At 51.6% G+C, this 70,244-nt stretch overlaps 1 protein-coding gene across 2 annotated transcripts; it reads left to right on the top strand.

The window, feature by feature from the left end:
• Positions 1–28,213: 28,213 nt before the first annotated feature.
• PMEPA1 (prostate transmembrane protein, androgen induced 1) lies at positions 28,214–65,796 on the top strand (the record flags this gene model as incomplete). Of its 2 annotated transcripts, none has more annotated exons than XM_084296426.1 (4): positions 28,214–28,316; positions 60,443–60,597; positions 64,890–64,943; positions 65,051–65,796. In XM_084296426.1, 4 exons carry the CDS (start codon positions 28,214–28,216, stop codon positions 65,597–65,599), a joined length of 861 nt encoding a protein of 286 aa, XP_084152552.1. In that variant the 3' UTR covers positions 65,600–65,796. The 2 variants fall into 2 exon arrangements, with proteins under 2 accessions (XP_084152552.1, XP_084152553.1); XM_084296427.1 differs by having other exon boundaries at positions 28,228–28,316; positions 65,054–65,796.
• Between the last annotated feature and the right edge of the window lie 4,448 nt (positions 65,797–70,244).

Below are 70,244 nucleotides of genomic sequence, written 5' to 3'. Positions count from 1 at the left end.
TAAACAGAGCAAACTTGGTTTCTTTCTTGCCCCATGTGTCTTCAGCAAATTGCCAGCTGAGTGTTGGATCCAGGCTCCTTACAGCTCTTGAGGAGAGCGGCGGGTCAGGCTCTGCCAAGCCTGTGGGCTTTGAGGCTTTGTGAACCTCCTGAAATATTTACTGGCTTTGCAGAACGTGATCGACTTTTGCGAGCAGTTCTGACTTCAGGTCAGGGCTCACCACCCCGCCAGGACGCTGCTGCTCTGGGTGTCCGTGCCTGCATGAAGGCAGGGCTTGAAGAGTGGCACCAAGGGTGGACAAGCACAGGGGTGCCACGACCGAAGCCACAACCAGGACCAGGTCTTCCCCAGCATCTCCCCTCCCCTCCTCGGCTCCCCTCTGTGCTGACTGCCTGTGCTGTGCCCACCAGCCTCACTCCATACAAAGCCTGGTGCCGTGGGGCTCCCCTTTGAGCTGTGAGGGGCTAATACCGATAAATAAATAACCCCAAGTGGAAGAAACACCTCTGCTGCAGATGAGGGGCCATGCTGTGATGGGACAGTGGGATGGCAACGCAGCCTGAGCTGTTCCCTGCCCTGCATGTGCTAAATGTGCTGGCGTGGGAGCTGGGGGTACCTGGGCACCTGCTGGGGCCAGAGCTCCTCCCAGGTGGCTGCAGGGGAAGACAGCCACTTGTTTAGCCGTGCCCATGGTCAGCACATCCCAGCAGGGAGCTCCAGTGATTTTCCCTCACCCATCAGCACAAGGACACCGGCCACTCACTGGGGGAATGTTGCCAGCAGTGTCCAGCTGCAGAAGCTGAGCACATAGCGATGGGACCGACAGGGCCAGCAAAGGGCTGCAGAGCCTTCCCGTGGCCTCTTCCTCATGAACCTCTTCCTAGAATCGCCACCACAGACCTTCCCCAAGCTGCCTGCTCCAGCTCCTGTGTGCAGTGGGAAAGGTGCTTTCCTAACTCCCAACCTCAGGCTGCTTTGCTGTAAATTGAGGTGATTTCTTCACGTCCTTTCCCAGTGCAGAGGAACAGCAATTGATCACTGTCTGCTCTATAACAGACTTCCCCATATTGGAAGACTTTTATCATATCTTCCCTCATTCTTTTCTTTCCTAGACTAAACAAACCCCATTCCTACAACCTTTCCTTACAGGTCCTGTTTTCCAAACCCCTGGTTCCTGCTGCTCTTCTCTGGCCTCTTGGGGATTAGTCTGTGTCTGTCTGGGATTATGGTGCCCAAAGCTGGATGTTCTGCTCGCATTTTGCTGTTCTGGATACAGGGCTGGGACAAATGGAATTAGCACGAGATGAGGAGCTGATTTTTAATCCCCTCCACTATCCCTGAGCTGGATAGCGCTGCGGGAGGGTTTTAGATGAAAAAAAAAAAAAAAAAAAAAAAAAAGCTGAAGTGGGAGCTCACTGAAACACTAACATGAAATTACAGCCATTCCTCGTTATGACCAGCTCCTAAATTACGCCAAGTCCTAATTAACCCTGCGGTTATTGCTTTGCTCAGATAAATATTCACTTAGACGTTCAGCTCCGGAGAGGTTTCAGGGACAGCATGAAAAGTTTGCCTCACTTCAGCTGAACTCACACGAGCACCTCTGCCTCTGTGCCTTCCTGCAGCCCCACCGCTGCACCACCATGGCCACTGCTGTGGGACCGGGGGGGCAGGGGGGACACTGGTGTCATGTCCATGTCCCTGTCCTATCTGTCATCTCCTGGTAGCTATTTACACTGCGCGTATCGCTGCGTGGGGATGAGCACAGGGTAATGGTGAGGCAGTGAGAGCCTTTGAAGCAGCGAGCTGACAAAAAGAAAGATACTGGTGGGTTTTTATGTGCTAGACTGAGCCAGGGAGGGGACGGTTACCTGTCACCGCACGGGCATCTCCACAGGCACGGGGCTCCGGAGCCCGGGGAAATCAGGGGCTGCACCTGAAAGCTGCAGCTCCTGGGCCAACTGCAGGGCGTTGCTAGCAGCATGTGTTAGTCAGCCTGTTTCCTCGGTGTTTTCAACGTTTGAAGCCTGTTTTTTTTTTTGTTTTTTTGTTTTTTGTTTTTTTTTTTCATGACAGAGTTTCTTCTGGCAATTCTGCCCAGATTTTCTCTTTTTCCATGCCTCTTCACTCCAGAAAAGGTGTGGCTTTGTGCACCATCCTTCTACAGCTGTGAAAACTCCGTGAGTCTGTTCAGATGAAAAGAGTGACAGAAAATTAAATGATTTTTTTTTAAATCTATTGTAGCAGTGCTAGCAAAAAGGTGGGAGCCGGATGATTTGGGCTGTGTAGGGCCAGAGAGCAGGATGCTGTGGCACCTGGCTTATTCATTTTGATTCTTTCTTAATTCTACTTTTCCCCTCAGTTGATTTGTAAGGAACCAGTGTTGCCTTTTATTGTTATAAACTAAGCTGTACAGGAGGTTTCATATTAAACCATTTAAGTTTTTTAATCCTCCACTTCCTTCATGAAAAAAACATTCCCCAAACTCCATGCATTCAGTGCCAGTGGTGATGGGAAACCAAGGGCCACTTCCAACCAGATTAATTTCTCCAGGCAGCCCTGCCATTGACCAATCCAGTTAATAATGCTACAGGATTTTAGAAAACATGGAGAAACGTTATATCTCCTCATTCACCTGCAGGATAACTTAACACAGCGCGTCAGCATTTAAAGGGGATTGTCTGTAATTAGGCTTCTATAAAAGCTGAGTGTGGTGGTCACAGACAATAAAACCCAGGGAAGTATCTCTGCAGTGTGTCTGAGTGTGGGTAGCTTTACGTGGCCATAAGTTGTTCACAGGAGACTCCTACAAAAAGTGAATAATGTGTGTGTGTATGTATATAAGTATGTAAACACATAGATGCAGCTCTAACAGTCCCATTAATCACATGTTGATTCCAAGGAAAAAGGTCCTAGGTTTGGGGAAATTTACAGGAATTAATGGAAGATGATCACGTCTACTTCTGTGGTCCCATAAGACACTGAGGTTTCTCTGTGTTCCTCTCTGTGTTCCCTTGAGGCTTATGTTAGAAAATGAACAAAGCAGAAATGCAGAGACCTGGTGGCTACCCTGGGGACAGAGACGGCCTCTTGGATGGCTGGAACAGGCACCGAGGGGTAGGGAGCCCCAGGTGAGCTGGGGGCTGGGGCTTGGGGGTTGTATGGCCAAGCGCCCAGCCCCACCTGAGCACTCCCGTCTCTCTTGGACCCCTCCTTCACCATGCAGGGGTGGTGACAGGACACTGGGGCAGCAGCAGGAGCAAAGTACCACAGAGGCAGCTTTGGTGCTGTCTCTGCTGGGTGCAGACCGGCTCGCAGACGTGCCCACCGGGCTCAGCCGTGCTCCAGAGGAGCCTGGCTGCAGCTTATGCACGGCGCCTGCTGCGTGTTTCATGGCACTGCTCTCTGCATAAATGAAATATATGGTTGGGCAATAAAAGAAAAGCTGGAAAGAAAGATTTATAATTTTCCCCTTAAGCCTGTCATTCATGTCATTAATATAGATGTGATTTAGGAGGGCAACAACTTTTTCTTCTTTTTTCTTCTCTTTTTTTTTTTTTTTTTGCTAAAAGCTTTGTGTATGTACCCACAGTCTGACAACCAAATGGGTCTGCCTTTCTTCTTTCCCCTCCAATATGAATTGCTTCTAATTCTGTCAGTCAAATAGAGCTGCAGTTTCGGGAGGGGAGTGATTACGGCTCCCCGGAATAAAGGACCGCACGCTGCGCCGCTTCTGTTCAGCACCGCTAGCGATGGAAGAGCGATCCCGGGCTCCTGAATAACAGGATTTTTCAGACACACAAAACACACCTTAGAAATACTGTACAAACAAAGCTCAAAATCTCCAAGCACCAGGCTTATTTGCTGATTGTTTCTTCGTGCTTTATTTTCACTTTCCATCACGTGTCCCAGCACCCATTCGGCACAGCCGCTTACCCACTGCCTGGCCACAGCCTCGCTCAGCAAAGCTCTGGGCACTGCTTAAGCCAAGTCTGTGCTTAACTCACATAAATCAGATGGATTTAAGCTTGCAGTTAAGGTAAAGCCTTTTGTTACATAATTTGTTAAATGAGACTTCCCAATGAGAACTGAGTACGTGGTTTTGGTGAAATATTTGGGGCAAAAAACGCAGCGTAGTGGATCCTGCAGTGCTTCCCAAGCCAATGTCAATTTTCCACACTGGTTCTGCAGGGAAAAAATAAGAGTATGAAAGATGTGAAATGTTTCGGAAGATGTTTCTAAACAAAATGTTTCCAAATTTTGCAAACCACGCTTTTGAAATTTCTTCCAATGTTATTTAGCAATGTTTAAAAACCACTTATCATGTCAAGAAAAGCCTTTTATTTATATGCGAACAATATCTTTTATTTGACTTGAGATAATTTCTCTTTCCTTTTTGACTCCTTGGTGACTTTTGACAAATATTCATTTCAAGTTCCTCTGAAACAGCAATATGATGTGAGTCATTTTTGGAACCACGTTTATTGGCATTTATTTTTATTAACGTTTACTCTTGACTATTAGACATGACTTTGTTTCTTTAATCAAGCCGTTCCCTTAAAGGGAGATATAAATCACCTGTGGAAATGCTGAAGTGGGGAGAGTGCCTGTGCATCCTCCCCTCCCTCTGTCCCCTTTGTCGCAGCCCTCCCAGGTCTGACAAATTCAGCTGCTGGCAGTTGCTGGAGGGGCTGCAGCATGAGCAGCATGTGACCCCAAGCTGCGGCTCTCCCCAGGGACAAGGAGGCATTTCAGTGCTAGGCTGGGATCCCTGCAGTTTCCCAGCCCCACCTGCAGCAGTCCTCCAACGGTGTTATCCAAAGAAAAGGGAGAAGAAGGAGCTAGTACTGGGGCTACAACATGCCATGGGTCTCTATACATTGACATTTGCATGGACTGATGTATTTATTTCTTTATTTTCCCAATTCATTTAAAAGATAAGCCCCAGCTCAGTGTCCTGTTGCCATTCAGGAAAACGAGGAGGTACCTGTCCTGGAGGCATGGCTGCAAATGACCTTAGGGCAGAGGAGCAGAGGTGTGGGTGTCCCGTTCTGCAGGTGGGAAGCCAAAGGGCTGTGATGTATTTGGGGAGTCAGGGAGCGCTGCAGGGCTGGTAACCAATCCCCAGTCCCTGAAATAATCAATCCAGCGCTGCTGTCATGAGACTATCTTCTCCATGCAGTTAACATAAAAAATATAGATAACTCGAAATTGTACTCCTACATAGCCAGTGTATCAAATGGATGGTGGAGGTCCTCAGAGACCGAGCATTTGTTGAAATGCAAGATATTACTTCCTGATTCCCCACTATGTTTTATGGTGTGGCAAATTTATTATGGAGATAACATTCAAGGCCCACACTTAACTGAATTTAAATCCAGGAGAACCTATCCAGGTCAGGTTTTTTTCTCATCACTTTTAATGGCTGCAAACATCCTGCACATGTGAGTGACTGTAACAGCATGCACGCTCTGTTTGCTGAGGTACAATGGAGCGAACGCTTCGGTACAACATGGTAAATGTTTCATGAAAAGAGTATCAAATGGACTGGCTAAAACCCTCCGAGACTGTCTGCTCTGCACTCAAATGCAGGACATTATTTCATGATTCCCTGTGATCCCTTTGGCATTGTAACTCTAAACTGTGCAAAGAGAAGTGGATGAAGGCGGATTACAAATTGTAGTCCCCATAAAGAACCTGTAATTATTTGTTAAACTGTTGTGTTTAGTCTCCTGTTCTGCTCTCTCCAGACCAGGCTATGTGGTACTTTCCAGTTTGACTCCCTGGCTGTGTTACTAGTTTATAAGGGCTGGGACTACCTCCTCCTGCTTTCTCCCAGGCCTGCAGATAAGATTTCTCCTTCAGATCCAGCCGATAGCCTGAGTGCGTCTGCTGGCAGAGGGTAGCTGCCTGTGGGGCACGAGCTCCAGTGCCACGCTGTGCCAGCAGAACACCTTCTGACCTGGCAGCAGACATTTCTGCGTGTTACTTGTCTTCAGATGCCTTCTAGGACTTGTTTTCTTTCACTCGTTTGCCCTTAGACACGACAGGGTTTGTTTGGCTTGAAGACAAAATTTCCTCTAAATTGTGAGGAAGTGTCAGATCCTCTGCCCGTTCTGTCTTCTTTGTCAGAGGAAGCATCCCATGCCTCACCTAGAGATGTGTGTGTCTGTACCTCTATCTATCTATCTATCTATATGTATATTCTGTCTTACGCTGTTCCGCTGCGGTTTAAAATAGCAGCACTTTGCCAGTCTCTGCTCTCCCACCAGAGACAGGTAGGGTTATTTTGGAAGGTGCGAGGGTTGTTTGTTTTAATTTTTCTTTAAGTCACCAAAATGGTGTTAAATATAATTTTCATGAAATGCTCCAAACCCACTGCGTTTGCCTGGGTGTATTGTTTTTCAGGCTCTCTCCCACCTCTAATCAGCTATGATTCGGCACAGTTGGCAGTCTCTGCTCAGCAAGCAGACTGTCTGAATCACAGCTCAGCCCTAGAAAGGATGGTCTTTCTAGGTCAGGGCTAAATATACTGCCTATGGGGGTGAGGATGGAAAAGTTCCCATTCCAGCTGCCATCCTCTACTGAGTCTGCGGAGATAAAACTCCCCACCTTGCTGGCACGTTGGGCAGCTTCATTCACTGGGATCTGTAAATGGAAGAGGGAAAGTCTTACAGAGGCCCTGCCCCAGCAGCAGAGGTCCCCTGGGGATGTGGCATTCAGGAGAGGTTCGTGGCTGGATGGAGAGAAGGGGCATCAGAGCAGCCCCGGCTCATCTCGGCATGAACCAGGCTTGTGTCTAAACTTAACACAAGTTAAACTCCCTTTCCTAGGAGTCCAGGCTGTGTTGGTGGGGTTGAGGGCTGGCTTCACCTCCTCTCGGGGTGCCCTGCGGAGGCACCGGCCTGCAGGCTGCCGCTTGTTCTCCACGAGCTGCCCAGCCTCAGGCAGTGAGCCACAGCCACTGGGCCTATCCTCATCACGGGCATCCTTCCTGAGGGGCTAGCTGGCAAGGAAAGCAAGCTCAGGACCCCTTGCTGAGGCACGGTAGGGATGACAGGCGGCCGTGAGGATGCCCCTGCTCATTCACGAAGCAGCAGGGCGGTGGTGCGGGGAGAGCCAAGCGCGTCCTGCAGGGCTGACGTGTGCGTGATGCCTTCTGCAGCACGTCAGCTATGGAAAGAGAGCGCTCACAGGACCTCCCTCCAGCCCCGTCCAGCAACTTGGCAACCTGGCTGGGAAAATTAGAGCACAAATCCATGTGCTGTGTGGAGGCAGTGATGAAGTGAACTCCCCTTTCCAGGAGTGGGGCTGCATTTCCACTGGAGCAGGAGCCCTTTCCTATTCACTCTGTAACACCATCTTTCATTTTTATGTAACACATTAGTTTCCTGCAAGAGTTTTCTTTCCTTTTAAGAGATGAAGCTTCAAGATTGTTACAGTTGCTAGAGGCAACTATTCTGCAAAATCTTTTTATAAAATGTATTTATCTAATTAAAAATCTTTTAACAGCACCATGCCCGTAGGATCAAATATCTCATTTATATTGGGCTGGGGCAAGTGTTTGCTTCTTCTGTAGGACCACAGATAAACAGGGACTGGATGGGCACAACGTGGCTGCTCCAGCTCAGCTAATCCTAGCGCATCTTTTCCAATAAAATGTGGGATCTCTTTAGTTTATTATTGGAAGAAAAGTAATGGGAAGGGGGAGGAGTAAGCTTATAATGGAGTCAATTCAATGTAGTTGGCAACACGAGCAGAACAGCCTTACATCAGTGACATTTTCCAGTGAAACAAACCTGTTGTACAGAGAACAATTTTTAATTAACTCTGTATCTCATGTGTCGAGGAACGTGAGCAAACTTCTTTATGACTTTACTTTTGGCTGCAAAGTAGATCCCAGTTTCTATTCTCCAAGAATAGACTCATGAGGTGAGTGGCAGGGAAGAGAGGCTTTCAAAACGTGCACGTGAAACGCGGCACAGAGCAACTTTGCGAGCGCTTTATTGATTTTTATCCGCTTCCTTTACACGGGGTAGAGCACAGACATTAAACATGAAGTGGCACTGAAGAGCCTTTCGGAAGACAAGGCTTTGCAGAAGTTAGTGGGGAGTTTAGAGGACCCAAACACTTGTGGCTGCCTTGACAAGAGCGAGCCTGGGCTCCTCAAGGTGGTGGCCATGCGGGCTGGAGGAGCTTCTGGGTGCCTCCTGTGTGTTTCTTGGCCCGAAGGAGCAGCCCAGTGGCCACTGGTGGCCCAGGCTGTGGCCCTCCCTTTGTTCTTGCTGTCCCCACGTGGGGGCAGGCCAGCAGGAAGCCTGCTTCAGGGTCCCGACCCAGCTCCCACCCAACAAAGGGTGAAAAGCACCTTTTGTGGTCGTGTCGCCCTGCTTGGTGGGCTTGCCTCTTCTCCAATGTGGGAAAAAGTGCTACCTGGCAAAATGTGGGTGACAAAGCTCAGGTACCAGAGGAGGTGATTGTTTTCACATATCATGTGGGCAACTTCTCGTGTTCAAAAGTTCAAAAAAACTTGAAACTGGAAGCATCTGTGCCTCCAGGAGGCTCCTGGGCAGTGCTGCAGCACAGCAGTCACACAGGAGCACTGCACTATGTTTCTCCAGAAACCTAAGCTAATCACAAGATGAAACTTTTTTTTTTTTTTTTTTTTTTTTTTTTTTTTTAACCTATCCTAGCAAAATAACTTCTTCTCTAATTAACTTGCCCAATCAACACCAGAAACTGGTCACTGCTAGCTATTGGCACGCCAGGTTTGGCTGCGTTTCTCCATGGTGCTGAGGGTGTGCGCAGAGCTTTGCAAGCAAGAACAAGGCAGAAGCTTGCACTGACTACAGTCTGAACTAGCACGCAGGCTAAAAAAAATAAAAAAATAAAAATGTGCAGAGTGGGTTTTAATGAGCACATGAGCATCTCTGTTTGGCTCTGCACATCTCTTGACATTCGAGGAACATGGTTCAAAGTCCACTCATGGCCACCAAAGGAGTTTGGTGATTTCCAGTCAAGCTTAAAAAAAAACTAGTATTTCATGGAGAGTCAATAAGGAACTAAAAAGAACCGTCTCTGAACCAGTTGGTGTCACTTACGGTCTCAAGGCTCACCAGAGCTCAGGTATTTGTCTCGGTGGGGTTTCCTGCTCGGGCTCTCCCCCCACGGCTGCTCCCACCTATGGGTATAAGCGGCGTTGCAGACATAGCAATGACATGTGAACAGCACAGATCATAGGGGAGCTGAATCTGTATGCTTTAGCACAAATTAGATTGCATTTCTAAAATCCTAATAAGCATAAAGATGGATCCAGAGGGATTGTTACAAACCGAACCAGAATAATAATCTCATCCAGAATTTACCTAATGGACAAAAGGAGAGACGGTTCTCAAATAATGGGCACATCAGATGAACCAAAGAGCATCTACACGAGAAGAAATACGATCCTATTCTGGGATGCTGGGGCCTGCAGTGGGGCATAGGGGGCCTGTGCAAATTGTAGCTGTGCTGGAGAGAGATGCTGATGAGTGGGTAGCAGGCTCTCGCTCTCAAATACAAGAGTCAAGGAAGTACTTTATGTATGGATGAATAATTGCTTTTATGAGGCCAAGTCCTTCATTGAAGCTAATGGAAAATTTGTCATTGACTTCAACGGGATCGGCACTAGACCCTTAACGAGAAAATAATAATGGTCTTGTCTGCAATATAAAGCCAAAAAAAAAAAAAAAGAAAAAAAAGGAGCCGGCATTCACAGCAGCCAAGAGCCTTCTGCATGGATCTAGGAACACTGTACTTGGTGAATCATTTCTCTGTTAGATAGAGCATTTGTTCTGTTCCTGATTTATCTCCAAGCAAATTTAGACTACTCAAAATTGATTTGCTCATTATAATTTTTTCAATGCCTATGGGCAAACTCTTGGCTTCTGCCGTTTCCCATTGTTACTCCTGCTGAGCAGGCGGGTGCCTGGCTCACGTGGGGCTGCTCCCGCTCCCCGCCTGCGTGACACGAGGTGCGAGCGGAGGGCTGGTGGGCGCCCCGCTGCCCTCGCCCCGCAGAGCCAGGCTGGCGAGGCTCAGAAGGAGCTGCACAGCCCTCCTCTGACACATGGCCAGCCCCCAGGTTCAGAGGCTCACATTTGCAGACATTTCAAAGCACCCAGTTTTAAAATGAACCGGGCGGACCTGTTAACAGCTGGTAAAGAGCAGCACGTAAGGAGGGAAGCCAGGGAGATCTTACGAGGATTTCCCTGGGAAAGCCATTGAATCAAGAACTTGCAAATCTCCGTTAATTAAACTGATTTTGCTGATACAGGGTTTTCACTGTAATTTAGTTGGGTTGTTTGGCGTTTAGGGAGAAGAGATCCAACAAACGTTACTGGAAATGATGATGAGGAGCCTGCTCAGTCTTAAGGCAATGGCAGCCCCATGTCGGGATGTTTTATGGGGTCTGGATGAGATTCAGCAGTGCCCTGAAGGGGATTTTAAAGACCTCAGCCCTTTCCCACCCAAGCTGCTGCTTACCCAGAATCCTGGCCAGATCTCATGTAGCTATTCCTATCTGTGCTCCCCGTTTGCCATTTTATTTACATTTGGCTATTCTGCTGCCCCATCCAACCCAGTTCTGTGCTTCGCTGTGTGCTCTTAGACACACACAGTTACCTACAGAGGCTCTGAAGGATCCTTTATCACTTCCAGTTGCCCTGGCATGCTGGGGGCTTCCAGCACTGCCCGGCCCAGAAGCCAGAAGCCCTTTGACAGGCAATGCTCCCACTGCAGGATCAGTCCCATGGGTGTTAAACCAGCCTAAGGAGCTCTGCACAGTCTGAAAGAGTGACCCGGGCTTGGCTTGAGTTTGTGGTGCACAAGAACGAGGCCGTTTCTAACTCACACAGGGAGTGTATGTGTTTGTCTCACACCAGACCACACAGCCCACCCACTGCTGGGTTTCTCAGCGAGCCATCGTGCCTCTCTCTGGGTCCTTTGTTCTTGCAGCACCTTCTACCAAAGACAATTTTTGGAAATGCTAAAAATTTGCATGATATTAAAATGCATGTTCCGTTGGGCTTTCCAGTTAATTTTTCTCCTTCTTCTTTTTTTTTTTCCTCTTTTTTTTTTTTTCCAACAAATAGGGCTCAGTTTTACCATTGTTCAATTTTTTTTTTCTTTTATTTAAGCAAATTTTTCAGCCATTCAGCGCCTCTGTTGAGATTTTTTCTTTCATTACTTTATGGCAGATGAAAGTTAAGAGGTCCAATTACTAACATTTTATGATAGCACAGAATATTATTAAAGCACTTAAGAGGTTATTAACACCTTTTATGTACCTCATTATTTAAAAGCCTGCCATATTTAATCATTTTAGCACCATTAAATTGGCATTAACAACAACCCCATGACTTACGCTCAGAAATGTCACCGTTTGACAACACTAATGCAAGAACACATCTCGCAGAAACCTGGAGGCACCAGGTGAGCCACAATGCTTCATGCAAATGGGGCATTTTCCAGGGCTTTCGACCCCAAAGAGGGTCAAACATGCAGGATGTGGGGGCTGCTCTCTCCTGGTGCCCATGCCACACCAGGGGCTCACATCCTTGGGGGCCCTGGCTCGGTGTCTGCTGGGTCCCTTCCCATGCCTAGCGGTGGGCAAGCCACTTGGCCAACTAAGCAAGGGAAGAGCAGAAACAACCTTAATTCCCCGTCCCACGGCATCCCCGTGTTTATGGGAGCTGTTCTATGCGTGCTACTCCCTCTTGTAGAGTTGTGAAATTATTTATTGTGTCCCCCTCCCCTTGGGTCCTGTACCTCCTGTTTCTTTTTCACTCCCTCGCTGGGGAGGGCTGCAGCAGAAACGCAGGCTGCTGGTTAGCAATTACGCAGCATCAGCCTCTACCCGTTGATTATCAAGGACAAAAAAACAACAGCAGTGGAGTTGCTGAGTGGAACATCATGTTAATCAAGTTAGAAATATTATTTTTACAGCCGCCTGATTATTTCTAACAACCTGCTAAAGCCAGGGGGACTGGGTGGGTCAGAAAGGCTCTGAGGACGTTGGGAGCATTCCAGCCCCTTCTTTTCAGCTCTGAAACTCCAGGAGTGAGATCTATTTATATGGGACTTTTTTCCTTTTTATTTTTTTTTCATCAAAATATCGGATGATTTGTGTTTTCTCTATAAGGCTTACAAACAAATCCTTTGCCATAATCATTATTTTCATAGATGAGCATTACTAATATATTTTGGCATTTTAAAGCACATCCTTGAATTTACTCTGGCAACTATTATAGAGCTGAACACGGCATCGGGCAAATCTACTCCATGACTAATCTGCCCAGACTTCAGTAGCATTCCCTTTCTTTGTGACTGTCTAACAGAAAATGGAAAAGGTCCCAAATGCCTCCAGTTTGGAGCCATAAAGGGCCTCCTGAGTTGTATTTCAGATGCTGGCGCTCAGACAAGCGGCTGTGTCAAAAACCCCAACAGGTCCACGTACAAAACAGATCAGTCCCATCTGCTGGAGGGATGCCACCACCGCTATCAGTACATTAGCTCAGCCATTTGGGGAGAGTAAATGTCGGCGTTTGTGCGGAGCAGGGTCAGGGCACTCGCTGCTAATGGGGCTGCCTGTCCACACCAAAATCCCCCCCATGCCTGTGAACCACAGGCTCTGCCCTATTTCCATTGCCTTTGGAGGGAGATATTAATATTCGAGCCCAGCCACACCTGGGTTTGTTTTGCTGTTTGTATTGCATCTATATCTGCACAGCTCAATGCTGGTAGGCCTTCAGCTCTGTTAAATGATTTACAGGAGCCCTCAGACACCGCATGCTGGGCTCTGTCCCCTCAAGCCACCACCAGCTCACCCCATGTGCCTTCCTGCCAGCCCCCTCCCCAGCACAGCCACCTCCTCGTTATCTGCAAAGGCAGGGGGTTAATTAGCAGGTATCAGTAGAGCATTATAACAGCAGTGCCCTGGCCCTGAGGAGGTGAGGGCATGGGGCTGTGTCTTGTTTTCTCCTTTGGCTCTAGTCCCCATCTCCCCAGGTGCCTCCAATCCCTCTGCGGTTTTCTGCCCCTCCTGCCCACCTCTCCCCCACCTTCAAAAGGCTTAAAAAAGGTCAGGTAGCAAAGAGGCTGAGGTAACAGGAGAGCTTAAAGAACTTTATTTTTCAGAATAACTCAGCAGTAAGTGTAACTCCTACTGGGGTTTGAGCTCCCAATTCATTCAGCAGGGAGGGGAACGTCCCCCATGGGGCCAGCAGCATTGGTGGGCTTGGACTGCAGTTTTCCTCGCTTTATCGTTGCAGTTACAGCAGTGGTGCTATAGACAAGCTCCCATGTGGACTTTCCTGTTAAGTCTTTGCTGCCAAAGAGGTGTGACTCTATTTGTTCCTCATGGGCAGGTAACTACCACGTACTAGCTATTTTGCTGTAAAATCTAGTGGAGTTGAGACTCAAGGTGAAAGTGCAGTGTTGTTAGGTGAAACTACCCATGGGCCATTTAGCATCAAGCAAGTGAAATGGTTTAGTTCCTGTGGTCACTTCAGCCTGTTGGTCTTTCCCTTCAGGGTTTACTTTCAGCAGTCTCAGTGCTTGTTCTGCTGGTGCAGATACACCCTGAGAAGTTTCTAGCTTAGCCTGCCCTTCATCAGCTGTGGGGCTGTCTCCTCAGCAAGCCGAGCGAGGCAATTTGGCTGTGTTTTGCGGAGTGTCAGCCCAGGCTGGTGCAAACCCAGCATCATTTATCATCTGGGCGTATGATGGATGAGGTGATGTGAATTGGTGGCTTTGGTCCATTACTGTTGGAACCGACCAATCTCCTTACTGGCAGCCTCAGCAGAAAATCTGGGAAAGGCTCTTCGTGCCCCGTGGCACCTTTCCATCCTTGGAGGCAGCCCCTGTCCCCCAGCAGGGACTGCGAGCAGTCAGCACTGTGACCCTTGGTGTTTTGCTGCTTCTGCCTTCTGGAGCTCCTCCTGCTCTGCCAGGGCTGCGTACCCGTTCCAAGACCCAGCTGTGTCCCCAGTGACTCCGTGCCCAGGACCCCCAGGCAGATGACACGGGTCCTGCAGCTGCTTTCCAGCCAGAGGTTTGCGTGTCTGTAGTGGCTGCTTTGCAGCACCGAGGGATTTGATTTCAGTGGATTTTTCTGCCCCAGATCCCAGAGAGCTTGGGTCAAAACCACAGCATCCCGCACGCAGAGAAGTGAGGGGAGATGGCTTGTGCAGCTCAGCTGGTGCCTGCTGCGGGTTCTGCATTTCAAGTTAAAGCCAGTAAAGGTCTATTCTAATTCATTTAACTTCTACATTTCCCATCTTATTTTTCGCAAAGAGCTCAGAAGTTCACAGGAGCTCAGCTCCTGTAACTCTCAAAGTAAATGGGGATAGCTACAATAAATTTACAGTCTGAAAAAGAGCTGTTCTCTGCATAAACTGCTTTTAAACAAAGTGAGAGTTTATTTTCAGAGGATGAGTTTAGGTGGCTGCTGTTGTTAGTCTGTTTTGTGCCTTTTTTTTAATTATTACTATGTTTTTGTTATATTGCGTGATTCTTGAATAGGTACTCAAACAAGCAAGGCTGGCTCATCATCCCTCTTTAATTCTGCATCGTGTCACTTTGGAAGGGAAATGGCTTGGTAAAAGCCAGAGAGTTCAGCTATGATGCTGGCAGATCGTTATGAAATATTCACAAGACATTTAGTTTAACTCAGTGCTAATTGAACACTGACAGCACAAGTTACTCCTGCCTGCAGCGATAGTCTATCACGTTTCGGCATTCCTTCCCCTTTGATGCTCGGGCAGATAGGAGGCAGGAGCAGGGTTAGCAGCGTTAGGCAGCGTCAGCAGAGGCTGGTCCTGTGCTTGTGGTGCTGGGGGAACCCTCTGGAGCCGGGACGGGTTTGTTGGCACGGGGCTCTAATGAGGCTACATCTACGCAAAGAAGCTACTTGGTATTACATAAGGGATGAACTGGAACTGATGCAGATATTTGGGGGATATCTTCTTTAGTGAGACGTTGGAAAGAGACTTTTTTTTTTTTTTTTTTTTTTGAAGGAATGTTCCAAAGCCCCTCTTGCCCTGATATAAGAGGGTTTCCAGGACATTTATAGCTGTACTGATGTAACAGTGTTTCTCTGTGGAGACATGGCCTTATTTACATCTGTGTCTTTACTTCTATAGCTCAACAATCTGAATGTAAGGGTGTAACAGAGCTGTTCTGTGTTTAAGTTTTACGTGAGGTGGCTAACTGAGGTATCAGTCTGCTGTAAGAACTCACCTGGCTTTCAGCAAAGCCAAGGCCTTAAACATATTTTCAAAAGCAAAGGAAGCAATCCCAGATTGAGAGCCCCCAGCCTCCTGTGAACCTCTCAGTTCTCCTAACACCACTCTCCCCATCCAGCTGGCCTAGGGAGGGCTGAATATGACAGCCTCCTGTGCCTGTACAAAGCCCCCGGCCACCAGACCTGGCTGGAGGGACATGCAGTGTCCCATGCTCTGCAGGGTGCTGCCCCAACTGGCTTCCATAACCACCACTCTTCAGGAGGGAAATAAATGAGGCTTTCCAAGTTGTTTTACTTGATTCATTTCATTCTGGACTAGAGCAAGGCGAAGAGACAGTGGGAGGACTTCTCTGATAAGGTTGTGTTTTTTTTTTTTTCCCCAAAGCAGAGAATACCAGAAGATAACACAACAGCAAATTACTGCATATTTTAAACCCTTGTAGCTAAACACTCTGTTTTGGGGCCGCGCCAGGTATCTTGTGGTGCCAATGAAAATGGGATACAGATGTTCGCTTGTTTGGATGGAGACACTGCAATAATTCATGCCTGCTACAAATTATATGATGCCTCGTGCTCACAAAAGAATACCCCAATCTTTTTGTCAGTAATAAGAAATCACACTCTGTACCTATCTTAAAGAAAATAAGAATGGTAAAAATTGTGAGTTGGGAAGTGTCCTTTTGTTTTCCAAGATGTGACCTCTGTTGTAGTGACAAAGTAGTGCCAGCACCGTGCAAACCGTGCAAGTGGTGTCACCGCTTGGTTGGGAGGACACTGGTGTCTGGGCCAGGTGCATGGGCGTTAACTACTCTGCCCTGTGTGTGTTATGAGCAGGGGCCCTGAGCTGCCAGAACAGCAGAGGTTTGGGATGTTGTCTGGGACTTTTTTTAAAAAACAAACAAACCCTACTGATTTAGGCTTGAATATTAGTGATTTGGTTAGATGAATTTTAGGTGTTTGTAAAATGTCATCTCTGATTTTGAACTTGCTGATGAACAGTCTCATTGAAGGCCACGGCAACAGGGTGTTCAGGAATGTGATCTGCCCTTGTCGTGGGCATCATGAAAATGGGACCTACACACCCCGAATACACAGGGATGGGACGGGAAGAAAGAGCTGAGCCCATCCCATGTCAGTGTAACAGCAGGGCTGAGGCTCAGCTTCTGCTTTTTCATCTGTAGCAGCTAACTGCAAAACTGGCATCTGCCAAAAGAATTTGTTAGCATACCTCAGTACTCGCACCGCTGGTTTCCCTCTGTTGTGCTCCTGTCAGGAGAAGTACAAACAGGTTCACACCTGCTGGATGGCTTCAGGTTCGAGGAATGCATGTGCAAATTTGGCAGGTAGAAATTGCACTCTTAAAATTAAATTCCCCTTCTTGAAATTGGATCTCCCTGCTTTCCCCTCCTGCTGTTCATTTTTCACTTTCTCCTTGCAATGCCCATATTAAAATGAAGATTTTTTTTTAATCTTAGTTCATTTTCATGAAGCTGTAACTGAATCTAAAATCATACTTCTGGGAATCCAGCACCAATGTTGTATGAGCGTCTTAAAGGTGTGCACAGTTTTTCTCTCTCTCCCCCAAATTTTACTTTCTGTGTAATTTTTGTGGCATGGGTTTGGGCTTGACGCAACTGGCACAGTTTGGGATGCAATGATTTATTCTTCTGTTTTATTTGGGGAGGTGATTAACCATTTGCTCACCCTTCCCAAGTTATACATTGACTTTTAATTGAAAAATCTCCTCTCAAGACAAAAACCTGAAAAGCTTTTGATTCGGTAGCACTTAAATACAGTGTTTGGATTTCTCTATTTTTTAATTGTTTTTCTTGGCTTAAACCACTCACCAGATTTTTTTCCAATGTAATGAAAAGTTTTGGCATTCTGAAATGGCATCTTTTGCAGGACAAGTGTTGACTGAAAATGCTTTACCCTCGCACTATTAATACATGAAATTTTTCACATTAGGGCAGCCTATGACTGTCCCTAGCTAGCTCTGCCTCTTGACATAGGGAATTTTCAGTCTTCAGGGTGCAGACCTCCCAAATATTTCCATGGGGAATGTGGATCCCTGGATAGCAAATTTCTGGCTGTGAACACAATGTCTCTTTTTAATATCTCTGTGGACTCCTTAAAGTCCACCAGCCCCCCACATTTCAGGGCATAGCCTCAGATCCGCTTCAGGATCACTCACACTTGCTCGCATAATGCAGTGGTTCAGCAGAGATGTGCTGCCCCACTGGTCTGTCTTCAGTGGAGCTAGTCTCAGCCAGAAATAAAGGCAGGGTCTATTTTTTTCTTCTGTAAGTATGTTCAAAACATGAATTTCCATGAGCTTCCAACATAAGACCTATATCTGCATGGTAAGTAGAGTCACTTTCACTTGCAAATGAGGTTGGATCTGCTAAAAAATCTGCTAATTTGCAATAAAAATAGCATCCATCTTTGCTCTGCAAATATAGCCTATTTGAAAACTGTCCCATTTTCAGCACTGTAGCAGATTGTAGGATGGGAGAAAGGGGAAGGAGGAAATACCTTGCATTTGAAGTCACTTCTCATTTCTCCGGGACTGTTCCACACACCTTTAGTCATGATGTTGCGTTTTGTGTCGTCACGGTAATTTTCGCAGCAGCAGCGATACAAACTGTGTGACTGCGGTGCAGATTCAGGAGAAACTGGGTTGATTGGGAGGGAGAAGGATTTGTTCAGACATAAATATCTCCTGCCATATTGATGGGAATAAAAAAAATGGCCAGCCAAGAAATTGCTTTTTGTAGGAACGTTCTGTCTTTTTTTTTTTTCCTTTAATGCATGCTCCAGTGCAAGAGACCCAGAACAACGGGGCACCAAGGAGCTGCTTAATGAGTTTGTGATGCTGAATGCAGCTCCTCTTTCTGCTGGGTGAAAGTACAAGTAATAAAGGCGAGGGAGGTGAACGCATGCAGAAAATGGTATTAAATGAAGAGGCCTGGCCATGTAGGATCTCCGTGGGAAAGCTCTGACTTTCTTGCAGGTTAAATATTCGAAGGAAATGCAGAGTCAGGCTCCAAGGCAATCAATGCGTACATCAAAAACTCAGCAGCTCAGCATGCGGCCAGGTGAAGCCACCAGGTGCAGAGAGGAAAGCCAGCACAACACCTTCTGTCCCAATACTCCTGCATCAAAAAGTGGTGCTTGGAGAAGAGCAGGTGGGGTGTACCTGTACAGCAAAGCCTGTAGGAATATGCAGGGGCAATGTAGGATTTCAGGATAGCATAGAAAGTGCCAGTTGTATCGTCTAGGTCAATACCTGTTGCACTAAATCCTTCCCTGTTCCAGCACCTAAATCTGCCTGGTTTGGCAATGCTGCTTCTGGCCTGCTGTGGCCAGTGTCCTGCCATGCAGTGTAGGCAGGAAATTTCCTGTGCTCCAGGGGACAAGCTGAGGGATGCCTTTGCTTCTGAGGGGATGATTTGAGCTCTTCATTGCCCCTTATTAAGTATTTGGGGATGGAGCTTGTGGGCAGGTAAAATAAATACACCAATAAGGAGGTATGAGGAAAAGTCCCAGTGTCTAATCGGAGGTTTTGCCAATAAGGATGGCTCCAAGAGCACTTTATTCCTCCCACTTTGCACTAAGGCTGGCTGTGATGGGCCGCCCCATGCTTCATGCAGCAGCAGAGCCTGGGACTGAGGTTTCCCCTCAGTGTGCCCGAGCTTCTGACACCCAAAGACTTGGGTGGAAACTTGCTCATGTCTAGATGGTTTGCAGCAGGCGATGCTCTTAGAAGAACAGCTCATTGCATATTCATGGTGGGGCACACGGCACTTGAGAGCAGCCCTTAATTTCTGCTCTGGTAGATCTGGAAATTCACCTCTGGCCATGCTCAGCATGGATCAAGAGGAGCTTTTTGGCCCTTCTTCCTCTGAGAAAGACCAACTAGTTTCTTCAGTTTGGGCACATTATTTTATTTTTTTAAAAACAAAAGAGCATGATAGAGCTCTACATACCAGTTGGAAAAAACATGATTTGTCATGAATACTAATATGTGTTTGACAGTATCCTATAAATTCAACGTGTTTTGAAGAGCGTTAACAAGAGTTATAGGAACCGTACTTAAGATTTTTTTTCTTTTTTTCCCCCCAATTAAAAGAAAAGGAAGCTAGCAAGTCTGTATTTGTACCCAAAACAAATATGGCTTGGGTCACGGCAAGACTTCTGCCCGCCGTGCTAGGCCTGGGTCTGCAGCACGTTCATTGATTTTTGTCTCCATGAATCACCCTACAGCTATAGGCAACAAAAGCTGAAGCTATGTAGATCGAATTTCTAGTTCATTTGTTGTTCATTAGAAAGATTTTCTCTCTCTTATTTGCTGCACCCCTGCTGCTGCATGTTCATTAGGAGAATGGAATGTATTCCAAATATTTCCTAGCTCTGGGAGGGCAGATGGTGGAAAGCAATTTTCCAAACCCCTCTAAAAGAGAGGGAGGGGGGAAAACCCTCCCCAATAACCCCAAGTCACCCCTGTGCACTGGCAGACTGAGGTATTTCTGAGCGCGGACCTGCCGTGCACTCTCCTTGGTTGCACAATGCTGCGTGTCAGCATGGTGGGAAGTGTGTATGAATGGGGCTGGATCACGCTGTGTGGGGGAGGCTCGCACGGCTGGGATTTCTTTCACAGGAAGCCACGTCTGCGAGGAGCACCCAGCAGCACGCTGCCCTGAAGGATGTGCACGGAGGAGCGAGCAAAACTCATTTCCCTAAAGCTTCCGGGCAGCCCAACGCCTGCAGGAACCCCCAGAGGGAGGTTGGCTGGGCCGGCCCCGCCGGAGGTGTGGGGTGAGCTGGAAGTGCCCCAGACACCCCGTCCCTGTCCCCTGCCCTCGCAGTGCCGGCAGGAGGATGTCGGAGCGCTCAGACAATGGTGGAGGAAGCGGCTCTGGCTGCGTTTCCCTTCTGCTCCTTGGAGAATGGGGGGAATGCACAAATGAGGGCCGGATTTAGCTCTTGGATCCACATGAAACGTCCCCGTGCCGCCTGCTCCCTTCCTTCGTGCTCGGCCTCTTGGCATGGGAGTGGAAGCGGTGCGCACGAGGAGATCAGGGGAGCAGAGGCAGCATGCAGCAGGCAGAGCCGCAAACACAATGCGGGCGAAACAAAGAGCGGGGCTGTGTTTACTGCCTCCCTGGTGCCATTCACGTCTGCTAGGAGCTGGTTTCCTCTTTTCATGAGCCTCTTGACCCGCAGATCCCTCTCCTCAGCAGCCCCAGAGCCCCACGCCTGGATCCGACTGCCTCTTCAGATCAAGCCAGCAACACACATCGGACACAAAGAGCCCGGGCTGTGTGTTCACCTCGAGGCTTTAAGCTCCTTGTGCTGGCCCCTGGGGCTCGTGTTTGTTTTCCAAGCCCTGAGGACAACAGGCGTGCTCTGGAAGTCCACACAAACAGAGCGCCTGAAGGCTGCGGGCCCCAGGCCTGCCCCATCCTATGGGAAGTGCCCTTGGCCCTGTCAGGGAGGGCCAGCAGCCCAAAAACCCCACACACAAGCCTGGCAAAATGAGGAACTCGTGCAGGAGCCTGCCAGAAGAAGAGCATGAGCCTGATGGAAGAAGGGCAGCATTGTTGGCCCTGGCTGAGACACCCGGTCCCACAACAATGGCTTTGGAGAGAGGTGCTGTGACTGGGAAACCCCAAAGGGTTTTATAGCATGCCGGTTGTAGTTGATTTTCAAGCCCCCCCTTTCTCCAGGCCCAGCCTGTGTTACAGTGAGCGTGGGGCCTCGCTCTGCATTCATCTCCTCAGCTGGGCCTCGGGGCACAGAGGTGTGAAGCAGTAGCTCGAGGGCAGGCTTCAGAAACAGCACCCCGAAGGGCATGAGGCAGGGAACCTCCGGGCCTGCTTTCTGCAGCCAGCACGACCTGAAATCCCGCTGCTCAGCCAGATGGAGGCACAAATGGGGGAAATTCCTCCCGTGTGCCATGCCCGGCCCTGCAGGAGCTGGGCAGCTCAAGATGACCCCACTACTGCTGCTTGGAGCCCAAGCACATCCAACCCACACTCCTGTGCCTTTCACAACCCCACAGAGTTTTAAGCTTCTCCATCAGCTGGCCGATAGCCTTCAGAGATGAGCAGTGGCTGTAATTGATTCATCAAGGCTCCCGTTAATTTGTTTTTACTCAATTGTGGAAACGCAGTTGATTCCCAGTTATCGTGCTCTGGAGTCAAGCTTCCTTTAGGTAATTTGCAGCGTAGCCTACATATGTGTAAGAAACGTATCGCCATCGTGTTTTTAATTAAAACGCGTACGGTAATACCAAAAGGAGAGAGGGGGAGGAAGGGAGGGAACCCAGATTAAGTTTTTAATTGTTTTAATAGTGAGAGTTGGTTCAGGGAGAACAGGGCATATTGGTTTCCTTGGAAACATTGGCAATGTATTAGCTGTATAAAACCGAGCATAAAAGATTTGCGAAAGTGAAGCCTTTAGGTTTTAACTGATATAACTAGTTTCATTTGGAAAATTGGCTTCACACGTGGCCCTTGGAGTCCCCAAAAGGGGTCTTCTCTGGAGCCTCAGGATTCACCATTTCACAGGTCCCCATTAGAGGTCTAAAATGGCAATAACAACAAAAAGCCTTCAACAAGTCGATATCCTTGATTCATACGCTTTAATTAGGTGTGCCCCAAAGTTCTCTTTGTGGAGAGCAGTACGAGGCTCAGGCGAGACCACGTGATTTGAGGACGAAGTATAACAATTTGGCTTTTTAAATATTCCAGTAAAAATAAAGATTATTACCAACATAGCAGTACATAATGCTGCATGCACACCCTGTGTTGTTTTTATTGTATGCAACATTTTCCCAGTAGTATGTGACAAGCTGTGGCCAGCTTCAATTTAAGTAGCCGGCCTGGCCTCGTGCCATGTGTTCAGTGCCTCTCGTTTTCCTGGTGCAGCTCCCAGGAAATGTGGTGCCGCCAGGAAGGATGCAGCACCTGAGGACTGGGGCTATCACGGCCCCAAGGCACCTGGAGGCACACGGCCATGCTTCAGCATTGTCCTCCCACCGACTTCGCCATTTCATTTTTGTTCTCTTTAAAACTCAAGCTCGCAGTTTTGCAGTGGGAAATAACGGCTTGGGTGGGAGCACCCAGGTGGGATGGGAACAACCGCTGTGGGTATGGGCAGCTCACCTCTGAGCCCAGGCTGTGCGGAGGTGGTGTGGCTGGGACAAAAACGCTGCTGGAGCACATTTAAACAAAAGGGAGGGGAGAGGCATGCAGCTATGGGCCCGGATGGAGCGTTTTGGACTCTCAGAGGACGGGCGGCTCGGTTTTAGCGTGTCAGACGGATCGCTCGGCTGAAATCATTTCAGCAGCTGAGTAAATAGTTACGGAAAAGGCCTTTTGGGGAGCGCTGCTGGTTCAGGACCCTCCCTGTCCCCCAGTGTTGCCGCTTGTTTGTGTCACTGTCCCTCTGGTGCCGCAGCTCCCAAGTTGGCTTTGGCAGGAGACGACGCCGAGCGTGGGGCTAGGCCGCCCGCGTGGCCGGCACACAGAGGCCGAGTTCTGTGCCCACCCGTGAGCGAGGGCCCTGGGTGGCTCCGTGTGGCTCAGCCAGGGCCAGGGGCCGAGCCCAGCAGTGGCCCAGCCCCAGCGCCCCCACCCCTGGGTGCTGGGGGCACAGGAGGTGTTGAGGTCGTGCCCTGCAGCACCTCACACGCGTGTGTGTGCACGGCCCCAGGCACGGCCTTATGACCCCAAACGCTGCCAGCCGCGGCCTCAGCACCTCGCCTCCGCCCCCTCCGCGAAACCCCGGAGCGCGCCCCCGCCGCTGCCCCGCGCGCCCCCGCGGGCGCGGCCCCTTTAAGGCGGCGGCGCGGGAAGGCGCGAGCGGAGCCTTTGTCACGGCCCCGGGTCACCGCGCGGTCACGGCCCCGCCCCACGTGGACAGCCAGCCCGCGCGACGGCGGGGGGGCGGCGGCCCCGCCTCCCTGCGCTGATTGGCTGCCCGGAGCCCGGCGGCCCGGCCGCCTCGCTTGTCATTGGCTGAGCTGTCGCACGCGGAGGGGGCGGGGCCAGGCCCGCCCGTGACACCGCGCGCCGTCTGGGGCCGCCCCCGCGGCGTCTGGGGGATTTAAAGGGGCAGCGCCCGCGGGGCGGGGGGCGCCCAGCGGAGCTCGGGGCAGCCGGGGCAGGGGCGGGGGACTCAGGGGGGTCCTGGGGGGCCGCTCCGTGTCCCCGCATGGCTGGGCTGGGGGTGCCCACCCCTTGCTCTCCGGGCTGTTCAGAGCCCCCCAGGTGCCCGGGCAGGGCTGGAGGGTCTGTGTGTCTGTCTGTCTGTGTGTCTGGCTGCCCGGTGTGCTGGCACCGCATGCCTTGGCTGATCTCGGGGTGTTTTGATGCTCTCCCCCAGCGCTGTCTGATTTTACACCCGCCACCTGCTTTTGCTCCTCTTGGTTTTGGGGTCGAGGGGATGAGCTGTGCCCACTGGGGCTGTGAAGGCGCAGGGGGATGGTGCTCAGGGCCTCCTGCTTCCTGCGGGGTGAACGTGGGCCAGGTCTCCCCGAGCCCTGAAGCCTCACGTCTGGTCCCCACTGAGGCAGAAGGAGGAACGTGCTGGTGGCTTCCACTGGTGGCTTCCACAAGCACGTGCATTGCAAACCAACGCCCGTTGAGGTTTCGTGCCCCTGACTGGGCACACCACTAGCCACATGGGCCCCAGCCCAGTGTGGGGCTGTGCAGGGAGGGAGAGAGCACCGGGGGGCTGCTGAGGGCCACTGGGCTCCTGTCCCAGTGCCACCATCCTGCCCCAGCCCTGGGGAGAGAAAAGGGGCCAGGGCTCAAAGGGGGGACATGAGGGAGAGGGGTCGGAGAGAGAAAGTGCCACGGGGCACGGCCAGTGGGCAGAGTGGCAGGGAAGACGCAGGTGGGCATTTGGGATCACTTCAGGTGGATTCGTGTTTGCAGTAGGTTATTAATACGTATCGCATGGGATGAAGTCTCAGAAGGAAACGCGTCTGATGTTCCAGACAACAATGAGGGCTCGTCTACTGAGGAATTAATTCAGAATAGCTGCTGTGCTTTAAATCATACCTGAGATTAATCTGTGCTGACTTTCAAAGGGAAACAAGAAACTGGCGAGCATCTGTGTCCCTGCCCAGCATTGTTCTCTATCACCGCAGAGATCTCGTTACAATTGTCAGGGAGAAAATCCCAGTTCCTGGTACCAAACAGTTAAAAAATAAATAAATAAAGACTTTAGTAACCAGAAAGTAGAAACCGTGTCTGGAATTGTTCGAAATAAGGCTTGCTTGAAAATAAATATAGAATTATTCACCATGGTAACTATTGCCCTATTGCGTTAGCGCGTATCGATTTAACATTAATCCAAAGACTAATGCTGTGAAATATTTGGGCTCCTTAATGGACAACTGTTTAGTTAACAAATCTTTGGGGAGTTGTTGAATTTTTTGTTTTGTTTTTCTTTAGATCTCCGCAACCACTTTGGGCAGGAGATGATTTGACTCTTAGGGTTACTTATTTCTAATATGGATCTCTCTTCCCAATTACGTTTATGAATTTATCCTTAGCGTTGCACTACAGTGATTATGCAGGGTCATTCAAATCTTTAACTAACGCTCAAGTGCTGCTGTGAGGAATAAAAGCACAGACACCAACGTGACTGCACAGGCAAACGAGCGGCTGCTGGTGTGGCAAGCGGCGAGATGATGTTACAGCCCCGAGTACCCAGAGCAGAGCGAAGTGTCTTGGTCCGAGGACCTCAAATCTTGTGAAAGCTCCCCTGGGTCCCTCCCTTTCCACCCCGCAGAAGGAGGTGAGGTGCAGAGAGCTGCCCCGGCTCACCCTGGGAGCTGGAGAAGCAGGAAGCGCCGCTCTCGCGGTGCCCACGCGCTTCCTGGAGCCAGCAGCGGCGCCTCTAGGGAGAACATAAAAAGAAACTGAGAAAAGCTCAGCGGTGACAGGACGCAGGTGCCAAAACCGACAAAAGTTGGTGTCCAGAAGTGTCGCACCAGCCAGGTAGCGCTCGGTGCTTGGTACAGAAGAAGCTCGGAAAAATTGCAGCGGGTTGGAGGGTGGGTAGCGTCGGTCCAGGAACAGGATAAGTCAGTTAAAGTGAGCTGATGTACTCTAATTTTTACAAGCCCATCTGGGATGACTTTAATTATTTGTTCTTAAATCATGGTGGAAAAATGCTGATTGTTCTTACAGCCATGTGAGTCGTTCAGATGAAATGGGTTAGTGGTAAACAGCGCATTTTTAAACCAGCATCGACTTGCAAACAGTTATTTTTCTTTTCTCTTTTTTCTTTTTTTTTTCAGGAGGGCTAGGACGATGTGTGGACTTGCATCGGCCTGCATCTGAAACTGGAGCCTCCCTCCACCAAAGCTCAGCAAACTTGTAAAAACTGCCCCTGAACCAGCAGGCTGATTCACAGTGAGGGCGGACGCCTTGCAGCGGGCGCTCAGCCCAGGGCTTCTCCTGCCCGCCCGCCCTGACCCCTCTGCTTGTGCCTGGGTGGCCGGGTGAAGCCCTGGGGGATGCAGAAGGCACCCGGGATGGAGAGAGGACACAAAATCCTGTAGTCAGGCCTTGGACATGACACTAAAGAAGAATGTATTACTTATAGTTGCATTCGCGTCCTTATGATCATTTTAGGACGGGCCGCGTCTGTGTCTTAAAATGTCAGAAAATATCTGAAATGTTGGGGTTGGGTCTCTGATACTCAGTCGCCATTTGCTTTACAACGACACCACCGTGACTCCAGCTGAATAATAACAGCGTGGGGCGGCACATGGCGCTGTCTGAGGTGGGTGCACGGCCCAGGTGGCTGCGTGCGCCTCGCTCTGCCCTGGCTGGCCCTCCCGAGGTGACCAGGCCCTCGGCCCGCTCCTCGCCTCCTCACACAGCATTTCTAGAAATTTGCCTGGCACGAGAGAAACTGCAATTTCAGTACCAAGTGGAAGGGACGAAGCCCAAAGGCAGGTGAGCGTCACTCCTCCCACGCCACGGATAAGGAAAGCGAAGCCGGGAGCGGGATATAAAAATAGGGTTGGAAGTGCTTCATTCCCGCTCCTCGCGTAGGTTTTTTTCCAGGTAATTTTTGGCAAGCCGCTTCTCCTGGACGCTCCCTGTGCCTGCCACGACTGATGGCAGTCACGGCCATGATTTCTTTCCCAGCACCTCGCCACAGCCTGGGGAGGAGCCGAGCGGGCCCCGAGCCCCCTAACACCCGCCCGTGCTCCCCACGGGCTGAGGCTGCCGCCTGCGGAGTGAGCTCCAGGAGGGGCTTCCAGGGGGGCTTCCACATCACTCCCCGGGCTCCTGGGCTTCGGCAGCGCCTCCGAGCAGCGCCGGGGAGCCAAACCTCGAAGCTCACTTCCACCCAAGAGGCGCGATCCTCCGCCGTGGCTCCTGCGGATTAGTAAGCGCTGGGAGTTACCATCTGGCGGGTGGCAAGGAGTAAAAGATTAAACAACCTGGCAATTCCTCGTTCTTCCTCTCTGGGCGTTTTCTCAGGACCAGACGGGGCCTCCGGAGGCTTTGTGAAGCGCAGGCGCTTGCTTAGCGTTGGTTTGTAAATAATCGTGGAGAAAGAAAGGCGATTTTTGGGGAGGGGAATCAAAATCGAAGCTTCCCCGTGAGCAAAGCGGTGCCAGACTTGGCACCATCCGTCCACCTCCGGCTTTGCACAGGGGTCGGGGTTTCCATGGGGCGCACTCGGCCCCCTCAGTGCAGTCCTGGGGGCTCCGTCCCCGACCCTAAATCCCGGCTGGGGGGGCTCACGGGGAGAGGGCAGCCCAGGAAGGTGCCGGGGCTGTCTGCACCTCCCGGGAGCTGTGTTCACCCAGCAGCAGCTCCTTCACCCCAGCACTGCGAGGCTGCTTCCAGCGTTTGCGTTATAACCCCCCCGTTTCCTCAGGTTCATTTCCCCTAAAAAAAAAAAAAAAAAGGAAAAAAAAAGAAAAAAAGAAGGTTTGACTACACCTCGGCACACCGAGCCCTCGGGGGAGGGATGAAGTTTTTCCCTTTTACCTCGCTGGAAGCAGCCGGGCTCCATTCCCGGGCTGACCGAAAACCACCCAAAATCCGCGCGTTTTGGGGTCCGCGGGAGCAAACATCGCGGCGAGCCCCCCCCCCCGCCCCTAAAACCCGCATTTTTTCCCCCAAATCCCCCGGTCGCCTCGTCGGGACCCTCCCAGGGGGGGGTCCCCCGGGGAGGCTGCGGCTCGGGGGGGGGGGGGCTCGGGGCGAGCGGGGCCCTGGGGGGGGGTTACGGGGAGAGGGGGGGGGCGGGGAGGGGGGGGGCGGCGCGAGGGGCAGCCCCCGTCTGGCGCTGACGTCACGGGGCCCGCCCGCGGCTGGCGGCGGCCGCGGGGCCGTGAATGAGCCGCGAGGGGGGGGGGGAAGAGGGAGGGAGGGAGGGAGGGAGGAGAGGGGCGGGCAGCGATCGCATCGCACCCCCCCCCGGGGAGAAAAAAAAAAAAAAATTAAAAAAAAAATAATTAATTAAGCGCAGAAGGAAAACGAGCGCTCGCCGGGCAGCCGCCCCCAGCGGCCCAGCGGCAGCGGAGCGGAGGGGGCTCGGCGGGGCCGTGCCGTGCCGGGCCGTGCCGCTGCGGGGGGGGGGGGCGCTGCGCCGCGCCGGGTTTTTTATTTCCAATTTTTGCTCGCAGCTGCATTGCCCTCCCCCCGGCTCCCCCCCCCACACACACCCCCCCCCCCCCGCGCCGAGGAGGAGCCCCGGCTTTATGTGGTGCTGCCCGGAGAGCGCTCGGCGGCCGGGAAGTTCTTTGTGTCGCCGTCGCCTTCTTTTTTTTTTTTTTTTTTTTTTTAATTTTTTATTTCTCTCCCCCCCCCCCCCCCCCCCCCCCCTTTTTCCTTCTCTCTTCTCTCTCTCTCTCTCTCTTTTTTTTTTTTCTTTTTTTTTTAAATGTATAACTTAATGGGTCTGAACAGCACGGCCGTAGCTCTTCAGCCCAATGTGTCCTGCACATGCAACTGCAAAAGGTCTTTGTTCCAGAGCATGGAGATCAGTAAGTGCCCGGCCGGCCGGGGGGGGCCGCAGGGGGGGCGAGGGTGCAAGGGGCGAGTGTGCGAGGGGTGAGGGTGCGAGGGGGGCAGCGTGCATTGAGTGTGCACGCGTGGGGGGGGGGGCTGCACGCGTGGGGTGTTCACGCATGGGGGGTGCAGGGCTGTGGGTGCACGCGTGGGGGGGGTGCCACGCGGGGCTGGTGCCGCTCGTGGCGGGGGGGGACACTCGTGGGAGGTGACCGGGGGAGGCGACACGCGTGGCCCCGGGGCCACCCCGGCCCCGCCGCCTCCCACCCCTCGCGTTCCCTCCTGGCCGCCCCCCGAGCCGCTCCCGTCTGTGCCGGGGGGCCCCGAGCCCCCTCCCGGGGAGCCGTGCCCGGTTGTGCCCACCCGGCTTTAGGAGCTCCGGGGAGCAGCGAGGACAGCGCCTGCCCTCCGTGGCCACCGCCGCCCGGCTGCCGCTCGCCCTCGCCCCAGTGGCCAGGAAGGAGCCGGAGCTGGGGGGGAGCCGTGCGGGGCTGGGCAGCGGGGCTCAGCCGCCTTCTGGGCTGCCTCCAGCAGGGGAAGGCTTTGGGGGCGTCCCGGGCTGGGTGTGGGACATCAGGCTGTACCCCTCCAAGCACCTCGCTGCGTGCCCAGGGCCCTAAACCCGATGCAAACTGACCCCAAACGAGAGCCCGGGGTAGGGGCTCGCTTCCTACACCCCCAGCATGAGGCTGGGGCAGGCTGGCTCCCGGTGGGTATAGGGGAAAGTCGGCTGAGCCGAGCCGTGCCAGCCCCTGGCAGCACAGACTTTGCCCCGTTACCTCCGGCAGGGTTGCAGAGCGCTGTGTTAGGGCCGGCATCCGTCCCTGGCTATTTGGGGTGCCTTTCGGCCGGTGCTCCCTGCCCGCACCTCATCCCCTTGCAGCCCTGCTCCCTTCAGGTGGCCGCGGCCCGGGGAAGCTCCGCGGGTGCTCGCACACCGCTACGGAAACGTGTTCCTGCCCAATCCTCGCACCAACCATCCCCTTTGTACCGGCTGCACATTTAATCTTGATTTAATCTCATTCGTGTTCAGACAAAACTAAGCTGGATTTGCCTGATTTTATTAACACTGCCGGGACTGAATAGACCATTATTCTTCCCTGACTCGAGCAGGCCGGGCTAGGCGTGCATACCAATGGCAGCGTGTAAATAATGAAGATACAGTGCTTTTCTCTGTCAGATACAGTTCTTGCCTCTGTCAGCCTCAGCCAGCACGAGCTGTGTCCCACGCAGTTACAGGAGCACAGCCTTGGCCCCGGGTCTGAGCGAGGTTCGTGGGTACGGTGAAAGTTGGGGATTGGAACGGGCAGCGCCTTTTGGAGGAAAACCTTCGCTCCCAGCCCGCTGGCGTGAGGGTTTGTTGGAAGCTCTCCGGCTTTTCCATTTTGTGCTCGGACCTTGCAGCGAGAGCGTTTTGGTGTTGGTCTTCTTTTTCTCAGCATGGGACCGGCCCGGTGGGAGGCAGGTGCCCGGGCTGGGTGCTGTGTGTGTGCCACCCCGGGGATGTGGGGGGCACCCCAGGACCCCACAGGGTGCCTCTTTTTGGAGCCGGACGGGCCCCAAGCCCCTGGAGCAGGCTGCTGTCAGCCGGCCTGTCCCTGTCACCTCCCGGAGCCCGGCACCCAGCTCCATCGCCGCTGCTCTTTCTCCCTTCATTTCAGATAGGTTTTGTCGCTGCCGGTGCCTTGATGGGGCTGTGGGGGCGTTGTGGGGGCCGTGACCCCATCGCCCCCTCCGTCTGGCTTCGGTGGGGAGGGCAGAGCTGAACCTCCCTGGGAGAAATTCGTTTTACAGCGTTGCTCCCCTCAGATGCCTTGATTTGTATTTACCTTTTCAATAGGACTTCGAGGGAACCTCTGGGCAGCTACCACCAGATGCTCTGTCATTTCCCAGCCCAAAGTTACCACGCCGGCACGTTTCGGGAAAGTGGCAGAGCTGTAAACTCTCCTAATTTAACCCTCTAATTAGGTTAACCGTGCAACTGATCCCCAAAACTATTTCTTCGCAGGCTTTGCTCCGCGCGGCGGGCTGCGGCGCGGCGGCAGCAGCTGGACCCTGCGCGGCTCCCGGATTAGGATTAGGATTAAGCCGGGGGGGGTGTTTGGGAAGGGAGCCGGGGCCTGCCCTGGCCACGCCGTGGTGCCGACGGTGCTGGGCAGCCAGACGTCTGCGGCAGTGGTCGCTAATCGCCTCGGCGGGGTGACGGAGGTCAGGGGTGAGCTGCGCGTCGGAAGAGTCCGTAAATAACTAATTATTTGGTGCGGCGGCGTGCCTGCCTCCCCGCCAGCTCCCTGCTCACCCGCAGCGGGCAGCACAGCCGGCTGGGTTTTCCAGCATCCCGCGGCTGCTGTCCCTCTCCATCCAGCCCCAGCGGCGGGGACCTGACCCGTGCCAGGGCTGCTTCGTGCCCCAGGGGGGTTTCAGAGGGGCTGAGGTGCCAGGGCAGGGCTGGGACGGTGCAGGGAGCTGAGAGGTTCCTCAGAGGTCCTGCAGAGGTCTGGCTTCTGTGCTGGCCCTAGCCAAGGAGCTGGCGGGGGGCGAGGTGTTGGGGGGCCGAGCGAGCGGACAGGGAGGTTTCTGTCCGAGGCTTTGAGGTTTTCACATTCTTCGGTTTAATAACAAACCAAATTTGCTGGCGGCTCGAGCAGGGATCGTGCTCCTTTCCACTTCGGGCTGCTTTTTTGGCAGCTCTTTTCTCCCCTGACACCACATCAGTGGCAGTTCCAGGCTCTTTCAGGACTGCATAATACACATTCACTTCTTTTTTCCTCCCCCCTTCGAGCTTTCCCCCAGGAGAAGCACCCGCAGGGAAGCCGGGGCTGCCACCGGCCCCTTAGCCGGCTGCAGAGCGTTTTCACAAAGCATGCTCGGGTTGTGGCTCTCGGTTTGACTTCAGCCAAACCCAGGAGAATCCCGTGTGTCCCTGGCTGCCTCCCCATCCACGCCGAGCACTGCCTCTCGCCCAGGGCAGCATCACTGGGTGCACCCCCGCAGCACCGTGCCCGGGGCGCGCTCCCACCGTCACCCCCGGCTGGGGCAGCGCCGGGGTCGTAAAGGCAGGGTTGGTTTTGTGCCCTCGAGCAGCGATGTAATCGGAGCGTTTTATAACCAGGGTTGAATGGCAGAATTAAAAGACGCAGAGGAGGAAATGGGAGGAAAAATAGTCTGCTTTTTTTTTTTTTTCCTTTTTTTTTTTTTTTTTCTTCTCCCCTGGGTGAACACCTGGATCGCGTTGCACGGCGCAGCACTGGCGAGGCGGGTCGCAGCCCCGCGACACCCGCGCTCAGAGGCGCCTGGAATCATGCATAATGCAGCACGGAAACACGAGCTGGCTAATGCCTCCTCTTCCCTCGGCATCAGGGTGTATTCGGGAGGGTGTCTGACACAGTAAGTCCTGTTAGGCTGTGTCTGAAGGAGGTGCATCTCCTCCGCCCCCTGAATGAGCCCCTGGCTTGCCTTCCTTTCACCCAGTGTTGTGCTTTCAGATCCTGCCTGCGAGAGCGCTGGCATTGAGGAGTGTGTAACATGCTGCACCCCTCCTGCTTTCCTTCAAGCCTAGAGCTCCCAAGGTGGGGTCTGACCCCCCCCAAAGAAATTTTCAGGGTGCTGAATGAGCCTCACAAGTGCTGCTTGCTTTGCAGATGGAGAGAGGAATACCTACAAGCACACCTTCCCTCTGCTTATTTATTTCTGTTCGCTGTTCCTCACCAAATGTGCTAATATTTTTAGCTTTCCGGGGCTGAGAGTTGGCGGTTAGATAAATCCAGCTTTAGAATGAATTTGTAAACCTAAATTATAAATGGATAGACGTGAGGAGACCTTTCCAGGGGAAGTACCAAAATACACGGTGTCACTAATAGGCGGTAATTAGAGTCCAGCTCCTTTCCTGAGTAACTCGCCGTGCAGTCATGTCTGTTGGTCTTGTTTCAGGTAACAGCAACCGTCAGAATTTGGTAACTCTAATTAGCCAAGAAAGGTCATTTATTTGCAATGGCTTTTCATTTTCAAACCCGACTGCCGCCTTGCTTCCTGCAGGGAGATCCGTGCGTGGTGTGCAGTTTATCTAATCAGATCCTTCGGGTTCCCTGATAGCGTGCATCTCCTGGTGGCTGATTACATGCGAGGTAATAAAACCTGGCTGGGCAGCTCGCGGGGAGAGCCGTGCAAGGGCCACTTTGCCGCAATTAGCTAGAAACTTTGTTCACACCGTGAGCACACTCCCAGACGTCCATAAAGCAAAGGACTCATTAGTGGTGCTGGGGATGTTTTTCGCGGTGCTCATCCCGTCTGCGGGGCGAAATTGCCGCCTGATTATTTTATAATTCTTTCAGGTGGCGGAAGGCAGGTGGCTTGGCAGGTCCTAGGTGAGGAGACACGGCGGGGATCGGCCCTGCGGAGGCACTGCTTGCGCTGCACCAGGATTTGGGGGCAGGATTCGCCTCCATGGGGCCAGGATGTGATCCTATCCTGCCTCTCTGCCCTTTGGAGCCAGTCCCACGGGCTGCTGCATCCCTGCTGCATCGCTGCGGGCTTGGCACTCCTCGGGGTGCAGGTCCACAGCACGGGCATTGTGCACGAGAGCTGCGTGCCTCTGAGCGCCGAGTTGTCAGTACCTGGAGAAGTGTTGGGGCAGGGTCTGTGTGTGTACGCAGGCACACACCCCTTGTGAAGTTAAGTGATTTAGCACTACAAGGAAATAGCTTAAAAAGAACTCGTTAAAGAAGTCATTGGTAACCAGAGAATGGAGTTTTTGGGTTTTGTTTTTTATTTTTTTGAAGCAGATGGATTTCAGTTGTAGAAGTTTATCGTCCAAATCAGAGGATTTGGGGAGCTATTGAGAGTAAGGAGAGCTTTGATGCTTTGGCAAGGAATACAGCTTCCAAGGCAGCACTTTGATCTGCATTTTAAATGCTTCTTTGTAATGACAGTTTCACAATTTCTTTTCTCATTTTAAGTCAGTTCTGCAGAGGTATGTTGTGAGAGAAAATAGTAACAGCGCACATTATTCCTGTCTGCTTTGCAGCCAGCTGGAACTTGTAGTTCATCCCAGATCTTTTGGCTACTATGGTAAATTTATGATTACACCAAAAAAAGAAATTAGCAGAGATGTTAAATATTATCAAAGCTTTGCAAATCTTTTGAAATATCTCCAGTGTGAAACCTAAGCTTGCATTAGCATTTCTGCTGCAGCACGTTGTACAGCATTTAGCTGAGCTCCCACCTAATGTTGCAGGTTCCTGACTTAGCTTTTTTTTCCACCTGGAAGGAGAGGTTCCCGTTCAGCACATGCATCCTTTTGGTCTGCTGTTGCACCCGAAGACCCTGAATCAGAAGCCTTCTGAAAAGAGCCTGCTGCTGCCATAGTGGTGCTGGTGGGAACCTTTTTCTTCCCCTTCTATCTGCTGCACATCCTCAGATAAACTCTGTGTGGAGGGAGGAGGTTGTCATCGCCTACATATTCTTATACAAGAGAGCTCGTTGCCTTACTTTATGTAGTAGGGATGGAGTAGGAGAGGGGTAAGAATTGAGAACGTTTATTAAGGTTTGTGTTTAAATCTCACGTAGCATCTTTCCTTCTTGTAGCCAGTTTGGGTTGGGTTTACCTCTCTTGGGCAGTGAGCGGCCTTAAGGACGAAGGACAAGCAGGCAAGTTTTCCCAAATTGATGCAGAGCTGTGTAGTCGCTCTTTTTGTCATGCTTTTGGCCTGTCCTGAGCACTGACTCCAGGGTGTTTGTGGCTGGGAGCTCTGCCCTGCACCAAGCTCAGCCGGTGTGTAGGAAGGCTGCCTGCTTCATCTGCAAGCTCGATGAGCCTGTGAAGTTGGGTCTTAGGTAAGTGCAAAGGGTAGCAGCACTGCAAGGTCTTACCAAACAGCATCGTGTTTAGCTTGCGTCCTTTTCCAAAATGCGGTGACTTTGTTCTGTTGGGTGCCATCCCTGTTACTGCATCCCTTGCTGCTGTGTGATGCTGGTGGGGCGGCTGCCAGGCGGCGTGGCCATGGGCCTTGCCGATGCAGCTGTAGCACAGATGCACTGGTGCATGTTGTGGGGGTCAGGACGGCACCGAGTCTCCCATCACCTTTCCATTTTTTACCTTAACACTTCCTTTTGAGCGTGTAAAGGAAGATAACATTGCTCAGGTTATAGCTGATACAGGACCCCCAATTTTCCCAAGTAATCAGACTTCTGATTCCCAGCTGATGCAAGACTAGGTTTACGCTCCGTGCAGAGCAGGGCATGGTTAGTCTATTTGTGGTATGTGGCAGTGTTGTCACCGGCTGTGGCATTACATAAAGATATCTTGCACATCTCCTGAAACTTGCCTCACAAGTTGTCAGTGTTGGTGGATGTCCACGGCCCTTTCAAGTGGCTCACACATTCGTGCTCGGCGCGTTCAGTCTCGCACATATCCTTAATAAAACGCCTCTGACTGCCTGATCTTTCCCTTGCAGCGTATATTCGGGATCATACACCCAGAAATGCGAGTGCTTTTGCACGTGTCAGTTCTGAGATCCGTTCACCAGGCCCTGCTCTTGCAGGCTGTGATGAGGAGCCATGCGCGCGGCGTTTTGCTGGCACGAGGCGCGCGCTGCAGCAGGTGCAGCAGCATTGCCCATTTCCCACGTCTGTGAGCCTGGCCCAGGCAGCCCAGCAAAGCACAATTCAGCCTTGGAGAAGGAGAGCCGGTTAACCCCCTGGCCTGGAACATACTGACAGTGAAAAGAGGCGCTTGCAGAGAAATCGATGCAACTTTTAAAGAATCACATGCAGGACGTGGTTTGGGGATTTTTTTCTGCTCTCTTCATCCTGCCCAATATGTTAAGTAGCTGGTTTGTTACTCTAACCCCCTACAAATGATTGTCAGTAATAATTCTGTAAAACTATGAATCAACTCTGCATGACTTTGTGCAAATAGACTGAGTAATTTCTTTGTTCTTTTCTTCTTACTTTGTAATTGGAGTCTGTAAAAGCCCAAAGGTTTGGTCTTGTGGAAAGCATGATTCATTTATTGGTGTCTGTGCCGACTAGTTATCTTTCAGTAATTCCAGAGTGCTGCTACAAGCCAAGAGTGATTCATACATGGCTAAGTGCACAAACAAATGGGGTCATGGCCATCTGCAGAAACTTTTCTAATCTATTTATGGTATCGGAGAAAGAAGTGGGTGTATTAAGGATGATGGAATAGGTGTCAATTACATTAGTGAATATAACCAGTTAAGTAACACTAACCATTACTCAAAAAACACATCTGTTCCTTGCTAAAGATCACTACAGGAGGTTCTGTTTAAATGCTAGCGTAGGTCTGGTACAAGAAAGGGATTGAGTGTCTAGCATGTTTCCTAAGGAACTCACCATCTGAACGGCTTTGGTAGTCTCCTCTGCCTTCCTTGAGATGCAGACGATAACGTGCACTGTGGTGTTTGTAGTAGCAAAGTCCTGGCCTTTGCTGTTGCAGACCTCAGCCATTATATCCTTTACATGCAGAATTTGGCTTAATCCATAATTAACGTGTGGCTCATGATGATTGATAGCATTTCTCATTTGCACATCATGCAGAATGGCTGCACGATGTCTCGGTAGGGATGGTGGTGGCCAGCTGGGCTGTCTCTCCTCCCAAATGCATCCTCAGTGCTTCTGAATCTCAGAGGGAAGGAGACCTGCATCTTATGAGGTGGCTTTCTTCTACCTCTGTGCCATTTTACTCATTGTGAGAATGAATTTTCCCCTCTGTGACTGATAACAAAAGCAGTTCTGGCTGCATCCGCTTCAGAATTGCTTTGTTCAGGTTTCGGTGTTTCGGTTTGGGTTAGGCAGCGTTTGCTTGTGCTGTGCACTTGGGTGCCTGAGTTGGCTGAGACCTGCACGGCACGTGGGGGCTTTGCACCTGAGATGAGCGTACCCAACCAGACCCTGTGCTTGCAGAGCCCGTGGTGCTTCAGAAACCTCTCGTGGCTGCGGAGGCGAGTGGATTGCAGTGAGCACTGCGAGATCTGGCCGTGGATGTTCCCCCGAGCCCCCAGGCCCTGCCATGCTTTTGCAGGCACCACTCAGGTGCTGCTGGTGTCTGGAGGACTCCAAGCACAGAGCTCCTGGACTTAGGTTTCTGTACACTGAATTTAAGCATCGGTGCTGGCCAAAAAGGTGGAAGAATTTGGCAACGTGACTTTGTTGTCCTTTGGCTGAAGCCAGGAAGGCTTTGACCATCCTGCTGCACTCACAGCATGTGCTCATGGAGGGGACCAGGACACGGATGTGCGTGGTGTGCTTCGGAGAGGGAAGTGACCCCGACTGCTGCCCACAGTACTGATGTGCCTCTTGTGATGGCTGAACCCCTTTCTTCTGCCCTTGCTTTATTTAAGTCAACAGATTGTGTAAGCTGCATGCTAGCTTTACCTGCAGGGCAAGTGGGAAGGGAGCCGTGCCATTTGGATGAGCTCCTGAAGACATCTAAGGGCTGAGCACCGAGACAGCGTTCCCAAGCCCCGCTCCCCACCACGTCCCTCTGAAGCCGCTCACCACTGCCGTCCATCCACCTGCAGCACTGCCCTGGATGATTCCTGGGAAATCGGTGTGCCCGTGGGGCTGTGTGCAGGGAGGGTGGGAGATTTCCCCCGTAGTGTTCCTGTTTCACACTCTGATTGTTGCGCTTCATGCTAGTAACAACACCAAATGCCCCAGAAGTGACGCTGTGCCCCCAGCCTCGCACACCTCACCTGTGCTGCCCTGCCTGCGGTGCTGCCGGTTGTGGAGCTGCCATTTCAAGGACAACAGCTCGCTGCTAGGGCCCTGGGGGGGAATCAGACCTCAGTGGCCTGGGGTTGGTCTTGTTCTTGGTGCCGTCAGTGTCCCCAGCTAGCCCAGGCCATTGGAGCCCAGTGTCCCTGCTGAGGGATGTCTCACTGCTTTCCTAGAGGAGCAGCTCCAGCTCTGCCCGTGATTTTCTGCCCTTTCCACCACTGCTGGTATTGTGCTCTGCTCGCTTCAATCATTGGTCCCATGTGTGCAGGCCAGGCTCTTTGGTACTGAGCTCTGAAGGTATTTTGGGGTTAGGTGCTACCGTTAGGACCCTTAAGGGGCAACGTGATTTATGGACACTTGCTTCACACAATGTGGAGTAAAATGATATTAAATTGTGATAATTTTCTCTATAATAAACAGGAATCTCACTTCTGTTGTTACGGCTATATTACTGTAACGGGAATTTGCTTGCATTTGCAGATGCATTTTTCCATTTGTGGATGCATTTTCCATTGAGCATCTTCCACTCCAGCATGCTCGCACACACACGTGTAACACCTTAATGATACCAGTCGTTGGCTTGTGATGTCACGAGAGTTTTGTGTTTCTCTAGCATGGCTTACTCATGGCAACGTGCATCAATCACTCCTTCTTCACCTCCTGCAGCTCAGGCAGCCCAGAGGCGCGAGGCCGGGTCTGGCACGGGGCCGTGCGCTGTGTGCAGCCCCGAGTTCTGCACCTCCTGGGTGTGCTGGTGGCTTTTAATCCTCAGCATCCTCATGTGTTTTCTTGGAAAATACTTTCCAGTGTCCATTGACTGCCATCCAGGCCTGAACAGTGAGGAATGATAAACGTAGTGACAGCCTCAATTTAAAAATTTTGCTCCGTGCTTTATATTAGTGCAGTGGGGTTTTTTTAGTTCTGAAAGGGCTCAGCCCAGCTGGTGTGGCTGGGCAGCAGGGGAAGGCTCACACCGCACTCCCAGCCCCGTGTGGGTGATCAGGATTTTCCCTTTTGACCTGACCGCAGGGTTTCGCTGCTCTTCAGCCCATGAGTGCACTCCAGGCTCAGCAGGTTGGTGGCTCGGGAGGTGCTTTTCATCCCCTCCCATTCTGCTGCCTGCTCTCGGCGGGATCACGCTGCATCTCGCAGCCATGTGTCTGCCTTGGTTACGCTTCCCGGGATTCGCAGACCCACGTTAAGGCTCTATTAAATTAAGCAAAGCGACCTTTAAAAAATCCACGTTTCAAGTGGAAGGAACGCTTTATGTAATGCAGGGGTATACGAGGGGACCTAAATGCAAGCTTAAATTGGCTGGTACAAAAATAGGTGTCATTGTTTTTTTGCGCAGTGATTTTACAGCGTCTGACTTCAACGTCCCCGTGAAATCCTGCATCCAGCCTGACGAGGGGACGGGGCCACAGGGGGCTGAGGAGCCACGCCATGGGACTGGCTCTAGGAACAGCCTTGCCGTGGTTTGCAAAATCAGATTTATCTGTCATTTGCTGAGGCGCTGCTTGGTTTGAGAGGTGGCTGGAGCATCGGTTCCTCCTCACCCGTGTTTGTCCCTCGGGCTTGTCCCGCAGCACCAGGGCTGGCAGGGACACGGGGTGTCATTTTTGGGGCTGTAAGGGCAGACAGGTGAGAAACGGGTTGTTCTGCAGCTGTACCCTCCTGACGGCGAGCATGCCAAGAACCGCAGTGTTGTTTTCCAGCCCAATCAATGCAGTTAGTTAAAGCTGGATAATTTCGTGGCTGTAGGCACTTCTGTGGGCTTGGAGGAGAGCGGTGGCTTTGTTTGCCCCAGAGCTGTCACCTGGCCGTGCTGGGACTGGGAGCCTGAGGAAGTGGTATCGTGTTTTGACCCTGCATCCTCACAGCACTCCAGATAGCCTTTCCTCTTTCTATATTTGAAGCCTTTTCATTCTTCTGCTGGGAGATACGGAGCATAGCTCTCTCGGGTAACAACTGGCCCTTCCTCTCCTGGCCAGCTGGTCCCCAGGTACCTTCTCTCCAGAGGCAGCAACGCTCTTCCGAATCTTCCTGGCAGGAATTGGAGGAATGATCATTTCTTGGAGGTATCTTCAGCCGGTTAGGACTTAGAGTTGGTTTTCTTTTGAGCTTCCTAAAGGTCTTGCAAGGAGGAAAACTCATTTGCTTTCCTGAGAGCGTCTTAGCCAGCACATGGGAGGAAAGCCTGGCGCTGAGACAGGGTGGAAGAAGCTGAGATGTGATTTGTTTCTTCTTTGGAACTATCCCTTTTTAACTGCCCAAACAGCATTTCAAAGAAAATCTCTGCTCTTCTCTATCTCCTTCCAGCATTGTAATTCTATATAATCACTTTTCTTTCTCAAAAAGAATAGGGCATGATTTATTTATTTTTTTTGCAGCGGCAGGAAGGGATACATTCCAGATGTTGCTGGTCTACACTTTTTGCCTCTGTTTAACATTTAGTGGCTTTCAGTAAATATGCTGCGAGAGGTGGGGCTGATGTTTTTATTCCAGGCCGAATCATCCACAATAAATCCCATCTGCCGACGGGGGAGCGCATCTTGGCTGGGCGCTGCTGCGGTTACGAGCTGCTGCTGCCTGTCCGGCGTTGCCGAGGCGGTGGCCAGCAAAGCCTCGCACGGTTGGTGCAGTGAAGTTGTGAGTGGCGATGAGAAACAAAGCCTGAGGGTGGCCCGAGTGCTCCTCTGGGGTCTTTGCCCTCGCTGCTTCAGGGCTTTGCCGTCCCCTTCCCGCCTGGCTGCTGTGCTCCGCAGGGAACACCGCGTCCCCAGCCCTGCACAGACCCTGCTGCATGGCAGCACGGCCACTTCTGCTTGCAGCCAGCTCGGTGACACCTGCGTTGGTGGCACCCCGATGGCCCCACTGCTGGCACGGGGCTGGCTCCTGCAGCCAAGCTTCACCACGTCACTGCCCGCAGTGCTTTTACCCACTTTTGGGAATCTTTTTGCAAACGCAACCAAAAATCATTTTCCGGCACATGTTGCACAGAGGTGTAACGGGACAAATGTGGCTTGCTCCGTTCCCTGCTTCGTGTCGTCGCCTGTTTGACCAAGCACACTTTGCAGTGCTGGCAGCCAGGTCAGTTGCACAATTGGGGGCAGACAAAGACGCCAGCAGGTGCTGCTCCAGCCAGCCCAAGGGCTGCGGGCACTGCCTGCGGCTCTGCCCTGCTCCTCGGCTGCTGACTGTGTCTGCAAAGGAAAAGGAAGGTTATGTGTGAGTGGAGGAAAGGAAAGGAAGGGAGGGGAGCCGGCGCTGACTTGGGTCAGGGTCAAAGCACTGACTTTAAACCTTGCACCTTCAGAGGTTGATTCGCGTTTAAAAAGTTGGCAAAACGCATGGGGGAAACGAACAGCCAGCTGCGAGCACACAAGAGCCAGGCAAGTCCAGAGGGAGGCAAGGAGCAGCTTCCTAAAATCCCGCCTGACTTCGGAGAGTCCAGGCTCGCTGCTCCCACATTGCCAAAACGCCCCGGGCGATAACACCGTGTGCTGGGCTCCAGCATCGCCTCGGCTCCAGCTTGTGCTTGCGGTGGAAGATGGGTGGGTGCGTGGAAGATGCCGTCTTCAGGCCTCACAGGGAGGACCGACGGATTTCTGCCACCTCCTCAACCCCTCCAGGCCCACACTGCGGCACTGCCAACGTGCTCCTGGGTTAAAGGCCGCTTTGATAGGCCGGTAGGACTTCAGAATCAGACTGTGGCAGGTACTAATTAGTGCCATTATCAGCGACAGACAGTCCTTACAGGCTTCATAAACAGGCTGTGTGTGCAGGTGCTCCCTGCAGAAATCCCCTGTGGGGTGGGGTGGCGGCCGGCGTGCCATGGGCGCTCCCCAGCCTTCGGCTTTTGCTGGGTGTCCGCGGGGACTTGTGCCCGTGGTCACAGCACGTCTGTGAATGCTGAGGCGCTGCTAACTGACAGCCCGGAGGGAAGTAAGGGATTGGCTTTTCTTCCTGACTTTTTGCTGTGGAAAAAGAGTGTGGGGTGGTTACCACAGTTGGCTGCAGAGGGACCTTACATGAGCCAGCCCCTGGCGTGGTGGCTCCTGCAGGGACAGGCGCTTTCTGCTTGCTTCCAAATGTCCCCAGGCTGCCGCTCAATTTAGAGACATCTCCGAGGGCTGGGTGCCTTTTGAAGCATGAGTATTGTTCCGTTTGTCATTATTCAGGTTCACTACTGACCAGCTTTACAGTGAGGAAAAAACTTCTGCGTATCTGTGAAATTGGATCGAGAACCTGACTTTTTTCAAGACTCCCGTTGGGCATGGAAGGGGCTGCCCACGTTCAGGATGGACAAATCGAGTCCTCAGGAGCCTGGCTGAAGCAGCCTGGGGTTTCAGCTGAATTAGTTTGCAGAAGAGCCTGTGCTGTATTACAAGACATCATCAATGCATTTATATCTCTCTCAATGTAGATTTGAGTTTTGAGAGTATCTCAGAAGTAAGGCGTCACTGCCCAGACGTGGTATCCCTAGCCTGCTAGAGAAGAAACGACTAAATAAAGTGTTAACAAGTGATGAATAAATGATTTTAAAAACAGCTAATCAATTGTTATAGAGCCCGGGAAGTCAATAGAGCTTATGACCTTGGCTTATAACCACACTTAGATCTTTAACGTGCTCGTAATACCTACAGAGCATTCACTAGGCTTTCACCAAGCATTTATCAGCAGAAGTCATAATCTAAAATGAGACAAAAAAGAATTATTATTTTGGTTGCAGTTCTTAGAGCCTGCAGTTCCTAGAGCCTAGGTGGTTGCAGTTGCGTGGTGGCTGTACAACTTGCACCTGTTGCCTGGCCCTGGGATTTGGGAAGGTGTGTGAGCAGGGAGCTGTTCTGGCCCCGCTGCTCTTCCCCCTTCACGCGGCCTTCCCTGTCCCACGGTGTGTGCGCCTTTGTGCCCTGGGGAGGGAGGCAAAGATGCAAATGCAAGCGTGCGATTTTCTTAGAATATAAATAGCAAAAATATTATATTTTTTTTCTTTTTGGGTCGAGTCATTCCCTACAGTCTCCAGTCTCTTTTGTCACACACTTCGGGGGTTTTTATTCCTACCAGATGGATATTATCTGCAGTGGGGTGCGGGACATTTCAGTAACCTTGCTGCCAGCCTCATTGTGCGGCCCAGCGAGGAGCTGCGTTTCCAGACCTCGGTGCCTGCGCAGAGGCGGGGGGAAACCTCCCTGGGCTTTGAAACGCTGCCGTCTGCACGGCTCGGCTCCCGCTATCAGATGGCTTTCTGCCTCGCCTTTGTTGTCTGGGTCCTTGTCTGCAGCTGCAGCGTGCCCGGCTGGGGCCAGGAGCCGCAGCTCAGGGGGATCTGGGGGTGTCCCCGCAGGGAGAGCCAGCGGAGAGGTGGGATGGGGCGCAGGACCTGGAGCACAGCCTGGCATGGACTGGGTGCTGGCAGCATCAGACAAATCTGGCACCATGGGGAACCCCTGCCTGAGCCTCTGCGGATGCAGGGCTAAGCCCCTCTTACACCTGATCCAAGCAGATCCTGAGCACCGCTGCTCCCCAGACTGACCCGAGGGGGATGAGCTTTCATTGGGCCTTTTTTTTTTTTTTTCCTCTGTTTTATAAACTGTTCTGCTTTCCCCCTTCTTTCTGGTGACTGCTGGATGTCTCCAGCATGGATGCCAGGCTCTAAGTTCTGTAAATCAGACGTGAAACCCTACCACCAGGAGGGGACCGGTTTGTGGTGCTTGGGGACATGGTTCAGTGCTGGTACTGGTGGTAGGGGGATGGTTGGAGGAGATGATCTTGGAGGGCTTTTCCGACCTCAATGATTCAGTGATTCTGCAGAACCTCAGCCTCTGCGAGGGACAGCCAGGAGAGCCGGGAGGGCGCAGTGAACCCTGTGGGGCCTTGGTGCCTGCCCTCCTGCTTCTCCTGGGTGCTGGCCTCGGGGCAGGAGTGCAGAGGGAAAGGAGGAGATGCCCTCGCTGAAGAGCTGCTCACCTGATCTAGATGCACTTCAGAGTAAGAGGGTGAGGTGGAGGGTTTTCATAAAAAGTATACCTCGGTGAGAATGCCTTCCCTGTTGACTTCTTAATGGTCTGAAACCCATCTGACACTCAGACCCCACCTGATCCCAAAGGCTGAGTGGTGCTCCCGGCAGCGCTCCCCGCTGCAATGCCCAGATACACCGTCCTTTGTGGCACTGTTGCCAGTTTGGGTACTTCGTTATGTTATGTTATATTGTTATATTAGTCTAAATTGGTTTGTTTCCATAGCTGCGTGCCGCTGATAAAGCCTCATTGTGGGACTTGTCAGTCTTCCCGTACCAAAAATACTTCACACACAGCATCAGAAGGCAGGCGGCTGGCTGGTGGGTGCCAGGACCTGGTGGCCTCTTTGGGGTGGCTTGGGGTGTCCCAGGGCATCCCAGATCTGTTGCTGCCAGAGGGATGGAGTTTTGGAGATGTGGTGGGGAGAAGAGGGAGAAGGTCAGGCTGTCGTTAGGGTGCGTTGGGTGCAGGATTGGTGCCAGCTGGCTGCAGGAACAACCAAACTCCCCCCTCGCTCCGAATTCAGCAGGTTCAGCTCCAGCTGTTTCACCTCACATCAGGGGCAGGTGGGCTTGTAACAGCTCCACGACCTGTCTGAGCTGCTGGGGGAGGTTTGCTTGGCCGGTCCCTGCGCTGCTGGTTGCCCCTGAAGGCCCAGCATGGGAGCTGCGTGCCCTGTGACCAGGTGATGTGGCTACCACTTGTCCCTGGTGTTCGCCAGTCCCGTGCTGAGCATCCTGAGCCAGGAGGTGCTGCGGTGCCCAGGGTGCTGTGGCACATCTTGCAGCACTTTCTGTGCAGGATCAGCCCCCGCTGCCTGGTGGGCGCTGGGCTCTGGGTGCTCGTGGCACCAGGGCCTCCCCGGGGAGGCCGTGTGGTTGGGTTCCCCTCCGTGCTGTGCTCCGGGCACGTCTGAGCCTCCGTCTGGTCTCTTCTACTGCACGGCTCTGAGCACTCGGTAATAGTGTTTTCTTTCTGGCAGAGACGAGGGAGGGCTTTTAATAGGTCTTTTGTTTTCCCTTCGTGCAGTTCTCTGGCAGGAACTTGCCATTAGCTCTAGCATTTATTTGGGGTGTTTGTGTGGCACCACATCTCGCTGAGTATTTTTACACGGGGGGACCTCCGATGTGGAGAAGCCAAGGGGCTGCCCGGGGTGGCACAAAGGATGTCTCACAGCTGGGTCTGGGGTTCAGCCTTCCTGAATGCTGACTGCTCCCTCAGTTTGGTGGATAGGGAGCGTTTTGGCTCAGCCCCTTTCACGGCAATGAAAGGGGAAAGCAGAATGTGGAGGCTTCCTGAAGACACTGCGCTGCTTGCCCTCCCCATCAGCAGTGTGTGCTGGACCGAGGAGCGGGGTCATTGCCTTTAGGCGAGGCGATGCCCAGAGGCAGAGGGCATCCCATTGGGGTTCGCACTGTGAAATCCCATGGGCTGCCCGTTCCCTCTGGGATCTGTCCCAGAGCCACTGCCAAGCCACGGGCAGGGGTTTGGGCTGGCAGCTCGGGCCTCCCTCCTCCATCCTGCACCGCAGCTGTGCAGGACGGGCTCAGGACGCTTCTCCAGCCGTGTGTTGGGAAGGGGCACGGGTCGGAGTGCACCCCGCTGCAGGGCAGGGATGCTCAGCTGGGGTGGGGATGCCCTGTGGGGACTCAGCCCGCGACCCCAACGTGCACGGGTTTAAAGTCACCCAGGCAGCGCCCGGAAAGAAATGTGCTTTTGAAATGCAGTCGGGATCACCCCCACTCCAGCTCTTGCAGGCACAGATGCTCAGCTGACACCAGCTAAATAAAAACCTTTTAGCCCATGCCAGGAAGTCTAGAGCAAACTGCCAAAAAGCATTGAGGACCAAGACACAAAACCAAGTCGGGCCTGAGCAGAGCACTTAGAAATAACGGATGGAACTGATGGGCTTCTGTCTCTTGGATTTTAGCACACGAGATGCTTCAGTCTCGGGGTTTTATTGAAATAGAATAGTGCAATTTTAAAGGTTTTCAGTAGACACAAAGTAAATAAGTCCCCTCACAACCAAGGGAAGATTTTTTTTTTCCTTAATGCAGGCTTGACATGAAGCAATTGTGATTCCCCCCATCACTGCACTTCCCAGCTTTAAATCCAAGATGAGGTTTGCTGAAGGAGAACGTTCTTTGTGTAACTTTTAGCTATATTCAGAGATGGGACCTGAGCCCTTGCCGTGTGTCTATGTCCCCCTGTGCTGGCTGCATGCTCCTGGTGCTGCAGTGAAGGAAAGGGGAAAGAGGGACCCGCTACGTGCCCAAGTTGGTAGTGAGGTTCTTGCAGTTTCTCTTTTTTTTTTTCCTGGCAGGAAGACATAACAAAAAAATTGGCAGGCTCATACTTTTTATTATTGAATTAAAATCTATTAAATACTAACCGAGAGCCAAAACCCGAAATCCTTATTAGGCAGAGCTGTCGGTGAAGTGAATGCTTCTGGATCTGGCGCTCCCTGCACCCCGTGTTTATGTGCGTGTGCATTGTGTGAAGAGCGAGCGTATGAAACTCAGATCGAGGTTTTAAATAGGAATAACACCGGCAGCTATTTCTCAGTGAATCCAAGGCTGTGATGTGTCTGGCTCTTGCCAGCAGGAATTGCAGAGGCAGCTCATGCACACCCCGTGGCTGCTCTGACAGCTGCAGCGCTGGGGCCGGTTCACAGCCTGAGTGCTGCTAAGCAGAAGCAATGGGGTTTATGGGTCCGTGCCTGGGGATGTGCTGCTATGCAGAGGGCCCGTGGGATCCTGGTGAGCCTGGCTGGCTCCCACCTGATCCCGGTGCCCTGAGCATGGAGGGGATGAAGCTGGTGGCATGGGGCTCACAGAGCGTGGCTCAGAACCGGTGGCATTGTCCCATCCCTGCTGGGCTTGGTGTTCCCATATCCTGCTGAGGAGTCAAAAGCAATTACAGTAAACAAAAAAATGAAGTTGGAGGCACTCACTGGAGAGTGACCCGTTGGAGAGACCCATGGGGATCCTGCACCACGTCTGCAGTGCCTGGAGGCAGCCCTGGCAGAAATCCCGCAGTAGGGCGCAGAGCAAGGCGTCTCCGTGGCCTCAGGCTTCACCCTGCTGGGGAATACACGGCACGGGCACGGCTGGGTGACTCCGATAGGACTTGGCCTCTGCTAAAAACCTTTAAAAAGGCTTCCTGAAGTCAGATCTGTTGGCTGCAAGGCGTGCGGGGTGCTGGATGGCACGTGCCCCAGGAAGGTGTCCATGGCACCTGCGATGGGATGAAGGATGCTGTCTGTGTGGGGTGAAACGGTGCTAAATTAAACTCTCCGTAAGGGGAGGAAAGCATCCAGCCCCGTTCTTTCCTGCTCATTTTAGTAATTTCTTCCAGATAACCTACACATCTGTGTCAGTGCAATTAAAAGAGAAATGCTGCCTAATGAACAGTTGTAGCCCTTGGGCTATTGCGGAATGAGCAAGTGAAGTTGGAAACAGTCTTATTAAAATAATAATTAAGAAACAAGGGTGGGGAGGCAGAGGGAGACGCAGCGAGGTGGCGGTGGGATGCAGTAGGGTGAGGAGCTGAGGGACGCTGCAATGAACCTGACCTTGTGGTGCTGCTGCCCCTGTCCTGGGGGAGCACCCATGGGGTGTGGGTGCAGCGGGGGCTGGCCGTGCCCCCCAGACCCTTTATCCTGTCCATAGGTTTGTCTCAGTCTGTGGCACAGCCAAGTAGGGCCGTGGATCACCAGCCCCCATAGCAGAGGTGACCCGGCTGCAGCCCTACAGGCACGCTTGCTGCTCGCTGATCCACTGTGGGCAGCCTGGGTTGGGGCTGTTGAGCCGCATTTTGCATATATCCTCTGAGATCCCCGACAGCTGATACAGCTCAGGAAGGGAGGAGAGTTTTGTGGGTTAGACAGGGTTGTATCTGCTTTTGTTTTTTTACAGAAAGCTGTCCTTTGTCAGGAAAGAGTGGGAACCCTGTGTGCACCCCCATAGTTTGCATCGACTTTTCTCGCTGGGTCACTGTCCTGAGGACAGCGCCTGCCCAGGCTGAACTGGCAGTGATGGAGGCTGGGCAGTTCGCTGTGCGAGACAGTTTTGCCCTTCTGCTTTCAAGTAAATAATAAAAAAAAAAAAGTCCTTTTCAGTGTTAACCCTTTGAGTTTGAATAGCAGCTCTCCACAAATCCTGGTTTTGTAGCAATTAATGCTCGAAGCTGGCTTTTTAAAACTTAACCACTTCTCTGTGGAAATGCATGTGGCCACAGAGATAGCGATGTCTCGGAGTGACAATAAAAAAATAAGCAAATGCTGCTGGAATGATACATCGGGATGATTTTCGTGGGATTTAGATCTACAAGCTATGGAGGTTTTTTGTTGTGTTTTTTTTTTTTTTCTTTCTTTCTTTCTTTTTAAATGGTTGCGAACTGAAGTGATTACTTATCATTTTGGTTTTAACTCCATCTGACAAATCGTTTTAGATGGAGAAAGCAATACTGCATCTTTAAATGGCTACTCTGTCAGCGCATCTTGCAGGGCTTTAAATGCCCTTTGTTATCGCAGTCTAGACAGGACGCAGGCGGAATATTTGATATGTTATAAGGCAAAGATTTGACAAGGTTGAATTAATTTACCGGCTTATTTAAAACGGTATTTCAAAACATTTTTCTTTACAAACTTGTCTTTCTCTCTCTGCCTATATATATTTTTTTCAAAGTTAGTGCCGTATGTTTCAACTGTTTAGACTGGGAGAGGAGACATTAGCTTACTGCAGCCTGCAGTACTTTAATTGCCCTTTTTATGACTGTCTAGACATCATGCAGATGCATGTTTGTGGTGAGAAGACATTTCCCCCTCTGGTTATACGATAGTCTGAACCCTTTACATTGCCTATCTCCTTACCCCCTCTGTCCTGGAATGCGTTTTACTCCCTCCATCTCTGAAAAAATCACTTCTTCTCTGGTTAATTTTTTGAAGGACGCTTCCCCCCTTTTTCCGTGCTTTTCAGGGTGTTTATTTGTGGATGCTAATGCTTTCGGGGGCCATAAAGGTACACGGAGCAGACCCCTTGCACCAATCCCAGTGGTGTGGCAGTGGGGCTGCGTGCCGGGTCTTGCGGTGTGGATCCCCGGGTGTCCCTGCGTGGGTCTGTGCGGGTACCCGAGCACATGGGGCCGCCTGTTTGTTTGTGTTCCCCACGCCATGAGAGCCCGGCCAGGTTTAAGAATGAAAATATCAGCAAGGTTTGAATGGGTTCCGAGTTTTAGTTATGCAAATCGGGTGCATTAATTAACCCCGTTGCTATAGCTACTGCTTTATTGTTAAACGCGGTGAAAAGGGGACAAGCTGTGTTGCTGGATAATCCTCCCCTCTGTGCTCTTCTTCCCCCGGCCTCCCAAAGTCTTCCTCCGCCCCGGCGCGAGGGCAGCTGCTGCGCCGCCGTCCCTGTCCCCATCCCTGTCCCCGTGGGCAGGTGGCGGTCGCCCGCGGTGGCTGCTGAAAAGCCAAACGAGACGTCCCCTCGGCACAGAGCGAGGGGCGCAGGGGGACGGGCGAGCCAAGGGGCTCCTCGCCCCCGTGGCCTCGTCCCGCCGGCCTCCCCGAAAACCCTTTTGTTGGCGCTGACCTCACTGGGCGGCCGTAAATTTTCCACCGTGGCCCCGTGTCATCAATCTGCCTTCTGGTGGCTGCGCCGCATGGGAAAGGTCCCGGCACGGGGGTGGGGGACAATGAAGGGGCGCAGATGGGACGGGGATGGGGATGGGGACAGGGACAAGGATGGGGACAAGGATGGAGATGGGGCACCTCGTCCTGCCCAGCCAGTAAGAGGAGCACCAGCCCAGGTCTTGGCCCTAGAAACTGGCCCCGTTCAGCACTGTTGGGGTTTACCTGGGAGAAAAGCTGCCTTTTTTTTGTCTGCTTCAAGACTCATGAATGCAATCCACCACCCCAAAATGTGGACCTTCAGCATACCTGCTGCTGAAGTTATTTAAAAGCTTTCTAGGCTGTTGCTGCAATCAGGGTGGAAGTTCATTACCTTTTAATTTAATCAGACTTGGGGTGGTTTTTCTCACCTCCTCCATTTGCCCTGGCACACGTGTTTATGTACATAAATAGATTTATTTTTTCCACATACCTGCACGAGAGTACATGCACATATTCCCTCCCATCTGGCGGCGCTCAGACCAGTTCAAGACCTGAACTTGAACACTGCAGTGACCAAACGCAGTGTGTCTGTGTGGGCACTTGGGTGCAATTTGCATTTTTATCTGCAGTGCCCGACTGTCTATGACTTCAGATTGCATTTGTTTCTTGGAAATAACCGGCCTGGTGAAATGTCACTTCTTTTGCAAGCGAAAGCTGCAGAGCTACGTAGAAGATAACGGCACTTAAAAAGAGGTACAGAAAGGAGAGGTGTCCTGCTGATAAGGCCCTGGGCAGAGCTGAGGAAATCCGGTTTCGATTACAGCCCAGCGTGGCTCTGGCCAGCTCGTCCCGGCCGCATTTCAACACCCGTCTGCTCCCGGGCCGGGCCGTGGGCTGGGTGCCCTGGGGAGGAGGATGAGGAACGGTTTGTGGGGCTGGAAGGGGCTTTGCCTCCTCTGCCTGGAGGCCAGGATCAGCCAACACGTTAGCACACTGCCTGGTGCTGCTGCCTGACCTGTGTCTGCTGCAGGTGCCCTGGTGCTGGTTGCCACAGGGCTATGGGATGCACTGGGCTCAGGGGTGGTTGTACTGGGAGTACGAGTGGGAAGGGAAATGGCCCAGAGGGTGGCCAGTGGGGTGCGGGGAGGAAAGGCCCCATCACCAGCAGCACCCAGCGGTGCGAGGCTGTGGTCCCTACCCAGGGGACATCCAGTGACAGGGCTCCGACAGGCAGGACCCGACCCTCTAATTGCTGTGAGCCTTCCGGAGAGGTGGCGAAGCCCTCCCTGGATGCAGTGTTTGCTCTCCTCTGAGCGTCCGTGACTGGCAATTTGTCTGTCGAAACAGATGTGGGCAGCAACAAACATCTATTTCTATAACTAGAAACAAATTTGGTAATTGCCTCTTTCAACAGGACTTGCTCAAGCAGGAAATGAAATTCCTAAATGGCAGTTAGCAAAAGTATTTATAGCTAAGTTCATAAATGAGACGTGCTTTCCTTTGTCATGAGATTCTGCTGCTTGGAAGGAAAAAACCTCCGGCAGCAAGCCGCATATTGATCAGGAGCGTTTCCAGGGTCCGCGAAAATGCTTATTTATTAATGCGTTTATTTTTACTATCTGCAGCAGCAACCCCGACAGGACCTCTTTGGTCTTCCCGGGTCACTTGGCAGGGTTTCATCCGGATGTTGTGCGCTGGGTCTTGGCAGTGATTTTCGGCAGAGTCGATCTGAGCCGTGCTGTCTGGGGGTGTGCGAGGCCTGCAGCTCTTGGCCCCGTCTCCCACCTTGGATGCTTGTGGTGCTGAGGAGGTTTTTTGGGGCCGTGCCCCCTGCTGGGGTGGATGTGGGGTGTTAGGGTGTGATGGAAGGGTGTTGAGGGCTCTCGGGGTCTGGTGCTGTGCGGAGCCTCAGCAGACAGGGGAGATTCGCCCCAGCTTGGAGGGGCCATGAGAGCTGCTCAGAATTTCCTAGTGAGCAAGCAAATTTGCTTATCTTTCAAGTGCAAAATCAAAACGACTTTATTCTTTTAACTCCCTTGAACTGGCCTTCCCCTTGGGAGAAACTTCAAAAGCGGCGTCCTCCTTGCAGGAATTGCAGTAGGCTTGGATCGAGCTCAGTGCGCTTGCAATATGTCGTCTGAAAATAGCGAAAGGGGAGGGAGCACACAAAAAGGGAGGAAAATGGTGGGAATACACAATTTTTTAGAGTCCAAGTGTCCTGGAAAACCTCCTTAGTTCCCATTGCTCTGGTGGGGCTGGTTAATGTCTCTCAGACTTTCTCTAAACACGTTGCCAGCTGACAGGTCTTTGTTGGGAGCCAAAAGGTGTCCCAGCTGTGAGAGCTGCTGACCCCAGCTCGAATGATTGCGATCCCTGTGTAAAAGCAGAGAGCTGCCATGTCCATCGTTCCCTTTTGGCCTCTGAACGCAGCCCCTGCTCCTTTGGGTCCCTCTAGTAGCCCCGCCAGCCTGGGAGGCTCACCTGTAGGAACAGCAGCAGTGAGATGTGACCGGGGCTATCACCGGGTTTTAGGGACTAAGACATTTTCTGAGGCCCAATCCCCCCGATGCTTCCACAGCTGTAAGCACGAAATGGGGCCATTTCCTTTAAAACAAACAGAAAAAAGAGTGGGGGTGCAGGATGAGGCCATCGCCAGTGACTCAGAGGATGTGATGCGTGATTACCCAGGGTGACAAACGAAGAAAACCAACTAGATTAAACGCACAGCTAGGGTCCAAACGTGGACAGAGTCCAACGTGACTTCTTGGGCCCCCGTTGCCCATCCTCCTGCAAGGACTTCTCTCAAGCCAGCCCCTTCTGCGAGTCCTGGTGCCAGCATCATCCTGGTGCATTTGGCAGGGCTGAATCCAGCGGGCTCTCTCCGGCCGTCCTGCTTGCTGCCACGGGCCTGATCCTGCTCTTTTGTGCCTCGGAGCTGCTGCTGCAGCTTCAGGATGCTGCCGGTCTGTGCCAGTGACAGCAGTATCGTGCTCTGTATCTACCCTCGGTACTTCCCGTGCTGCCTCGTAAACAAACACAATTGTTGACAATCTGATGGGCCCTTTGTATGCGGTTTTATGGAGGCATTATTTCGGAGATAAATGTAGCAGATAAATGCTGACACACAAATATTGCAGCCGTGACTTTGCCTGGCCTGATTGTTTCGAAGATGACCTCGCAGACAAATGGCAGGGGCTGCGTAATCCGCCGTCTGAAGTTCTTTGTTCTTTCGTCTCGTCTTCCCCGGGCACGGGCTCAGGGAGCCAGAGCATCGGTCCCCAGCAAGTGGAGCTCGGCAGCTGCTGGGTGAAACCTCTCCGTAAGCCAGGAGCAGCGCTCGGTGCTGCGCCCGCGTTGGCAGCCCGCGGATTCCAGCTGTTGCCTGGAGCTTTTTTTTGGTTCTTGCTTAAATTAGAGCAGTTGCTTAGCACAAGGGGCATGTCCCCCTACGGATAGGATGGTGCTGAGCTGCTGCAGCAGGCTGGGTTGCTGCTGTGCCGGGGTGCTTTGCTCCACGGGGTGTGTATGCACAGGGTGCTGCTGCGGGGCCATGGGCTGCAGCAGGGCCCGAGCCCCCTGCGGGAGGGTTGGGAGGTGGTTCCCTGGTAAAAGCAGAGCTCTGAGGGGTGCCGGCACTCAGACGGCTCTTCTCGAATTCACATTCTTTAGCTTTGAGTAGAAAAAGGAGGTCCACGGTTTGGCTGCGTCACTTAACCCACATCCTTGTGCAGAGGCTTTGGTGAGTGTCTGGCAAAGCCATCGCGCTTCAGCTGGGCTCAGTTTGCTGAGGGTAACCCCGGGTCCTTCAGGTTGGTCTGAAGTACGCCCAGACCACACTGTGACATCTGTCCCTGGCTTTCCAGAAGCGTGGCAGGCACGATGCAAGCCCCTGGGCTGTAGGGCTCTGACAGAAGCCCCGCTACATGTGCACGGGGACCTGGGGGGGCTGCAGGAGAGCTCTGGGGGTGCCCCCTTTGGTCCAGGCCTGCAGCAAGGCAGCTCAGCGATGCCAGCTCCCGGCCTTCCTGGCTCTCTGCTCACAAAAGGCTGTGTTGGGGTGTACGAGGCAAGGTGGCTCAGCGTGTCCTCAGCTGCTGTCCTCTGAAAGTGGCCGGGACTCGTTCTGTGCCCTGATTATTGGGGCACGCAAGGTAGCGGGCGGCTTGCAGCTGCTGGTGGAAGGACAGCCCGTGTGCCTCTCATTGCTTTTGCCGGTGCCTGGGGGCACAGCAGCAGCTGTGGGGCTCTGAAACGGGTACAGGGACAGGAGGGGAGCGAGTTGGGCTGTCCAGGAGCTGCCGGGATGGATCTGGGTGTCTGTCTCACTCCCGTACCCCATCCCACTTCCCCCACTGCCGCTACCTTCGGCCAGAGGTGTGGGTGCTGAGGGCAGCTGGAAGGCAGACCCGTTGCATCCACTTTCATCTCTGCCTCCCCGCTGGCAACAAGCTCGGTGCCAAGGCAGCAGGGGGCTGTTGGGGAAGGTGCTGGGTCGTGTCCTCGTTGTGCCTCCCAAACATGCTGTAGGTAGGGGAGCAGGGATGGCCGGACCAGCAGCTGAAGGTGTTTGCTGTAGGGTACTGGGGGAGCAGCCCAGATTTTGGGTGCTGACACTTGCTGAAGCTGGGAGAGGGGGACCTCAGTCTGCCCCTGTTCCATCTGTGCTTTGTGGGGCTGCACAGGCTTGTTGGGAAGCCTTGAGGTTACCGGCCCCATAGTGCTCTTGGCTGAAGTCCTTGTGTGTCCCTGCTCGGCACCCCACAAAGCTTGCAGGTGCAGGATTTGGGGGATCACAAGCAGGGGGAAGGATGTGTGGACACTCCTCAGCCCTTGTGGACACTCCTTCGCACTGTTGGCAGCACCACGATGATGTGGGCTTCATTTCTCCCCACCGCTTTCCTCTGCAGTAGCCTTATCTGCACACCCTGCCAAAACGTGTCTGTACCGTTATTTATTTTCAATACATTTTTATACATAACAACAGCGCTGTCATCAGTGGCTGCAAGGAACCTGTTCAAGGAAAAGGTGCCCGAAGGTGGGGCTGGAGAAGGCTACAAGGTGAAGAAGGAGCCAGGGCTGGGCACGTCTCTCTGTGCCAGGGCAGCTCCATGTGTCCGAGATGTTAATGGAAAAGCAGAGCAGCAGTGCGTGATGGGGGCTCGCAGCAGATCCACGAGCACTATTTATTAATTCCTCCCGTTGATTTCACCACATCTGGCGTGTGTGTGGAGCCCTTCCTTCCTGGGGTGCGCATGGGGCCGTGCTGGGGAGGGGGCAGCGCTGGGCTCAGCTGGATTCCCAGGGATTAGGGAAAGAGCCAGGACACGCGGGGTGACCCTGGGGTGCCTCCACGTGCAGCTGGCAGCAGGCAGCACTTCATTTATGGCTTCCATCACCTTTCAGGACTGACCATGGTCCTACCATCCCCTGCTGCAGGGCTTGTGCTGGGATCTGGTGCGGTTCAACCTGGTGCAGCCACGGGGGGGGGTCCCGCCGCCGTGCCCCGCTCCACAGCACCGCGGGCGCTGGGCCAGGATCTGTTGAATCACGGCGCTGAGTCACCGCCTGCACCAGGCTCCATAAATAACCCCAGGCGCTGAGCTCCGCGCCCCGCACGGCGAGGAGCAGGAGGAGCCGCCGAGGGCTCCGGCAGCAGAAAGCATCTCAGCGCCGCCACTGCCCGAGGCGCAGGGGGAGTCCCACCGCCGCTCGGCGCCGTGCCCGTGGCACCGTGCCCCCGGCTATCCCCGTGCAGCCCCGCGGGAGCCTCCTGCGTGCCCCAGGGCTTCCCTACTCCTGCCCCATAATTGCACCCTGCCCCGTTGGGCTCCCTGCTCTGTGCTGGGGTCAGGCACCTCGTGCTGTCCCAGGAGGACCTCAGTCCCATCGTTTCGCACAGCCAGCCGCACAGAACCCGAACGTCCATCATTCTGAGGCAGTGGCTCTGCTGCTAGAGCAGGGAGGGAGAAGGGATGCTGCGGCGTGCCCACCAAGCTGCACCTCCTGGTATTTCAGCAGGCAAGGCATGAAAGCCTTACTCTCCCTGCCCGTTTTGTTGAAGCTTGCTGGGCAGCGGGAGGAATCTGCACAAAACTGTCCTGTCCAGCCTCGGTGCAGAAGTTGTGCCCTCTTTGCTCACTTCCTTTTGGATTTTCTTAGCACCTGTTTCTAGATCAAGGGAAGCTGCTGGAGTTACAGCAGCAGCCAAACTTCATTTTTTTTTTTTCCTTTTCTGTGACCTGTGATGCTGTTTAGGCAACTTGGAAATTTCCCCCATAGCAGCAGGATTGTGCTCACCAGAGCCCTTTTCCAGTTCTGGGGCCATTCCCCCTGCCCCAGACCCAGCTCGGCGGGGCTGCCACCCCCCTCCGGTGGCAGGGGACAGTCCGGCACCTTGGGGTGCCCCAACCCCTCCGTGCCCGACACACAGAGCAACCTCCAGACAGGTTCAGATGTCTTTTCCTGAAGAACGCAGGTGGAATGAGTGATACTTGGGACTCTGGTAGGAGGGACAGTCACAGGAGCATCCAGAAGCTTAGGTGCACATCCCGTCCTTCCCAGGTAATTATTCCCTGATGGTTAATTAACCGTCAGCAGCCAGGCTTGTTAGCGAGGTACCTCGCTGTGTCCGGCTTGTGAGCAGGGTTGTGTGGCCTCGCTCTGGGCAGGTGACTGCCAGAGGACAACAGCAGCAGCAGTAATTTTTCCTGCACACCCTTAGGAGGATGTTTCTGCTGGTCTGCTCGAGCTTGTGATCAGGCTCATCCTGCCCAAAGTGTCCCAGCAATGTGCTTCAAGTCACAAGTAAGGGGTTTTGAGAGATAAAAATACCCAGAGGAAGCGAAAGTGAACATGGGAGAAGCAAAGCATTCTGCAGGGGATTCCCTGCTTTGTTTAATTTTGTCTCTGAAAACAGCTGCAGTTTTAGCACGGTTCACCCCAGCATTTATAATTAATTTTTTTTAAGCTTAGGAATGGTGGCTAATGCAGCTCCATTTGTTCAGCTCAGCCGTTATGTCCTGAGCAGTTTCATTTCTCATCCCCTCTCACGTGATACCAATGTACACAGAAATCATAACTTAAGCTTACGGACAATTGCTTTGACCTGGGGGTGTGTATTATACCTCGCTGAAGGCAGAGGTCTTCTTGGCTCAGACCCTGCCTGAAAGTGGTGCTGTCCCTGTGTAAGCAGTAGCTGGAGCATCCCTCATTACCCCAGCGCAGTGCAGGTGTCCTTTTTTCCTCTCTGCACACCCAGCGGTGCTGCGGAGCATTCATCTGCAGCAGTGATACCCTACGAGGAGGGAAGAGCGTTCGTAAAGTTTATAGTAAGCATTTTATCACCTTCAGTAAGTCATAAAAGGTAAGGAAGCGTGGTTAAAGTACCCCACGGCCTCAGCTGCCCCCGGCCACTGCACACCCGTGTGCGTGCAGAGGGTGGCACCTCGGCGCTCACAGCGTGACCACTGACGTTTAGCATCATTAAACCAGCCAGTGTTGGCATTTTGTTCATTGCACTCGAGGCTCTTGAAGCTCGGGTGTGCTTTTCTGGCCCTGCTTCTGCCCAGCCCTAAGTGTGGTCCGGGGGGGCTGCCTCCAGCATGCCCAAAGGATGCCTCCGCGCATCGACACCCGCAGCCCCCAGGGTTTTAGGGTTTGCTCTCAGCCTCGCTGCAGGCTGCTGGGAAACCCTCATCTGAAGCCACGCGTGCCTCGAAGCGGTGTGTGAGTACCCAAGCTGGAATGGGCTTGATCACAAACACCCAGCCTCGGGACCTCGATAGTCTGGGGGGAGAAGGCTTGGCTGCAGAAGGGGTGCGTGCGTGCTCACCGACTGCAGGAGCTGCAGCGTCTAGACGGGAACTACGGAAAAGCAGGTTGTGTCACTTAAATGGGATGTCTGAACCTGTTAGTTTGAAACCTATTCGGGAGTAAAAATTATGCAAAATTAAATTAGTGTGACCTTACTTTGCATTCGGAGGCTGAATTTGCCCATCTTGTAAAGCCTAGTGCATTTATAACACTTCCCTTGGGGAAAATTACAGAGAGAAATGGAATGAGGTCTCTTCTAATTGAAAAGTGACAATGATTAGGAAGCCAAATACAAAATGTGTTGAGTATTTTTTTTCTTGTTTTGTTGTGTGTGTGTGTTTTAAGAATACCAGTAGAATTATAAATTATGTGCTTTGCAGTTTGGCTTGTTTTTCATTCCCCAAAGGCTTTTTATTAGCATAGCAGCTGAATTGCACTTGTATAATAACATATTAACTCAAAGTTTGTGTGTTGTTTTTTTTTTTTTTTTTAATGATCTTTCTTCATTAGTTTGACTGAGCTGCTTGGATAAAATCTTACCGAGCATATCCAGCTTTCCAGTGTGGTGTGTTTTATTTTTTTCCCCTCTGAAAATGAAGCCCATGCAGACAAGTTAAAACAGAGGGAGAGCTGGCAGAAACTTTGATGCCTCAAGTGGGTATGAGTCTCTTGAAACTTGAAAAGCCCCAATTGTGCGTGGAGCTTTTTTGGTTGCGTTTGATTTCTTTTCTTTATTTTCCTTTGTGTTTTTTTTTTTTTGAAAGGCCACGTTGGGCAACATGAGTGTTCTTGCCGGGGCGATTAAAGCTCTTCTCAGCATACCTGATGTGTTTATTCATAGGCTCGCATGCTGTGCTGTTCATGTGGGGCTGGGTTTGGGGGCAAAGGGTGCCCCAAACTCTTCCCTGAGCACCTCCTGGTGCAGGGATTAGAGGCTCCTGGTGGGGTTGGCTGCCTGGTGTACTCCAAATACAGCAAGGAGAGGAAATCTCCATTTCAGTGACAGCAACAACGATGTGCTTCTCGTGGTGCTGGCTGGGTGTATGCCACCAAAACGCTCAGATCCTGGCCTGTGGTGCTGGACGAGCCCAGGTGTGCTCTGCACAGAGGTTGAGGTGTTTGCTTCCCCGTGCTAAGGAAGGAAAAGGGAGACGAACGTGGCCGTTGTGACAGGGCCAGGGCCAGAAGATGGGGGCTGGTAGGGTTTGCCGTTCCGAAGTGCTTTGCCAAACCCGTTTACAGAATGTTAATTTGCAGCTTAATTGTCCTCCCCTCTCCCACAAAGCAAGATATTAAAATCAGCCGTCTATTTATAAAGCCAGCGTGGCCGCAGTAACAGACTGGATTCGCGCTGAAATGCCCCGATTCAGAGCTCGGCACGTGGTGCATCACCCAGCCTGGCCCTGCAGTGCTGGCTCTGGGGTCTTGGGGTCCCGACCTCTCCAGATGGGCACCTCGAAGGGATTACAGGAGCAGATGGGCAGGGGGACAACCCCTGCCCACCAGGAACCTTCCCATGGCTCCAGTGCCCACTGCTCCCAGCAGCTGTCGTGCAGTGCCCCAGTTAATGGGGGTTCCTCCATCCCACCCTGTGCTTCATTCTCTGCTCATCCCGTGTCTGCATGTGTGCCGGAGACTTGGCTTAGGTCTCTTGTAAATAATGTATTTATTCCATACATTTTCCTTCTCCCCACCACCTCTAAGTCCCTGCCACTGCGACCCCTGGCTCTTCCTGAGGGCCGAAACTTCACCTGTGTCGCCGAACTGCCCTGACTGAATGGCAGGATTTGGTTCACTGAACGTGCCTCTCATTCTAGGAAAGGCACTTTAATTTATAACTGCCGTCCTCTTGTTTTTCTTCAGAAATGTAACTTTTTTTTTTTTTTTTTTAACAAGAAAGGAAGCTTTCCATCACTGGCCTCGTTTATTTTTCCTTGCGCCTTCTTGCTGTGGCCAAAGCACATGTTGCAGTTAAGGCTAAATTGACTCATCCTCCGAAATTCTTTGGTTGTTGTTTTTTGTCTTTTTTTTTTTTTTTTTCCTTTTCTTTAATGGTCTTTTGCACACAGCCTGAGGCCGTTACCCAGGGAGGCAGTGCAAGTGCAGAAACCTGCCTTGCACAAACAAATCAGCAACAACAAAAAAATTGGAATCAAGGAGCTGGACCTGGGGCTTCAACTTGCAGAGATGCTCTGCAGATGCTCCAGAGGCTTGTTCCTCCTGTCAGTGGATGGCCATAAATGTGACTGTGGAACAGGACAACCTCCCCCTCCCTCCTTTCATGAGTCTTGTCACCATCCCTGGGCTGGGGACACGTGGTGGCACTGCCCCCTGCTCCAGGAGCACCTGGGCAGCCGCATGCGCAGCCCCAGCCTCGGTCCCCTCCCTTTTTGGGCTCTCAGGGGTCCTGAGCTGCAGGTGCCAGATGCGGTTCTTGCTTTCAGGGCACCACTCTGCTTTGGGAAGGTGGTGGCTGGAGCGGGTTAAACATTCGGGGACCTTTTGGGATGGTGGGAAGTGCGCCTGCCCGGCGGCAGAAATAGCTGCTGTGTAGCAGGATGGACTCCAAGGTAACTGGCAGCACTTACCACCTGGGCTGTTTTCTTGACATTTATTTGCTTTTACTGGCACTTAAATGCCACCTGCCAGGAGAAAACTTTCCATTAAACAGAAAAAAAATCTGCCTGACTCAGCAGAAGCCACCCCTGGCAGTGGGAGCAGTGCAGTGCTGCCCTTGGGGGCACCGCCAGTCTTCCTGCAAATGTATTTATAAATAAAACCCAGGGGGCAGCATCCCTGACAGCTTAAGGCACAGTTCCCAAAAGTGGGTTTTGTAGCTGTTCCTACCGAGAAACAGACTTTGAATGCCCAGAGCAGTTGAATTTGGTTTTCCCTGGCCTGGCCCTTCCTTTGCAGAGGGCACAGGGAGCGCTGGGCTCTGCAGGCACGAGGGGACTCAGGGGGGCAGCAGCTGCTCTCTGGGTGCATGGAAATAATGACCCTAGTGCTGTGTCAGTCTGGGGTACTCGGTTTTATTCAGCCTCAGTGAGGTGTGAGGAATTATTTTCTTAAATTTTAGGAGTGTTTATTTGCTTTTGCCTCTTTTTTTTTTTTTATTATTATTATTATTTTTCCTTTATGATGAAGTTAACCGGCCAGTTTGTTTGTGCGTTCTTGTTTGTTGGGAGGATTTTTGGCAGTTCTCCTGTGTGCCAGTTCATGCCGCTCACGATGCTGCAGCTCTTGTATGCGCTGGCTGCAGAACGAGGGGGAATGGGAGCACAGTCGGCACCCGGCGGTCCTGTTGGGTTCTTTTGGAAAACCACGAGGTCTGCTGGTGATGGATTGGTGCTGGGGAGGGGGCTGCTGGCACCTGCAGGCCCCCAGGGTGGTGGGGATATGTGCCTGATGCCCGTGTGTGCCAAGGAGGACTTGAGTCCTGTGCGTCCTGGAGGGAGGAGTGGTGGTGATGGGAGGAGAACAGCGAGACTTCAGCTGAGTTTCTGCTGAATTAGTTCGTTATGACCGATTACACGTGGCTTGTGGTCCACCAGGTTCGGCACCGAACCTCTGCCACTTGCACCTAGCAAACTGCAGACAGGGGAGCAGCAGCGAGGGGTTTGGGAAGTCTTGTCTGGATTGCAGTTTGGAAAAACCATGCCTTGTGGGGCACATCTAAAGATCCCTCCTAGAGACCGTTGTGTGGCACCAAAGACATGAATTAACGTGTGTTTTTTTATGAAGTAGCTGGGCTCGAAGCATGCAGAGCCCACGTATGTGTGTCTGGGAGTGCTGTGGGGGAAGGATGCAGCTGCACTGTGTCACCGACTGCTTGGCCAAATTCCTGCTTCTTGCACTCAATTAAGTGCTGCTTTTTCAGGTGGCTCACAATATGTCTCTCTCTCTCTTGCAGCGGAGTTGGAGTTTGTACAGATAATCATAATCGTGGTGGTGATGATGGTGATGGTGGTTGTGATAACCTGTCTGCTGAACCACTACAAACTCTCTGCGCGATCCTTCATCAGTCGGCACAGCCAAGGGAGGCGGAGAGATGAGAATCTGTCATCAGTAAGTCACACACTGCTCTTCTCATCCATGTCTTACTGTCTTGTTTGCCAAGTGATGTGAAACTGGGGAAATGTGAGAGCCAAAGGCATTCATCTCAGTTGCGTTTGCCCATGTGCCACTCAGCACTGTGTGAAGACGCCCTCCAGGTTGGGTCCTGGCATCGTCTTCCCGGTTATGTGGGGCCCGTGTAGGGATGCCTTTGGCTTTTTGGGGTGCTTTTTGTGATATACAGTCAGCTGTAGCCTCCACTTTTGTCCTGAGCTTTGCAATGTGGACTCTCCATTAGCAAAGTAACCACGTGAGGCTGTTCTTGGTGTGTCCTGTTCCTGAAACCACCACTTACCATCAGCTGTTGGGTGCATGTGCCTTGACATTTACAACCCCAAAGTATTGAGTCTGCTGGCAGCTCCGATTGGAGAGTCCTAAATGAGCGAATTAATCTCTTCCTGCCTCCAAGAGGATGGGGAATCCTGAAAGACCTTCTCCAGTTTTCGTCACAAGTGAAGTCGTGCTGTCACTGCTGCAATGGAGGTGTCAGAAAACGCCCGTCAGCCACGCGAGCAGAAAACCTCTCCAAGGGGATGCTCGGGAGATTCCCCGCTTAACTTGGGCTCTGTGGTTCACAGAAGCCTGAGGAGAAATGTGTTAATTGCACCTCCAACGTGCATTCAAGGGGGAGCCCCTCCAGCCTCGCGGCAGCTGCTGGCTTACGCAGAGCTGGAGGTTTCATCGGATGCAGCAGCTCAGCGACAAGAACCTACAGGGAAAAGACAGAAAATTTTCTTGGAGGGTGAGCGTGTACAATTCACTGCTGCCTGCATGGCTCTGTCTTCCCGTGCAGGGATATCTTGTACTGATGTGTTTCTTTATCGTTCACCCTGAAGGATCTTAGAGCTCTTTAAACGGTAGGGCTGCCTCAAGGTCACTGCTTCGTGCTCTCGTTTCCAGCCTCGCAGGGCGGGCGCTGCTGCCTTGTGCTGGCCTCCGCGGAGCTGCGCTCCCTTGTATCGGATCCGGGAGAATGATCAAATGCTCTGAGCTTCCTTTGATTCCCTTTTATAAAGCAGAGAGATCTAACATCAGCTTTAATATGTGCACCACTGAGGGCTGCCCAGCCAGCAGGTGCCGGCTGCCCCTGCTCCATGGGTGCTCTCGTTTTGTCCCACAGGGCACGGAGGTCCCTCACCAGGTGCTCTGTGCCAAAGCGAGGAGAACGCCCAGTCTGATGGAGAGCTGTGAAGACCCTGAGCTCAATCAAACCTTCCTTCATTTTGTCAACTGCAGAGCGTGTGTCCAAAGGCAGCGAGTGCCTCATGCTGCCTCCTGAAGCCGTGCAGCACAAGCCCCGTGCCTGGAGCAGCACAGTGTGGGCACAGGAGTTCTCGAGAGTAGCAGACTGTTTTCCCATTTACACTTTTTTTTTTAATTATTATTCTTTTATTGCTTCCAGAAAGTTTTACTTGAAAAATACCAAAATGCTTCATTTACAATTTTCAAATAAATTCCAGGACGAGGCTTTTTCAAGTTGCCTGTTTTTATTTTCTTGAAAATGAAGAAAAAAGAAGAAGGCTAAAGTGGAAAGAAGAGAAAGTCGTGTGGAAATGGAACAAAAATTCCAGGTTGAAACAAAATGTCTTGACTGTTCAGGAAAAAAATCCTCCTTTTTTTCCTCCCACTAGGCCAAAACATCCTGGCGTTTTTTGGCCCAATCCCTGCACCGAAACAGCTCCGTTATTTATTCAGCCTTCAGATGCGTGAGCAATTAAATGGCTTTTCTGCAGAGATTTACCTCTGCACAGCTGCCAGACCCCTGTGAGGACGTGGTGTCTTCTAAACCTTTCTCAGAGCTAAGGAGAGGAACATGAACATACTGGTTTTGGGGGTTGCACCCTTTATAACTGTCCCTCTTCTCCTGCCCATCTTTGCCAGCGTCATGAAGTGGCAGCCGAGCTTCCCTCGTGGCCCCAGAGCCCTCCAGGAGGGACAGAGAAGCCCCTGGGCATGAAGCAGGGAGCTCCTTGCAGTGGGATCAGCTGCAGTAAAGATCTTCAAGGTGGCTCGTTTGGGATTCAGCACAGCGTGTCTTCTTGTAGAAAACCACTCCAGCCTAAATGAGCCTTCGAGGACGGCAGGCAGCGTCTGCGCCGAGCGAGATACCCGTTTGTGCAATCCATTAAACTTGCACTGAACTGGTGTTGGGCTTTCTAAATCCCAAACTTCATTTGGCTGTCGTGACCAGACAGGCACTGGAGCTCCAAACACGCTTTTCATCTTCTAAAATATTAAAGTAGTTCATCCCATGGTCAGAGTGCTGCCAGAGCTGCACTCGTTGTCCTTTCTTCTCCTAGCTCAAAAATTACAACTGAAGGAGAAATTCATTTCCCCAAAGGTGTGGGTTTTTTTTTCTTTAATGTGGTTCCTGGTAGTGTGGAATTTTTGCATTGCTGCACCTGCTTCTCAGTCACAGCTCTATCAGTTCTACCGAAACCATCTCCTTGTAACGGGCACCTCTATTTTTCAAGAACTGAGAATCTTCAAGGAATGCAAAAATACTTTTTTCTTTTTTTCTCCCCCCAATAAGAATGGTTCTGACCCTGCACCCTCGGAGTAATGAGACCCTCCCTAAGAAAAAATGGAAAATACGTCCTCCTGAAGGCTCGGAAACTTAATCTGCACCACTCAGCTTTGTGATGGGAATTCTCTGACATTACTCAAACAAGTGGTTCTATAAAAGTCGGAGATTGATCTCTAAAAAGAAATTAAAAAGTAATTTTAGATTCTGAAGCGAGTCCTGGAATACTGGCAGAGGCTTTTAAAGCCATATTGCTCATCAAGACCTAACTTCCATTTTGTGAAATCACAGCTTTCTGGACAGGGCCGTTGCTGATGAACTCACGTCCTAAATATTCTGGAAGCAGAAGGTATGCGAGGAGAGCTGTGAAGCTGGGGACATGGCCAGAACAGGAAGGATGAAAATATTCCTGTTTGCTGCCTGTGAGATTTGCCCACCCCTAGCTACTGCTTTCTGGCAGTTCTAATCCTGATGTTGATTTCATAAAATGAGACACGAGCCTTTACTCAGAGGGGCTCCATAGCAGCGCTGGAGGCCGGGGGTTCGTGGCTGGGCAGCCTGAAGCTGCTTGGTTTGGGGGGGGCCCCCCTGTGCCCTGGTAAGAAAGGTATTTTTGTAAATGGAGAGTCTGTGGTTGGCAGCCCTGCTGTACAGGCTGGGTCCAAGAGTGGCCTTTGGAAGGGATGCTTTATCCTTAAAGGAAAAAGGGGAAAAGAAAAGGTGCCTGGCATTTTCTTTCCCCTGGTGGTGAACGTGTCTGCCAGTGCCAGAACTGGAGATTCACCTGCAAGGGATGGGAAGTGCCAGCGACTGCGGGTTGTAATTAGGAGCCTCCTGGCTTGTTTTCCTTCAGCTTTGTCTCCTGGAGCGATGTTGCTGTATATGAATATTAGCAATATTTAAATATTTTAGGTCTTACGGCAAAAGCGTAGAAGGTGAACTGTGTGTGTTCGCAGTATCAGCAGCCAATGGAAGGAGGCTTGTTTGTTTGTTTGTTTTGATTACGAATTGTAAACCAGTCCCATGGTTTGGGGGAAATTGGCTTGTGGGATTTTCATGCCTCGGGTTGTTGGCGCCAGGGTTCAGATTGCAGAATCAGGGTTGATGCCTGCAGTGTAGGGAAGCCTCTAGACCGCAGCTCCTCAGTCTTTTTAAGCAAGAACCTGGAATCCTTTGGGGGAAAAAACACCGTAGAAGCATCCTGTTGCTGTAGATGTATTGTTTTTTTTTGTAGCCAAATCAAAATTGAGCTTAACATTTGAGTATTCACTTATTCTCTTTATTTTCCCACGACTTCCTTGATTGCTTGCATCCAAATGTGGGTGTGAGTTTTGTTGTGTTTTTTTTTTTTAATCTTGCCATTAGTTCATGGAGCGTTCTCGGGTACGCTGTGAATCACCACCCCTGGCTCCCGGATCCCGCACTGCGAAACGCCGCTGCGGCGTGTTGGAAGTGGGGAGAGGAACCTGGTGGGTGGGTGCGGGTGGGAGGGGGAAGCCTCCAGCCGGGGGAGCGGGGGGTGCTGCTGCCGTTCCCATCATTCATTCTGCGAGTGCTTGACTAAACACAAATGGGGCTGAAAACGGAGGGGAATCCTGATCACAAGGGGTATTTCCAGTGGTATTTCCACTCGTACCGGAGCGGGCTGAACGCTTTGGAGCAGGTCGGGGCTGCGTGTTGCTGAGCCTGACCCTCGCCTCTCTTCTCCTTTCCCATGCAGGAGGGCAGCCTGTGGCCGTCGGAAAGCACGGTGTCGGGGAACGGGATAGCAGAGGTGAGGGCCCTGTGGGTGCCACATGCCACCAACACCGCCTGTCCCCGTGCCGCGGGGCCGAGCCTCACGGTCCTGCCGCCCTTTCTCTCTCTCTCTCTCCCCTCCAGCAGCAAATCTACACCCCGAGGCCCAGCGACCGGCTGGCGGTGCCATCGTTCCTGCAGAGGGACCGCTTCAACAGGTTCCAGCCCACCTACCCCTACCTGCAGCACGAGATCGACCTGCCCCCCACCATCTCGCTGTCGGACGGCGAGGAGCCCCCCCCGTACCAGGGACCCTGCACGCTGCAGCTGCGCGACCCCGAGCAGCAAATGGAGCTCAACAGGGAGTCGGTGCGCGCGCCCCCCAACAGAACCATCTTCGACAGTGACTTGATAGATAACTCCGTGTACGGGGGGCCGTGCCCCCCCAGCAGTAACTCTGGCATCAGCGCGACCTGCTATGGGAGCAATGGCAGGATGGAGGGACCGCCGCCGACCTACAGCGAGGTGATCGGGCACTACCCCGGGTCGACGTTTTACCAGCACCAGCAGAACAACAGCGGGATGCCCTCGCTCTTGGAGGGCAGCAGACTCCATCATTCACAAATCAATGGCCTTGAGAGCACAACCGCGTGGAACAAAGAGAAAGAGAAACAAAAAGGGCACCCCTTTTAAAAAAAAATTAAAAAAGAAAAAAAAAAGGAAATGAAAAAAAAAGAAAAAGGCAAAAAGGAAAAAAAAAGAAAGTTAAATGAAACACTCTGCACTTCTCATTAAAAGAAAAAGGAGAGAGATTGAGAGTTGAGGAAGATGAGCAAAGAAAAAAAAAAGCCCTTCCCCATCTCTCCATGTATAAATATTTACTTGTTATGTCTGGTCTGAATGCACAAGCCTACAAAGCTTGCAAAAACATTTCTTTATTGAGCTGTGTCTAGACGTTTAAAAAGGAAAAAAAAATCAACTGTAGTCCTTTTTTTTTGTTTCTAGTTGAGCTGTGTGTGAATGCTTTTTTTTTTGTTTGATTATTTCACTTAACTTTAAAGACAAAATATTTGCACAAAAAACATTTTGTTTAAAGATCTGCAATATAAATATATAAATATATATTAAAAATAAGAGAAAGTGTATGTGTAAGGAGCAGGAGTATTTTTGTATTAGAAGAGGCCTATTCAAAAAAAAAAGTTGTTTTCTGAACTAGAAGAAAAATGGCAATTTTTTGAGTGCCAACTCAAAAAGCGTGTATTACGTTGTAAAAAAAAAAAGGACAAAAAAAAAACAAAAAAACAAAAAAAAAATCAAAAGCAGGGGTTTAGAGTTATTTATATAAATGTTGAAATTTTGCACTATTTTTTAATATAAATATGTCAGTGCTTGTGTTGGTCAAAGCCTCTATCATGTCTACCATGCAACCGTTAAGGGATATTTGTCAAAGTGAAGAACAAAGTAGCTGGAAGGGGGTGGAAAAAACGCTAAGGAGGAAACGGCAGCCCCGCGAGGAGTGCAGCGAGCCAGACTGCATCACACGCAACGCCTTCATTTCCAGCGGCCCCACGGGGGGCCGGCATTCCCTACAAAGTTCCCTGCGTTCCCTACAAAGTTCCCTACGTTCCTACAAAGCAGGAGGAGTCGGTGCGCGTCCGCATGTCAGCCAAGAGGGTTTGGGGAGTGCAAAGGTAAAAAAATAAAATAAAAATCCCTGCTTCTGAGAGCCAGTAATGGCAGAAGCAGACAAAAATTACTTGATTTTTTTTTTTTTTTTTTTTTTGGACAACCTCTAACTTTTTGGAGGGGGGTGGTGGGGATGAGAATAAACTTCTGTGTCTGAAGGAACAAAGCGTTTTTTGGTTTATTTCTTTCGATGTTAACCTGAAGGGCCCTGCTTGGAGATAAGTCATGTGGAAGTCGATGGGAGTAAATGGTACCGTGCCCACCGGCCGCCTTTCGGAGGGGGTTTCGATACCTCACTGAAAGGCCGAGCTGAAAACTGTGTTGTTCAGGGAAGTCGTTTTCGGTTTATGTGAAAATCCCAAACCCGTATGTGGAATGGAAGTGCGCAGTCGGGCCTCAAACCTGCAGCTCCCTGGGCTGCCTCTGGTCATTGCTGTTTTTTGCTTTATTATCCTAGCTAAAGAGGCGTAAAGTACGGTAGATGGAAACGAATCTGCTCCTGTGATGTATTAACTAAAGGCTAAAAAAAACGCTTAATGCTTTAGAAGCAAAAACCCTTTACCTCTTCTGAAGATTTCTTCATTCAAAACGGCACCGTCCCTCGCCCGCCAGCGTCCTCCCCTCCGGATGTCGTGCGTCTTTTAATTTATCTCCGTTTCAGAAGCGTTTTGTCTTAACTATGCTATTGTTTACATATTTTTTTTTGTACCGCGTAGATGTCGGGTAGGTGTTTTTGCCCTCATGGTGAATTTGTACGTGACAGAGCGAGCGAGTGAGGAACCCGAAGGGAGAAGCCGCGGCCGGCACCGGGAAGGGCGGGCAGGGCAAGTGCGGGGAGCCAAGGTTTGGCGAGGAGGTGCGATCTCGTTTTCTGCAGGATGCTATCTAGTAGAGTGACATAAATGAAAGATATAAAGGCAATAACTATTGTTTTTAAGCAACTTTTCTATTACTTGAACAAAAAAAAAAAAAATAAGCATGAGAACAGTTTTGAAGTTCTGACCATTTGAACAATATTTATATATATTTTAAAGAAGACGAAGAATAGCTGAACTTGAAGTTTGATCATTGTTTTTTGCTTTTTTTTTTATTTTTTGCCTAGAAATAGTCATGTACCTTCTCAATACTTCAAACCACTTTTTCACAGCTCTCAAAATCTTCATAGCTTTACAGTCGTGCAACCTAAATTTTAATGACCTTAAAAACCTAAAAAAAAAAAAAAAAAAAAAAAAAAAGCCACAAAAAAAAAAAAAGTCCTGCAAAGGAGAATAACTAGTTTGTCATGAAAGGTACAAAACTGATGAATTTATACGAGTTTTTAAAGACGTATCTTTCCTTTATGTAACATGTCTATTTAGTGCCTTATTAACGAAACAGTAACCCTCCCTTTTTTCAAGAGGGGAAAAACAAAAATCATCATTAGCGTCACAAGTAACCAGCGTCTGGTCTCTTGCTCCTTCGGACCTTGCGTTCACTTTTCCAATTCCTCGTTGCAGCGGGGACTGCTGCTGCCGGCACCGCTCCCCTCCCGGCTGAGCCAGCTCCATGTGCCGAGCCGCGCGCGGTGCTCCCTCTGCCACTTGGGTTCTTGGACTCTTTGTAAGGTAACTTGAATACATTTATGCACATCGCCTACCTGCCCGGGTAGGAAACTGTGGTGGATATTGTAAATGAGATACCAACCAAAAGACAAACTGAAATATAATATCTACTGCCCTCTTGAGCCAAAACGCGTGAATAGTGTTGTTGGGTTTTGTTGGGGGGGGGGTGGGGGGGGTTGCTCTGTGACCTAAACTAGTTTGTTTGCTACAAAAAAAAAATAAATAATGGTTACCTCAGCAGGTTTTGGGTGGAATATGCATCACACATCTGAAACTGAGTAGTGAGGAAGGAGGTGTCATCGGGACCGGAGGTTGTTAAGTAGCCGAGTTGTCTTGTGGCATGGCAGTGCTCTGGGCACGGAGCCCCCAGAGGAGGCAGCGAGGGGCTGGAGCTCGTGGAGACACCCAGGGGTGTGCGAGAGGGGCTAGGCGTGCAGTGCAGCTCCGGTGCTTTGAAGTCCTTGAAATTTCAACTGGTTCTCTCTCTTTCCACCCCACCCCACCCCCCATCACCTCCCAGTGTCAAGTCTCATTTCACAAACCTCACCCCAAGTATTGCAGTTCCTCAATCCCTTTGTTGAGTTGCTGGGTCCAGTTTCATTTGCTCTTCCCCTTGTACGTGGAATTTAACGAGCGTTAAATGGGATGGCTCATCAGCACCAAACTCCCACTGCGAATGCTGCCTTCCAGCCCATGTCCTGCACAAAAACCGAGCTGCCACCAGGGCTGGGGGCTCCCAAGAGCTGCGGGCAGCGGTGGGAGGGGAGCCCCAGACCCTCGGTGGGACTTGGGACGTGCAGCTGCATTTTTGCCTTTTGCCTGGCTTCTTTTTTTTTTTTTTTGCATCCTGCTGCTTTGCCACCCCGAAAACTCTGTGTTTCCATTGCAGAAAACAGATCTGGGGCCCAGATCAACTCCAAGTTCTGAATGGGTGTTTAGAAATAATGGTCTAGCCTTTTTTATTATTATTATTGTTATTATTATTGTTGTTGTTATTATTATTATTATTATTATTACTATTTAATGTTACTTTTTGCCTCGGGGTCCATTTCTTCCCAATACCCCCGTCCCGTACCGCCACCAAGGCAGGGAATCGGCCGTGCACGCCGTTGCTGATGTCTCTCCTTGGTCCCTTTCAGCCTTGGTGCAGATGCGGAGAGACCCGTGCCAGGAGCTTGGCTCCTGCCCGCTCCGAGGGGTCTCCCGCATCCGCAGCCGTCAGCAGAGAGAGGTTCAGAGCCTTTAAGAATGACTGACTTTAGACAAAAGCAGAAGAAACAAGACATTGCTAACGCTTAGCAACCTCTTGTCCTAGCCTGCCTTTTTGCTCGAAGTTTTGAGAGTCATGTTAGCTTTAAAAGGGGTTGTTAATCTTGCAGATGTTCTTAGCATACAGTATGGCAAACAACACCCTGAACGTGCCACCGAAACTTAATGACCTGGAATGTGAACATGGCTTTTTCAGTAAGGATGGCAAGGAAGAATGGGTTTCGTTTGGTTCTGACACTGGTAAAACTTCAGTCCCCTTTCACAACCCTTGAGTTCAGTGGTTTGGAGATCAGCTTTACTAATCTAGTGCATTGTTTCCATACGTGTCACAAAATTCATTCTATCTTAAGTGGGGGTATAAGGAAATCCAATTGCTTTCTGGAGAATTCACCCTTTGTATGTGTATAAAACTACAAAATTGCACTAACTGCTATATTAAAAGTAAATAAATAAAAGCCCAAAATTTTTACTAAGGATTGAAAAAGGACTGAATCCAGATGTGTAGCATTAGCAGTGCTAGGCAAGAACAGAATGAATTTTTAATCTCTTCTGTCTCTGTATAGCTCAGAGATTTTCTATGTACAACACAAAGCTACAAAAAAAAATAAAAAGTTTTCCAGAAACTGCGCTTCAAATTTTTGCTGTACTATAGAAGCTCATGAAGGACAACATTACGAGTCCTAATTTGCCTGCCTTATAGACACATTTCATTGTATTAATATTTTCTTAAACTTCCAGTTGCATTGCTTTGGCTTTGGAGTTTGTTATAGGCAGTCCTGTAT

This window comes from Netta rufina (genome assembly GCF_964035555.1).
Source record: "Netta rufina genome assembly, chromosome: 16".
NCBI lineage: Eukaryota > Metazoa > Chordata > Aves > Anseriformes > Anatidae > Netta > Netta rufina.
Note: the sequence above shows the minus strand (reverse complement) of the source record. Positions and strands in the feature narration are given on the sequence as shown.